Source organism: Xenopus laevis, chromosome 9_10L, assembly GCF_017654675.1.
Source record: "Xenopus laevis strain J_2021 chromosome 9_10L, Xenopus_laevis_v10.1, whole genome shotgun sequence".
In the NCBI taxonomy this organism is placed as follows: Eukaryota; Metazoa; Chordata; class Amphibia; order Anura; family Pipidae; genus Xenopus; species Xenopus laevis.
In genome coordinates this window covers 122094693-122166781 of record NC_054387.1, presented here as the reverse complement: position 1 = coordinate 122166781, position 72089 = coordinate 122094693, and the positions used below count along the sequence as shown (strand labels likewise).

Below are 72089 nucleotides of genomic sequence, written 5' to 3'. Positions count from 1 at the left end.
TGTTATGGGTTGCTAATGCAGTAGCAAACTGTAGACCATTTATTTGCATAAAATTCTATAGCCAGTGAATAATGCATACATTTAGGCTAAACTTGATTTTAAAGGGCTACTGTCATGGGAAAAAAAAAAAATTCCAAAATGAATCAGTTAATAGTGCTGCTCCAGCAGAATTCTGCACTGAAATCCATTTCTCAAAAGAGCAAACAGATTTTTTTTATATTCAATTTTGAAATCTGACATGGGGCTAGACATATTGTCAATTTCCCATCTGCCCCAAGTCATGTGACTTGTGCTCTGATAAACTTCAATAACTCTTTACTGCTGTACTGCAAGTTGGAATGATATCACCCCCTCCCTGTTCCCCCCAGCAGCCAAACAAAAGAACAATGTGAAGGTAACCAGATAACAGCTCCCTAACACAAGATAACAGCTCCCTGGTAGATCTAAGAACAACACACAATAGTAAAAACCCATGTCCCACTGAGACACATTCAGTTACATTGAGAAGGAAAAACAGCAGCCTGCCAGAAAGCATTTCTCTCCTAAAGTGCAGGCACAAGTCACATGACCAGGGGCAGCTGGATATTGACAAAATGTCATGAGATGGTAACGTGGCATTTAGACATACTAGAACAGCCTGTGTGTTGGTGTTATACAATTCCAACCCATTCTACATCCAGCTTCTGCCTAATGTTTTACCTGAGGCTGGTTGCTTATGTTTGTTATGATTTTCTGCCTGGCCAACCTCTTATAGTTCGAGACTGAAAACATCCGCTGGGTGATTGTGACCGCTGGAAAACTCTGCATTAAACCATTCAGGGAAACCTCCTGTTATCAAGTTGTTATTATCACACAAAGCTATTTTTATACCATTTTATTTTTAATATTTCTTTCCCATATTGCTATTTTTAATTTAATTGTTCTTCCTCCACACTGTTATGTTTGGTTTCCAGTGTTTGGGATATTATAAGAAATATCTACAAAAATAATAAGTGATTATTCTGGGGAATAATCACAGGGGATTAAGGCAACACTGTTCTATCTTAGATGAGATGCTTATTAATGGCTCATGCAGGGTAGTGGTATCTTTACTCTAGTTAATAGGGTTTGACTAACCCACCAGGTGCCCAGGGTTGGAATATATATAGGTGGGCCCTATGTAATAGATGCCAAGAAGACTGCCAGTAAGTGTCAGTGGGAACGTCTGTTCACTGGACAATCTGGCCCCTATAACTAGAACTTGGACATTTCTATATGAGAAAGAAACTGAGAACAGAAGGGGAAGGAGATAAAACAGACTATATGGGAGCAGAGAGAAAAAGTTGGAATATATAGGGGAGAAAGTATAGAATGAGAAGAAAAAATAGAATATTGGAGAAGAGTAAAGGAGAAAGTAAGGGAGAAGGGACATAAGAAAAGGAAGTGGTAAAGAATAAATGCTGTGTTGTGGCTCCTCTTTGATTTCTATCATCCTCGATCCACCAGGAACTGAGATTTATCAGGCCATACTTGTACAGTGAATATTCCTTGGTGCCAGTAATTTTTAACTTGTGGGTTTATACTCAATAATGGGTTACTTCCAGTGCCAGGCCATGTTACAAGTGCACCCAAGGCACCCCACTCTGTTTGGCAGCAGAGAACCATAGGAAGACTTTTGCGACGCCTCTGTTTCTCCCAGATCATGTCCTGTTTCAGTGACCACGCCTAGTTACACCCAACCCCTGCCCAATTTATTAATTCAGATGATTTACAAATGGGCAGAAGGATGATCTACTCGAGGCCTATTGCAGAAATAGGCCCATTATTAAGCCCTGCAGGAGAACATTATTTTCTATAGGATGTGAATGTGTAGATGCTAATTTGAACATCAGTCTCTCTCTACATACAGAATTTTTAATTTTGTATTTGAATTTGAATTCTGAACAGTCTGGGTACAGGTGTATTTATTGATGATTAAAGGTGGGATGGACAGACCTTTTATTTTTCTCCGTCCTGGCATGGTACCAAGTGATCTACCCAGTAGAACATCAAGCCTTTGTTTCCTACTGTCTCTGCACATACAGTTCCTCGGATGTGTGAGCAGAGAAGGACAGGGCATGTATTTATCTGAGTCTCAGTACACAGGGAGATGGAAAACAGCAAATCACCTGCAGTACAAACTGTCAGCTCTGTGCTTCCCCCGGCACAAAGGGAATAAATCTGCCTAATTAGTTCTCAGCAGTGGTCAAGGCGATGTGCCAAGGAAATCTGCTGTGTGCCCGGATGCTGACTGGCATGTCCCCTCTCATGAGCAGGTGCATGTACAGTATCCTGGAGCACAGTAAAAATGTAGGGCATTTATGCACAGGGACAAACCTGAAATGTGATGCTACAGCTGGAACACAAGGGGCCTCATTAACAACAAGCAAGAGAAATGCCATGTACAAAAACAGAACCCTGTGATGCGCTGGTTGGCCGTAGAACCCCCATTTTTTTTGGTGTTTACCAAGAACATTCCCTGGATTTTGCATCTAGTGGCAGCAGAAGCAAAGATTTCTGGGTACACAACACAAAGCTACGGAAAATGCATTACTTGCTCTTTGGCATTGCCAATAGCAATAAAGTTGAGGCGATGAATGATTTGCAACCACAACTGCATATAGATATCATTTGTAGATGCATTACACCCTATTGATTTCAAGGATGACAAGAAAGATTTATTGCAGCATACAGGAAAACATGGTGGGCAACAGATGCAGAGGGTATCAATTCCACTGGATACAGAGATAATACAGAAGGTATCTGTTTCACTGCATAGAGAGTATCAATGGGCATGGGAGAAAAGCATAATGTACACCATACAAGAGATAATAGACCAAGCTGACACTTTGCTGAGGTGCCATGTTCTCCTACCCACCCCCATGCCAGTTGCCCAATGGCTGTCCATTTAGCACCGACAGAACTGATATTGCTCCTTACTTGACATTGGAAAGAGAGAGTGCACCATTAGACAATAAAAGAATTAGAATATGACGCAGGCTGGAAGGAGAGAATTCACCATTAGTTAATAGAAGGGGAAGAATATGATGCCGGCTGGAACAATAGAATTCACCATTAGTTAATAGAAGGGGGAAGTATATGATGCCGGCTGGAAGGAGAGAATTCACCATTAGTTAATAGAAGGGGTAGAATATGATGCCGGCTGAAAGGAGAGAATTCACCATTAGTTAAAAGAAAGGGAAAGAATATGATGCCGATTGGCACTGTTACAGGGAAGAATTATGTGAACGTGTTCTGCAGTCGCCTTGTTATTGCAAACAGAGCAGCGTAGATGCCAGGCGTAAACAATCTGCTCTTTTTAATCCAACAGGTTTATACACACAGTGTTTCTTTATAGAGTAGGGGAAGGTTCTTCTTCAGTCCTGAAAACAATGTATAATGTTTAATGAAGCAGAATTGTTACTGAAAAATATGTAACCCTTTCCTGGCTCTCTGCCGAAAAGGCAAGATTACATTGCAGTATATTCTGGGCTCTTACAGGGTTGGCTTAATGAATCCTTGGGCCCTGAGCCCCCATCTGGCCAAGCTTCTGATCTGCCCCTAATCCTCCCCTGATCCACATAATGACTGCCTTAGACTCCAGCCTGTTCCCCCTTGATTCTGGCCCTTGGAGCTTACTATTTGGCAGTCATGTGATCATGGGCACCTTCCTACTGGAAACCTGGGTGGTGCCTTCATGTAATGGTTCAGCCAATATTTACCCATGGTGGTTTACTTACTGGAATGCTCTCAAGGTAGTCTGACCGGGGGGGATCTGGTGCACCGACAAGTCATCACTTGGGCATTTTGGCTAAAACTTGATTAGTTCTTCCATTTACAGCCTCCACCTTCTGAGTGAGCTCAGCAGGGGCTTCTTCGTCCAAGCGTCAACGAATAGTCCAACTTCAAGATGGCACCCCTTGGGGGTGGTACATCTTCCAATTAGAGAGCCAAACTAATTCACTTTCTAGTTCTCCTCGTTGGTACATTGGGCTCCCAGCATCCCGTTAGCTGTCCCAGGGCCAATGCATTTATTGGCAAACAGAAGCACCGACAATGGGTCCATGATTAGCGACTGGGGGGGCGCCTGACAAATATTTACCCCCTCCCAATGAATTTAATTTCCCTTCTCCTTTAAGGTCTCAAAGCCACGCAGTAATAAAAACTATAGCTATCACATTAGGGCCTGTGACCACTGTGGTCTAATACAGATAGCTGTATTATCAGCCATAAAGCGAAGCAGAACTGCTGCTTTGGGGAACAAAAGGAAGTGGAACTTAAATACAGATCGACATGCCCTATGCGAGGGCCACAGCTACTACTAAATCAAAATTAGACTAATTTCCTAGAATCAAAGCTTATTTCCTAGTATTATTAAGCAACATCCTTTGATTTATTTATCTTACACCGAATATCTGATGTATCTGACAGCTTCTCAGATACGGGATTCCAGGTACTAGCGTGGTAAATATCGCAATCACTTCCGTGTTTACCCAACGTGCAGGGGACAAAAGGTTCTGGCAGATGCCCCAACTTGGGTTTAATTGTTCCTCTGGCTGCCAGACTTGCTGGTGAGTGTGGGAATTATACTGACCTTTATACACATTGACCATCGTCTTTCACTTTATATGATACGTCATGAATGAAGAACATCTTCCTGGCGGAACATTCTGCTGATTTCACCTTTGTCCGTTTTCACTTCATCACCAGGGCTCACGTGATGCCTTCTGTTTATGGGTGAAGTGAAAGGGGCAGCGCCATGCTCTGGGACTGGCTGGGTAAGGTTAGTAGGGGCTGACAAGGGTGTACTAGGTCCTGGGCACACAGTCAACTAACTGTCAGCCTCAAAGGGAAGAAAGTGCAGGAAAGAAAAATATTAAAGGCCTCCTCTCAAAATAACAGTGATGTCCCTATGGGGAACGGTACCTTCTTCTTTTTTTTTTTTTTAGCCAGCTGCAGACAGAAAAATGGAAGCAAACACCTGATTGGTTGCCATGGGTTACTGCCCCGGTGCAAAGTTGCCCAGTGTTTATAAATGGCCTCCAGTGTGTCTAAATGTTATTGTCCTTCTTACATTGTCTCAGGTTTAAGTGCCCCTCGACTGAACTCCTAGTGTTCTCTTAATGGATCTGCATTCAGTGTCGGACTGGCCCACCGGGATACAGGAAAACTCCTGGTGGCACCAGGTGTCTGTGGGCCCTTGTGCTGCTAAATATTTGGTCTATTTCATGGCCATTCCCTATTTCTATGAGAACAAAGAGGCTAAATAGATGGAATAATAGATTATAATATGTAAAGAAAAAGAGACTAGGAGAATAGAGTTTGAGTGAGGAGAGGAAGAATAATAGTACTGAGAGTGGGCCCCGGGTCTAAGGTTTTTGGGTGGGCCCCTGGTGTCCCAGTCCAACACTAAATCACTTCTAAAGGGGTGGTTCACGTTTCAATTAACTTTTAAAATGTTATAGAATTGGCTAAGTCAATTGGCCTTCATTTTCTCTTTTTTTGTTAGTCATTTGCCTTTTTCTTCTGACTCTTTCCAACTTTCAAATGGGAGTTACTGACCCTGTCTAAAAAATATTCTGTAAGGCTACACATAAGTGATGTTCAGATCAATAAATTTTCGACCCGCACCTGACCCTATTCCAATGCTGTGCTACCTGCACCCAACCCGGCCTGCTGCCACCTGCGTCCTTATACATCCGCAATGCCCTGCCTTAAACGCTGATGTCACGGAGGGGGCGGAGCCAGCGTACGTCTATAAATAGATGCCCTATTAGTAAAAGTAGGGCACAGTTAGGTCGTAGGCGGGAAGGCCAGCAAAAGCAGCAGGAAACACTTAGCCTGAACCCAAACACTTAGCCTATGACTACGTATCGTGGATACGAAACGCGTCAGGTAATTTATTTTTAACCTGTTGAAATAAATTCTTGATTTTACCCACTGTGTGGACCTGGAGTGCTTGCCGATTTAGTACACAAACCCACCCGTGGCCCGAATAGTTTGTGCAGCCTGCATATCACTTCTACACTTTATCCTTATTGCTACTTTTTTATTGCCGTACTCATCTTTCTATTCAGGCCTCTCCTATTCATATTCCAGCCTCTTATTCAAATCAATGCATGGTTGCTAGAGGAATTTGGACCCTAGCAACCAGATTGCTGAAATTGCAAACTGGAGAGCTGCTGAATAAAAAGCTAAATAACTCAAAAACCACAAATAATAAAAAATGAAAACCAATTGCAAATTGTCTCAGAATATCCCTCTCTACATCATTCTAACAGTTAATTTAAAGGTGAACATCCCCTTTAAATTAGCATATTGTGTGTTATAAAGGGGCCTATTGTGAGGAACTTTATTATTTTTTTATGTTTATTTTTGGTGGGCACTGACCTCCGCTAACAAAAAAAACCCCACAAGCAATACCCCAAAAGCATGTTGCGTGTTTCAGTGATGAGAACAAGCAGAGTACAGATAAAAGAAGAGAAAGTGTAGCCAAGTATAAGCCGAGGACCAATCAGATCTTAATAAAAGACTGTGGCCCCTGTGAGTGCCCATATGGAATGCTGGGATCTGTGCTGTTAGGAAGACACAATTAGGGAGCTGTGCGCATTTTCTATTCCCTTGAAGTGATTTTCAGCAGATTTATCTACGTCACGATTGGACACGGTGGGTGGCGAGGGGTCAGCAAGGGTTACAAGGTTCTGTAAAGTGAAGGAAGGAGGCAATGTTCTTGAGCAGAAGGAAATGAAGGGGGATATTGACTGGCAGGTATATAAAGAACAGTGTCTGCACTGTTACTGCTGCTTTACAGCATTGCAGCATTCCATTCCCACAATTACTTACTATTTCAGTCAATGACACATTAAAGGGGTAGTTCACCTTTAAATTAACATTTAGTATAATGTAGAGAGTGATATTCTGAGACAATTTGCAATTGGTTTTCATTTTTTATTATTTGTGTTTTTTGAGTTATTTAGCTTTTTATTCAGCAGCTCTCCAGTTTGCAATTTCAGCAATCGGGTTCTAGGGTCCAAATTACCCCAGCAACCATGTATTGATTTGAATGAGAGACTGGGATATGAATAGGAGAGGCCTAAATAGAAAGAGGAGTAATAAAAAGTAACAATGACTATAAATCTGTAGCCTTACAGAGAATTTGGTTTTAGATGGGGCCTTGGACCCTGCATATGACATCAATTCATAGATCACGCACGGACATGGAACAGCCAGGTCTGGACTGGGAGTCAAAATAGTCCCCAGCATTCGAAGTACTCAGATAGCCAAATAGTCCTCCACCAGCCCACTATATAGTGACTGTGTATGGGTACCTTAGAGCAGCCCCTCTGGTATTTGCACACCTCCCAACTGTCCCGTTTTTTGCAGGACAGTCTCAATTGTGACAGCTCAGCCCGCAGTCTCATGTTTGTTACTGAAATGTCCCGACTTTCTCTTTGATCTCATGCACTGAACAGCCAGAAAAAGATACAACGTTTCTAAAACGTAATTGGCTTTTGGCAGAGAGCCCAGAATATGTGGCAGGTGCACTTATAGATACTTTTGTAACAATTTAAGATAAGCAAAGAAACAATTGTAACTATTTAAGATAAGCAAATCTCTTGGGGAAACTGTGGCTTGCAGCTTAAAGGGCAATTTACCTTCATTAGCAAAACTGTATTAACACATAGAAACCACAGAAATATGTTCAAACTTTCATAACTTGCCAAAATTTGTAAAAAGAAAAAAAAAGTAATTAGTAGGTGTGGCCAAAATTGGTGAGGTCAGATCTTTTTGTCCCTCTTTCTACTTCCAAAATGTTGGGAGGTATGCATCTGCCAGAACCCACAGATTGTCAGTCCGGCCCAGGCCACATAATCTCTGACTTTAACTGCAGACTGTAGTGTGACTCTGATTCTGAAGCTCACCAGAAGCATTTGAGGTTCCTAGAAGTTAAAGGGCCCCATAGCAAAATCATTTTAGGCCCTAAACTCCGTGATTAACAGGGTGGCTAATCAGAATGGCCAATTCTAAATAACCTTTCAATTGGTCCTCATTATGTATTTTTTATAATTTTTTAAAATTAATTGCCTTTTTCCAGCTTTCAAATGGGGGTCACTGACCCCATCTAAAAACAAATGCTCTGTAAGGCTACAAATTTAATGTTATTGCTACTTTCTATTACTTGTCTTTCTATTCAAGCCATCTCCTATTCATTTTCCAGTCTCTTATTCAAACTATATATCAACTCAGTGCATGGTTGCTAGGGTAACTTGGACCCTAGCAGCCAGACTGCTGAAATTTGCAAACTGCTGCTGAATAAAAAGCTAAATAACTCAAAAAACACAAATAATAAAAAATGAAAAACAATTGCAAATTGTCTCAGAATATCCCTCTCTAAGTCATATTAAAAGTTAATTTAAAGGTGAACAACCCCTTTATGACACTTTTCATAAATACAGATTGAAATTGCTCATAAGTCAATATCTCACTGCCCCCTATATCTCCTGGGCTCCCGACAGTGGCAGGCTTTGCTTCCTCTAATCACAGGAGAATAACGATAGTAATTTTGTTTTCCTTCTCAAATAGGGAAGCACCTGTCTCACTTTATCTGCCCACAGGTCTCCAACTATTCCCCACTCATATGATGTATAGTAGCACCTTCTGTTCTGCCTTCTGATACTTTGCCCCTTGCCTTAGTAATTTCCCACACACACAGAAGCGCCACACCTTGAAATGTACCTAACTGAACAATACACAAAATAACGTGTTTATTTACCTGCACACTCCATTACTGCCCAGCCTGCATAGTGACATCAAGCCAATGATTGACCTTCTCTGTGTTATTCAACATAAATATAGTTAAAAGTACTTCAATGAAACACTCAGACATTCATAGTGTAATAATAAAGGCACAAGGCTGCAGGCTGAGTTATACAGTGAACTCTGAGTATCACTCATGTATTATTAGGGATAATGTACCCCCTACTGTAAATGATAAGGATATTAGAAGTCACTGAGGGGTTCTGTGACCATATAAAGGCACAAGGCTGCAGGCTGAGTTATACAGTGAACTCTGAGTATCACTCATGTATTATTAGGGATAATGTACCCCCTACTGTAAATGATAAGGATATTAGAAGTCACTGAGGGGTCCTGTGACCATATAAAGGCAAAGGCTGCTGGCTGAGTTATACACTGAACTCTGAGTATCACTCATGTATTATAAGGGATAATGTACCCCTTACTGTAAATGATAAGGATATTAGAAGTCACTGAGGGGTTCTGTGACCATATAAAGGCACAAGGCTGCAGGCTGAGTATATACAGGGAACTCTGAGTATCACTCATGTATTATAAGGGATATGTAACCCCTACTGTAAATGATAAGGATATTAGAAGTCACTGAGGGGGTTTCTTGTGACATATAAAAGGCACAAGGCTGCAGGCTGAGTTATACAGGAAACTCTGAGTATATCTCATGTATTATAAGGGATAATGTACCCCCTACTGTAAATGATAAGGATATTAGAAGTCACTGAGGGGTCCGTGACCATATAAAGGTCAGAGACTCTAACTACAGATTGGTTGCCATCGATTACTTGATAATAGCAAACGTTGACCCTTTTTCTACATTTGCCTAATCTCCGTGAAAAGAAAAGGAGAAGCTCTGGTACCCCCTGTCTAAATGATTGTGTGCAGCATTGTTTTTTTAAAACATCTTTTTTTTTTATTGATGAACAGACAGGCTTTTCATGATGTAGGCAGTACAGGTTCATGCATCTAGTAACACAATAATTCCCAAATATGTCTTTTTTTTTCATTTGTATACATATAACATTGGAGAACCTCGTCTTGACCCATACACTGTACATGCTTAATAAAATAGTACCATTGTTGTGTGCAGCATTGTTTAAAGTGTGAGCTCACAGGTGTTTTTGTGCAGATGTGTCGGTCGCATTACTTTGCACACATTACATCAGTTTGTTATTATAGTCTGGCTTTAGTTCAGCATGCCATCTGCACAGCACAAACATTGGACACGGATCAATAACAACCCGCTCTCTCCTGCATTCTCTCAACTGTTTACAAAATGACACTTGTGACTAATATTGTGGACTAAATAGCAAACTGGTTTTCAAAGCAGAATATGGGCAAAGTGTAAAGGTGGCCATACACGGATAGATCCGCTCGTTTGGCGATGTCGCCAAAACGAGCGGATCTCCCTCCGATATGCCCACCTTGAGGTGGGCAATATCGGGCTGATCCGATCGTGGGCCCTAGGGCCCAACGATCGGATCCTAGCGTTCGCCAAACGGCGGTCGGATCGCGGGACCGCATCAACGAACAGATGCGGCCGCGATCCGACGGGATTTTTAATCCCATCCGATCGAGATCTGGCCGACTTTCGGCCAGATCTCGATCGGGGAAGCCCGTCGGGGGCCCCCATACACGGGCCAATAAGCTGCCGACACGGTCTGTCGGCAGCTTTTATCGGCTCGTGTATGGCCACCTTTAGTTGTAGCGCTGAGGTCTCTGATTCTGATTTCATCATTAAATTGATGTGCAGGGAGTGCAGAGTCAGAAGGCACTGCTGTAATCTTACTGGTGTCACCTATGCAGGGATTGATATACAGTAGGGGGTACATTATCCCTTATAATACATGAGTGATACTCAGAGTTCCCTGTATAACTCAGCCTGCAGCCTTGTGCCTTTATATGGTCACAGAACCCCTCAGTGACTTCTAATATCCTTATCGTTTACAGTAGGGGGTACATTATCCCTTATAATACATGAGTGATACTCAGAGTTCCCTGTATAACTCAGCCTGCAGCCTTGTGCCTTTATATGGTCACAGAACAACCCCTCAGTGACTTCTAATATCCTTATCATTTACAGTAGGGGGTACATTATCCCTTATAATACATGAGTGATACTCAGAGTTCCCTGTATAACTCAGCCTGCAGCCTTGTGCCTTTATATGGTCACAGAACCCCTCAGTGACTTCTAATATCCTTATCATTTACAGTAGGGGGTACAGTATCCCTTATAATACATGAGTGATACTCAGAGTTCCCTGTATAACTCAGCCTGCAGCCTTGTGCCTTTATATGGTCACAGAACCCCTCAGTGACTTCTAATATCCTTATCATTTACAGTAGGGGGTAAATTATCTCTTTTAATACATAAATGATAACTTGCACCATAGTCAGAACTCTCGCCCTGATATGAAAAACGTTCATGTGTAGACATCTCCTGGCTATCACTGGAGGAAGTAGTGGCCAAACATTCCCAGAATCCTCTCTGCCAGGACTATCACTCCCTGCTGTGCAAGCCACTGTGCCCCAATACTGAGACCTGCTCTCAGCCAAGTGAACAACAGCTTCATCCAAGCCTGTGAATAATGCACCACCATCTGCCCAGCATTCAGCTCTTTCTCATTTTCATCTCATTACCTCTGCAATTCAATCCTCTGTCTGCTTTCTTTCTTTTTCTGATTTTGTTTTCACTGTTATGCAATGTAAAATGCCATTGCGGGGGTATATCCCTATATTGTAGTCTTTGTTACATGGATTTGTTTGGCGGCCGGATTCCTGGGATGAGCAGTATGGCAGCACTAGCTGATATCTTCTATATAATACAACTGCTGTGGAGTTGTTTACCTTGTCTTGCTAAGCTTTCTTATGTCTATTACTCTGCTAATTAATCCTACGAAAGGCTACAGTATCATTTACAAAAGCGTCAGATGCAAGTGCCAGAACACTAAGCGACCCAGTATTGGAGGGTGCAAGGGAGCCCTATATTTACAAACTGCTGTAGGCTTCTAAAAGGGTAATTTAGGAGCAGCAAGGCAGGGGGCAAATACAAGAGATTGGATGCGATCTGCTATTTTTATGGAATTTTGCATCTGCCCCCATGAGCAGTTACAGATGAAGTTCTTTGCCCTCCAGAATTAAATGCAAGGACTTTCCTAATGAATACAAAGCTTCTGTTCTCTTGTTCGGACTCGTGAAATAATGTAGCAGAATTAAAACCGTTCAAACACAAGCCCACAAAACCCTCAAACTTGACCACTCCAGACTGAGTCGTCATTTTATTGGCCTGTGCATGGCACCTACTGATTGGCCTGCCTCACATCACTCAAGGACCCCATAAGCATGTTGATGTGGCCCCTCTGCTGGCAAATTTCTATAGGATCCCTTTATGATCTGCAGTGGATCAGCCCAACCTACCCAACAGTTGGCCAAAAGGATCAAAGATCCACTCATTTGCTGAGCGTTGGCGATCCTGCCTTGTCATTTCCTCTCCAGCTCTGTTTAACAGCTTCTGCTACATTGTTTCAGGAGTCAGAACCAACAGTGCAGAGAATATAATCACAGACAGGCCCTGCTCTCCATAGCAGTTACATTTACAGATAAATTTAAAACCATTGGAATTAACGAGTGTATTTTGGCAAGTAGCCTGGAATGGCACGTCTTTCATTATGCTGAAAACAGTTTTTGGCTGATGTTTTCCTTGAAGTGCTATTATTTGTATTTAGTGGAAAGAAAGCCCCCTGTAGCCACAAGTGTCCTGAAGTTGGGATGAGAAGGGGCTTTGTATACAACCGGACCCACACGTACGGCAGAACAATCCCTCTATTTGAATCCAAGAAGCCTGATGTACGGCAGCAGCTGAATACAGGAGACCCTTTATCTGCTCAGATTCTTGGTTTCCCCCTCGTGATGCTCATCTTCTCCCCACAGGCCCAGTCCACATTGAACCCAATGTGTCCCATCACTTTGCTGTATTGTGCTCACCCACGAGGATGGGATGCCTTGGGAGATGAACAAACTGTGCCCCTTTCTGCAGACGTACAAATTTGACGCACATAAAACATAAAAATGTACAAAATACCTGCTGCCAACTGTACTGGTTTCTATGCAGCCCTGCAGGAGACATTGGGCATTGGTAGGCCCTGATTTGTGGAAAGGCCAGAAAGGCCCAGCCCTAGGGCAGCATGCCACCAAGCTTCTTCTACATTGTTTACCAATATTGTAGAATTGGGCTCATGGGAGATTAAAAGGAGTTGTTCACCTTTAAATTAACTGTTAGTATGATGTAGATTGTGATATTCTGAGACAATTTGCAATTGGTTTTCATTTTTTTTTTTTTTAGTAATTTAGCTTCTTATTCAACAGCTCTCCAGTTTGCAGTTTCAGCCATCTGGTTGCTAGGGTCCAAATTACCCAGGTTGGCAAATCTGGGTCTGGGCATTGGCCAAGGGTCTTCCAGTAGAGTCCTGCAAATAAAGCAGGTACCCTTCGGGATGAGGGTAGGATTTTTGGGTGCGGGTATAGATGCGGGTCTGCGGGTCGCGGGTCTCATCTAAATTTGTTACCTTACGTTATATTGTCTATATTTTATTCCTTTTAACATTTTACAATTTTTTCTGTCCCCGCCCACTTTTGATCACGTCACTTCCTGTTAAATGGTGGTCGGTGGGTTGCGGATAAGGCAGTTGTGGGTCGGTAGCGGATCAAAGTGTGTAAATATGAGGGTTACGGTTCAGGTCTCAGGCTGCGGGTTGAGGTCAGGTCCGGGTCTCATAAATTGGTTCCACGTAGGACACTATATTTCAGTACAGAGAGGCTCACCAACTGTCCTTTCAACCGTACCTCCCAACATTTTGGAAATAAAAAGAGGGACAAAAAGTTGGCGCGCCAACATTTTTTGACCACGCCCATTTTGTGGCCACACCCCCTAATTAACATGTTCATTTTACAAAATTTGGCAGGTTATGAAAGTTTGAACATATTTCTGTGTTTTTTTCAGTTATTACAGTTTTGCTAATGAAGGTGAATTGCCCTTTAAGCTGTGAGTCTAACTTTTCCCAAAAGACCTGTTATCTTATATTGTTACAATTACTTATTTGCTTACCTAAAAATTGTTACAAAAGTATCTTATCTGCAGCTGTGGCTGTTCTGGGCTCTCTGCCAAAAGCCAATTAAGTTCGAAACTTTTCTTTTCTTTTTCTGGCTGTTCAGGGAAGAGAAAATCAGGACTTTCCAGTACAAGTGATGGACTGTGAGTTGAGCTGTCAAAAGAGGGACTGTCCCTCTAAAAATGGGACAGTTGGGAGCTATGCTTTCAACCAGTAATGTAAATAGAGCACCCCAGGGGCCCAGATGAAGGTAAACAAAATTTAAACACCAGATTCCCGTCTGTGCAAGCATCCGGCGGGCCCCGAGGGGGTGTGGACCCTGGTGCGATTGCACCCCCACACCCCTAGTAGTTCCACCGCTGCTTTCAACATTTCAACTTTTGTCCCAGAAATATCAGACACTTATATAACAGTGTAACAAACTGTAACCCACAGCACCTTAATACCCCTCTGAATTGTGTCTGTATGTTACCCTCCCATTTAGACTGTAAGCCCTATGGGGTAGGATCCTCTAGCCTTTTGTTTCCTTGACACTGAGCACTTAATCTGTATTGTAATTATATTCTTTATATTTATGTAAATTGTATTTCTAATAATGCACTTATTGTTACTTTTTATTCCAATGACCCTTTGTTTGTTACTACTAATTTATTATTTTGCTGTACAGTGCTTTGCCCTCGAGGAGCACTTTACAAATAAAAATATACATACATACATACATACATACAACACAGGCAAAACAGAACAGCAATGCCATAAAGCGTCACCCAGATATGGTACTAAGCACATGCAAACCCCATGATAGCTGCAACCTAGAAACACACTTCAAAGAGACTATGCAAAGAGTTATGTAACAGAAAACAAAAATGGCAACATGAAATAACTCTGGACTTTCAATTTACATTGACAAGTATCGTTAAAATCATTGACAATGGAAAATATATACAGTATTTGAAAGGTTGCTGTTGTGTTTTTGGGGTGGAGGGGGATGGTTTAAGGTAGAAATGAGCAGCGAAAAAGACAACAACCCAGTGACTCTTCTAGAAAGATATTGTATCATTCAGAAGAGGAATAAATGCTTTTGTACTGTCTACTTGGTCTAACAGCTCCCCCTGGTGGTGATACTAGGAAATGCATTTGCACGGGTTCATGGAATTAAATTTGAAAAAATATTCTGTATTGGAAATGGAGTCATGTCTGGCAAATGGGGCCAAAATAATAGTGATAGTTTTAGTTGGATAGATGATAGAGAGAGCGATAGATAGATAGATAGATAGATAGACAGACAGACAGACAGACAGACAGACAGACAGATAGATAGATAGATAGATAGGTAGTACTTTGTACTATAAGGCTTTAGCAGTGATGGTTGCACTATAATGCTGCTGTTGGCTATGCTACTGTATCTCTACTAGTGTATCTCTACTACTGTATCTCTACTACTGTATCTCTACTAGTGTATCTCTACTACTGTATCTCTACTACTGTATCTCTACTAGTGTATCTCTACTAGTGTATCTCTACCAGTGTATCTCTACTACTGTATCTCTACTACTGTATCTCTACCAGTGTATCTCTACTTCTGTATCTCTACTAGTGTATCTCTACCAGTGTATCTCTACTACTGTATCTCTACTACTGTATCTCTACCAGTGTATCTCTGCTACTGTATCTCTACTAGTGTATCTCTACTACTGTATCTCTACTAGTGTATCTCTACTACTGTATCTCTACTAGTGTATCTCTGCTACTGTATCTCTACTAGTGTATCTCTACTACTGTATCTCTACTAGTGTATCTCTACTAGTGTATCTCTACTACTGTATCTCTACTAGTGTATCTCTACTAGTGTATCTCTACTACTGTATCTCTACTACTGTATCTCTACTAGTGTATCTCTACTAGTGTATCTCTACTACTGTATCTCTACTAGTGTATCTCTGCTCAGGCTTCTGAGAAATGATAAGGAAAAGAGTCTCACCCTGTATATTGGGAACTCTCAGACTAAAACTCCCAGAGGACACTGTGTTCCCAGCAGCTGACACCATGGGATCCCTCTGTCCATAAACAAGCCAGCGCCTGCATCATCCATCTCTGGGCTTCCCTGTAACCCCCTGTGTGCTGGAGGGGAGCCTCTGTCACTCTGATGGGGCTCACAACTTGCCAATTATTTATTTTTTTATTATACTTTTTGAATCATTTACCTTCTTTCTCTGACTCTTTACAGCTTTCAAATGAGAGTGTGGGGGGGGGGGAGTCACTGACCCTATCTAAAAACAAATGATCTGTAATCATATTCCAGTCTCTTATTCATATCAATGCATGGTTGCTTGGGTAACTTGGACCCTAGCAACCAGATTGCTGAAATTACAAACTGGATTAGCTGCTGAATAAAAAGATAAATAACGCAAAAACCACAAATAATAAAAATAAAATAAAACCAATTGCAAATTGTCTCACAATATCACTCACTACATCAGGTGAACAACCCCTTTAAGTAACATTTCTAGGAAAATAAAGTGAATGTTAATTCTATTGAAGTATATTGTGCTGCAGAGCCTGGCACGTGCCAAAAATGGATCCTAAAATCTATGTACTGGTTCTTGTTTCCTACCTGTGAGATGCCGGGAGTTGTTTGCATCTCTGATTTCTAGATCATATAGTGCCCCCTGGTGGTGCCATCAGCTGCAATCAATTTTAGGTAGCAACACCTTGACCAATTCTTGAGAGTTTGGGTGCACCTCCCTCAGTGTCCTTTTACACTTGGAAACACTTGTAGAAACCCAAAATGGGCAGCACTCCAGGGTTTAATTTAAAAAACCTTTATTTTAAATAGCAGGGCAGCATACAGAGCAACGTTTCGAGCCTGTCACAGCTCTTTATCAAGCTAACATACAAGTGTACAAAGTCTCCTTGTTATACTGCTTTGTTACAGCAACACCTAGGGGCCCATTTACTATGGGTCGAAGTGAATTCGAAGTGAATTTTTGAATTCAAAAACTTTGAATTTAAAAGTACTTTGTTGGGTACTTCGACCATCGAATAGGTCAAATTCGACTTTGTTTCGAATTGGAAAAACTTCGATTATTCGACCATTCGAAAATCGAAGTACTGTCTCTTTAAAAAACTTCGACTTCGACACTTCGCCACCTTAAACCTGCCGAATTGCTATGTTAGCCTATGGGGACCTCCTAGAACCTATAGCCAACATTTGGCTAAGTTTTTAGAACATAGTAAGTAAGGTTGAAAAAAGACACACGTCCATCAAGTTCAACCTTTTAGTTTGTTTTTTTTATTCTGCCTAACTGCCAGTTGATCCAGAGGAAGGCAAAAAAAAAACATTTGAAGCCTCTCCAATTTGCCTCAGAGGGGGAAAAAATTCCTTCCTGACTCCAAAACATTAATCCGACCAGTCCCTGGATCAACTTGTACTATGAGCTATCTCCCATAACCCTGTATTCCCTCACTTGCTAAACACCATCCAACCCCTTCTTAAAGCTATCTAATGTATCAGCCTGTACCACTGATTCAGGGAGAGAATTCCACATCTTCACAACTCTCACTGTAACAAACCCCTTCCCAATATTTAGGCGGAACCTCTTTTCTTCTAATCGGAATGGGTGACCTGTGTCAGCTGGAAAGACCTACTGGTAAATAAAGCATTAGAGAGATTATTATATGATCCCCTTATATATTTATACATAGTTATCATATCTCCCCTTAAGCGCCTCTTCTCCAGCGTGAACATCCCCAATTTGGCCAGTCTTTCCTCATAGCTAAGATTTTCAATACCTTTTACCAGCTTAGTTGCCCTTCTCTGTACCCTCTCTAATACAATAATGTCCTGTTTGAGTGATGGAGACCAAAACTGTACGGCATATTCTAGATGGGGCCTTACCAGTGCTCTATACAGTGGAAGAATGACCCCCTCCTCCCGTGAATCTCTGCCCCTTTTAATACAGCTCAAGACCTTATTTGCCCTTGATGCTGCTGACTGGCATTGTTGCTACAACCAGTTTATCATCTACAAGGACTCCAAGGTCCTTTTCCATAATGGATTTGCCTAGTGCAGTCCCATTAAGGGAATAAGTGGATATTTTTACATCCCAGGTGCATGACTTTACATTTATCAACATTGAATCTCATTTGCCACTTAGCTGCCCCAGATTGCCAGTTTATCAAGATCCTGTTGCAAGTGTCACATCCTGGATGGAATTAATTGGGCTGGATTTTTGAATGATTATCCCTTAACAAGCCTTCAAATAATTGCCCACCACAGATGTCAAGCTTACTGGCCTATAATTGCCAGGCTGAGATCGTAACCCCTTTTTAAATATTGGAATAACATCAGCTTTTCTCCAATCCATAGGCACCATACCAGATGACAGCGAATCTGAGAAAATCAGAAATAAGGGCTGGTCTAAAACTGAACCAAGCTCTCTTAGAACCCAGGGGTGTATGCCATCAGGCCCTGGAGCCTTGTTTACATTAATTTGTATTAAAACTTTATGAATCATATCCTGAGTCAGCCACTGACTAGATTGAGCTGAACCATTAGTGCAGCTATAAAGTGAGCCTGGGAACTCAGTCTCCTCTATTGTATACACTGAAGAAAAGAACTGATTTAGCACATTTACCTTTTCTGTATCTGTAACAACCATACTGGTACCATTATTTAATGGAGCAACACTCTCAACCTGCATCTTTTTACTATTATTATATTGTAAAAACTTTTTAGGGTTAGTTTTCACCTCCACCGCAATTAACTCTTCATTTCCTTTCTTTGCCTTCCGGATTCCTGATTTACAACATTTATTACAGTGTTTATATTCATTAAATGCAGCTTCTGTCCCAACAGATTTGTAGTTTTAAAAATGCCTTTCTCTTCATCCCTATTAATTTCTTTACTTCTGTATTAAGCCACACAGGATGATTCTTAGAGCTTCTACGTTTAGTCCTTAAGGGAATAAATTGAGAACAGTAATGATTTAATATCATTTTAAATGACAACCATTTCTGTTCTGTGTTTTTAGCTGAAAACCTAATGCCCCAATCAATACTCTGTAGGGCAGCCCTCAAGGCACTAAAAATAGCTTTTCCAACATTCATTGTTTTTGTTGCCCCAGTATATATTTGTTTTTTGCACCGAAGTTGAAGTTTTTTTTTGAAAATCGTTCGATCGATCGATTAAATCGTTCAAATTGAAGGAAAACTCAATTAGCGATACAAAGACTTCACTTATCTGTTACAGTTTCAATTAGAAGTACATATTTCACAAGTAGCCAACTGTATCCTCAAACAAGCTGTGAAAAAGAGAAAAATTTAAAATCAAATTAAAGGGATACTGTCATGGGAAAACATGTTTTTTTTCAAAACACATCAGTTAATAGTGCTGCTCCAGCAGAATTCTGCACTGAAATCCAATTCTCAAAAGAGCAAACAGATTTTTGTTAAATTTAATTTTGAAATCTGACATGGGGCTAGATATATTGTCAATTTCCCAGCTGCCCCCAGTCATGTGACTTGTGCCTGCACTTTAGAATGGAACTACTTTCTGACAGGCTGTTATTTCTCCTACTTAATGTAACTGTATCAGTCTCAGTGGGACTTGACTTTTACTATTGAGTGTTGTTCTTAGATCTACCAGGCAGCTGTTATCTTGTGTTAGGGAGCTGCTATCTGGTTACCTTCCCATTGTTCTGTTGTTAGGCTGCTGGGGGGGAAAGGGAGGGGGTGATATCACTCCAATTTGCAGTACAGCAGTAAAGAGTGACTGAAGTTTATCAGAGCACAAGTCACATGACTGGGACAGCTGGGAAACTAACAATATGTCAAGCTCCATGTCAGATTTCAAAATTGAATATAAAAAAAATCTGTTTTAGTGCAGAATTCTGCTGGAGTAGCACTATTAACTGATGCATTTTTTAAAAAACATGTTTCCCCATGACAGTATCCCTTTAAGAACGCATAAATTATCTAAAAACAGAAGATAAGTAATTTTCCATGTTTAACCCATTCTGAGATAAACTGTCCAATTTTCGGATCCACCATGCCTCCTTATACAACAATTCTTATACAGCCCTTCTCATCCTTGGAACCGCATCAACAATCTGAAATGGTAACTGTTGTACAGTATGTCCTGCTTCCACAAAATGTTTGGCTACAGGCTGGTCCGGTCTTTTACATTTTATTGTGTTCCCTATTCCTATCCCTGGCCATACGTGAAGTCTGACCTACATAGACTAAGCTGCATGGACATTTTATAGCATAAACCACAAACATAGTTGTGCCTGAGTAATGGCCAGACATAGGAAAAGGGATTCCACTTCTAGGATGATAAATGACTTCACCTTTTTCTATAATTCAACATCAAGTTCTCTTCTTAACTGGGCGTAATAAGTTTGTCTACTTTCCTTCCCCGGACCAACATCAGCCTTTACCAACATGGAACCATATTTCTCCCAAGTTTACTTTCAAGATATCCCAGTGTTTTTTTAATTATTTTACTAATACGGTGCCATACGCTGAACTGCAAGAGTTAATGCACTGAGTCACTGAGTATTACACAGTAAATGTAATACATGTATTTTCCTTGTTTCCTTATCTGTGTTTGGGTTTATCTGGCGCATTATTCACAGGATGTTTTGACACTCTCCGCATCCTCAGAGGAGACATCGGGTTCCATTAGTGAGGCTGGTGGAGCAAAGGATTGTAGGCTGCATAGTGACGTTCACTTATTATTACCTATATAACTGCCAGCAAATGGCCTTGGACTTTGTGTCCTTTATTCACACACAAGGCGGAATATGTCAGTGTATAGTATAGGCAGTGATGTTAGTACACAAGCGCAGACACAAAGCCAATAAGTGTGACCTGCTTGTAACACACACACAGGAAGAGGCATCTTGAAACTTGATAATTGTTAATTATGTACTGGAAATGATGTGCATTCTTTAATCATGCTCCCAGCATAGGTGGCAAATATTTATAAGGCTACAGCAGCAACATAAACACTTTTAAGGGTCACAGTACAGAGGAATAGAATAGTTGTATGGTATCTCTCTGTACAGACTATGAACAAACTTAGGGGCTGTTCCTGCAGAATTGTGCTTAGTACAGGGAATACCTATGCTGCCATAGTTTTATGGGATCTCTCTGTACAGACTATGAGCAAATTTAGGGGACTGTTCCTGCAGAATTGTGCTTAGTACAGGGGAATACCTATGCTGCCATAGTTTTATGGGATCTCTCTGTACAGACTATGAGCAAACTTAGGGGGCTGTTCCTGCTGAATTGTGCTTAGTACAGGGGAATACCTATACTGTCATAGTTTTATGGTATCTCTCTGTACAGACTATGAGCAAACTTAGGGGTCTGTTCCTGCTGAATTGTGCTTAGTACAGGGGAATACCTATACTGCCATAGTTGTATGGTATCTCTCTGTACAGACTATGAACAAACTTAGGGGTCTGTTCCTGCAGAATTGTGCTTAGTACAGGAGAATACCTATACTGCCATAGTTGTATGGTATCTCTCTGTACAGACTATGAGCAAACTTAGGGGCTGTTCCTGCAGAATTGTGCTTAGTACAGGGGAATACCTATGCTGCCATAGTTTTATGTGATCTCTCTGTACAGAGTATGAGCAAACTTAGGGGACTGTTCCTGAAGAATTCTGCTTAGTACAGGGGAATACCTATGCTGCCATAGTCTTATGGGATCTCTTTGTACCAGAGAGATTTTTATGGGATCGCTCCTGAACCCCAAATTATCCAGCCATGATGTTGCACATGGTTGGGGTGTATCCAGGGGCTAGATCAGAGGCCAGTATTACAACATTACTAACAAGTTGTGTAAATGTGTAACACATTCATCACAGTCCCGCCTATTCCCCTGCCCCATGGCATCACTGATCCACCCATTCCCCACCTCACATGACGTCTCTGATTCTCACCTTCCTCTGCAGGCTAATAAGAGTCCATAGGAGACGTGGCAACCCTAGGAATACCTTTTAACATTGAATAGAAAGAGGGGAAACATTGATGAGCCGTTCTATGTTTGGTGACATTTTAGCCACGCCCAGTTTGTGGCCATGCCCCAATACCGCATCCATTGTACAGAATGAATCACACCCCTTTTTAACGGTTAAAATTGAAGCTTTACATGCACAAATCTGGGACAGTTGGAAGCTATGCCCTATTCCCCATAAACAGCCGACTTTCTGAGGTCTAGATATTACTTTGCCTTCCTGAAATTGGAAGATGTCGAGGGGTCCCTGTTGTTATGGTGCCAGAGCAGCACAACAGGTCGTAAAAGAAGGGACTGCTGTCCAACCGCTCTCCTTCTAGCATAGATTGCTGTGTCCCCTACAGTCCCTGCCAGTCCCAACTGTCACAGATCCTTCTCCCATGCACTTAAATGTAAGTACTCACGTGTGCCAGGAGCTTAGGGGCAGATAGTCATTCTCTGACACCAAACAGCCTGGCACACACACAGGGAAAGAGCAGCATTGCAGAAATTCAACATGGACGTAGTCACGCCAACAGCCAAGAACTGCAAACAAAAAGCAGTGAGGGCACTTTCATTTATAGATTTGTAATTCCACAATGAATTAAAAAATAAATTGATAGGGAGGAAGACAGATATGTAGAACTTTGTAAAATAACTCAAAAACTTTCCCTTTGGTTTACAGCATTGTTTAAACTGCGATGAATTTGGATCAGCTCCTCAGTGACCTAAATGAGCCTGGATGTAGTATGTAACATAACTGACCTGTATGTACCAGTAGGACCCAGGCATTTAGTAGCCTCTCTTCTCTGAATCAGTCCCATGGTTCTCCTGTGACAATATCATAGTGCAGCTATTTGCTCTTCCTTCTAGTGCAAAGTGCTGCGTGTGACACTGCAACAACCAATGTGCAAGATACTCATTTGTTGTCTTGAATTATTCAAACTCTGAGCATGCAGATTTTAGGGCTCATTTAATTAAAGGAAACCTATTACAATAAAATTGTTTTCCCAACCCAAAAAGTGTGGGATAATAGAGCGTGTGCTTCAGTTGGGGGAAACAATACTATTTTGTGCATAAAATGTCCCTACCGAGCACTATAATGCCTACACCAGAAAGGAGCTCTCAGTGTGGGCAGCCATGTTGGTCACATGCATGCAGGTCCGGACTGGAAATAAAAATAGGCCCTGGCATTCCAAGGCCCAAGCAGCCTCCCACCAGCCCAATAAAGAGTGATTGTCTATGGGAACTTACAGCAGCCCCTCTGGCATTTGCCAGAACTCACAGATTGCCAGTCCGGGCCTGCATGCATGCACATAATAAAAAGTCTCATTTAATATGGACATGTATGTGACATTAGACCAGGAAAGGAGTCAACCAATCCTTGTACACACACATGGGTATAATAAGCTGGGTCACGCCTCATTGTGTGCATGTGTCCCAACATGGCCACCCAAACCCAATTTGGGTGGTGTAGTATTCAGGAGCACTTTCTGGCTATAAAAGTATTTCTTCTCCTAACTGGAGTGGGGGCTGTATTAGACATAGTGTAAAAATCACCAATTCCAATCAAGATGGATACCTCTATTCACTCCAATTTTGCCACCAACATTATCCTGGGTTGGTAACTAGCTGCACATAGTATTAGGGTAATTGGACAGATGCCATTGGTACAAAGCATCCTGGGATATAGATTCTGGAACATTAGGGACATGGTTCTTGCTTTGAAAATAAGTGTAAGTGGCCGATACAATACAACATGGTGGTGCAGTTCTAGATTTGGTTCCAGCCAGGGCACAATCTGCAAGGAGTCTCTATGTCCCCCTTATGTCTGTGGGACTTTCTTCCGGATACTCTTATTTATTCCCACACCCCAAAACAAGCCCCAGACTGGCAATCTGTGGGTTCTGGCAAATGCCAGAGGGACTGCTATAAGGTCCCATTGAAAGTCAGTATTTAGTGGGCTGGTGGAGCTGTCTGGGCCTCTATGTGGGCTAAGTGGGCCTCTGTGTACCTGAAGTGCCAGGGCCTAATTTAATTCTCAGTCCGGACCTGCCCCAAAATATACAGGCAGGTTAACTGGTGCCTGATAAAACTGACCTTAGTTTGTGTGAATGTGATTGGGACCTTAGATCGTAAGCTCCACTGGAGCAGGAATGGTGCAGAATGTCTATTAATCGCTGCAGAACATGTTGGCACTATATAAATTAAGGATAATATTGCCGTTCGTACAGTATTTTAGCTATTTACGTGTATGATGAAGTTCCACAGAAAACCTGGAAGAACCTAGCTGGCACTATTTATGTTTAGGTCCAAACTGGGAAACTCCATGCATAAAGCACCTGTTCATACAAGACAACAGTGGGTGGATTGTTTCCCTGAAAAACAAGACAATGGTGTGTGTGGGCTGTGCAGAATGGAGTGTTCTGATTGGGCCAACCTACAGTTCTTACAGTCATGTTTCATGGGGACTGCTCTCTTTTACTGTCCAGGATGCTCTTCCAGTCATGGTTCCAAGTTGGAAGCCTTCTATTGGGGGGAGCGAGCTGGAGGTGTTTGTTGTGACAGGCAGTGAAGAGAATATGCTCCCAGGTGGGATTCGGCTCAGCACCTACAAAAGAAGTGCAGAAGAATGAACACTGCCAACCTAACTATATGTATACTGGGGTCTGATCCTGATTGGTTGTTATAGTTAACTGTTACTTCTTTCTTTGTAATTGAGCCCAAATACTTTTAGGCCAGTGGTTGTCAACCCTTTTCAGTTCAAGCCCTCCTCGAAGGTCAAATCTTTGGTCCGTGCCCACTTGAAGGCCCAGTTTTTCTTCAAGGCTCTCCTTTGCTCATGAAATGGGTACGGATACAGGATAATATCAGTGTATCAGTCATTCAGCCACTGCTCCCACAATATCCAGGGCAGCAAATATTCACCCCAAATCTCATTCTAACCTTCAAACAGGGATTTCAGGTGTATCGAGGACAGCAGTTTAGACTGCAAGCCCCACAATTTGGGAACCACTGCTTTAGGCAGATTATACAGTTTAAGCAAAGCTGCTTATTAAAGGGGACATTAAGGGGGCTATTTACTATACTCTGGCCGGGCTTTTTGGGGCAAAACTCAAATATTTTTTTTAATTCAAATTTCTCAAGATTCATTAAAGCCCGAATGTGAAAATCCGCCATCTGCGGTTGTGTATAAGTTAACGGCAGATGTCCCTATCCTATTTTGAAGTTTCTGTTGTCTTCGCTGTAATTGGCCATAAAATCCGAGCATTTCAGACTTTTCAGGCGAAAATATGAAAAAATGTGGGCTTTTCGGGAAAAAGCCTGGAATAAATCGAGCGATTCATTTTTTTGCTCGATTTTTTCGAGTTGTTACCCGAACCGATTAAATCAAGTTTTTTAAATAACAAATAAGGTAAAATCAGGTATGGGAGTTTGTTTGTGTTTTTTTTTAATTGAAATAATGAGATAAATTCAAATTTTAGTAAATAACCCTCATAGAGTGCATTGCACACCTCATTTGGTCAGGTAGCGGTCGTAAAGCTGCCACAAAGCCCCAACCAATAAGATGCCAATTCCATCTGATCGGGCCAAATAAACAGTTTATATAGTCTTATGGTATAGTGCTAGCTTAAGGCAATGTATGTGATTGCGTCGCTGCTAAATTGTGCTGAATTTGCAATACAGAATATTCATTTTTAAACTCATTTTCTGGTTTTATTTAAAGGAGAACTAAACCATAAAAATGATTATGTCTAAAAATGGTATATTATTATTATACAATGAACTTATTGCACCAGTTTCAGCTTGTCAATAGCAGCAATGATCCAGGACTTCAAACTTGTCACAGGGGGTCACCATCTTGGAAAGTGTCTGTGACACTCACATGCTCAGTGGGATCTGAGCAGCTGTTGAGAAGCTAAGCTTAGGGCTCATCACTAATTATCCAGCAGAAAATGAGCTTCCCTGTAATATAAGCTGATGCTACAGGTTTGCTGATTATTAAATTCTGATGCTAATTGCACTGGTTTCTGTCCTGCCATGTAGTAATTATCTGTATTAATTACTAATCAGCCCTATATTGTGACATTTCTATTCTATGTGTACTGTATATTGTGAGTGGGTCCCTAAGCTCAGTAAGTGACAGCAGCACAGAGCATGTGCAGTGAATCAGCAGAAAAGAAGATGGGGAACTACTGGGGCATCTTTGTAGACACAGATCTTTACTGCTAAAGGGCTGTGGTTGCCTTGGGCTGGTACAGAAGCACAAAACATAATGTACAACATTTCTAGCCTACTTCTTTAGTTCTCCTTTAATGGAGCATTTCAACTGCAACAACAAAAAAATCTGGTGAACTAAATGACTAAAGCATTTAAAAATGACAGCTTTGATAACTAACCCAGCTTACCAATAATATCAGGCCGGTCATCAATTAGGAGGTCTGCAGACACCACAGTTTTGTCTCTGGTCAGAACGATCTGCTCCATGAACTGGTGCCCGAGGTGCTTCTCCACCCACGCGTACTGCAGAACAGGAACAAGAACACAAACACACACTGTGAGTCTTTGTTTTGTATACAAGGTTGACTTCCACGGTCATAGGTGGTAAATTGGAAATGCTGGGCTCAATATTTAATGAAATCTAGTGCTCTCTGCCTTGGGGGGCTGGCAGAGCATTACTATAGATCAGCAATCACCAACCAGTGGCTCGCAAGAAACACGTTGCCAACTAAACCCTTGGATTTTGCTCCCAGTGGCCACAAAGCAGGTGCTTATTTTTGAATTCCTGACTTGGAGGAAAACTTTAGTTACATACAAACCATGTGTACTGCCAGTCCACATAGGGGCTACCAAATAGCCAATCACAGCGCTTATTTGGCAACTCCAGGGACGTTTTTCATGGTTGTGTTGCTCCCCAACTCTTTTTACATTTGAATGTGGTTCACAGGTATTTAAGATTGGGGACCCTGCGATAGAGTAAGAAGCAGGGCCGGATTTACATAGTGGGCACCCCAGGCCCGTCCCCTCCATTTATTTGTTCAAGTTTTCATCATCAGGACCGGAGCAATGAGGATTGGCACACGGGAAATTTAAAACTATTGTATCTCCTGTGCATCCCCAGTGTTTCTGAACCAATGTGTGTGTGGTTGAGAATCATGCCGCCCTAGGCCCGGGCCTTGGTGGCCTCTCAACAAATCCAGGCCTGGGAAGAAGACCCTACAAGTGCTGCTGGTGGCCCTCAAAGTATATGGGAGCAGTATAGGGTTGCTACCTGGCCGGTATTTTACCGGCCTGGCCTGTAAAAATGATGGTTGATCCCAATGTTATTAATAGGGAAAAAAGGTAAATATATAGGAAGGCCTGTATTTTTTTCTGGAAAAGGTGGCAACCCTAGAGCAGTAGGGCACAGACTGTTAAGCAGTTTCAATTTATGTTTATGAAGAATGTCTTATTCCTAAAGTTTAGGGGGGTGCTCTCTATAACGATTTTGCCGTGGGGTTTAGTAATACCCCATTGAATGCTGCCATCAATTCAGCGGGGGACTTGCATTAGTAAGTAATGAACTGGCTCCAGAAGGCAGTGAGAGGGCTTTGACAGGCTACTGGCACCACCTTCTGGAGCAGAGAGGGCATTAAAGGAACCAAACAAAACTATGCAGTGTAAGAAAAATTCAATAAATTCAACATAAACTGATAAATAAAGACATATCAGTTATGATTTATACACTTTAGATGGAAGTAAGTTGTACTTTACTTAAACAGGTATGGGACCTGTTATGCAGAGTGCTCGGGACCTGGGGTTTTCCGGATAATGTATCTTTCCGTAATTTGGATCTTCATACCTTAAGTCTACTAGACAATCATTGAAATATTAAACAAATCCAATAGGCTGGTTTTCCTTCCAATAAGGAATAATTATATCTTAGTTAGGATCAAATACAAGGTACTGTTTTATTATTACAGAGGTAAAAATTTTTTGATTGAATGGAGTCTATGGGAGATGTCCTTCCCATAATTCTCAGCTGTATGGATAACGGGTTTCTGGAGAATGGATCCCATACCTATTCTACTCTTTCTCCATTGTGACTTGCTGAGCCCCCTGCCTATCTATATCAATCTGAGATAACTTGAATTATTAGAGAATCAATGTTTCCTATGTAGCAGCAAGTGCAGAGCAACTTGCATTCTTCATTGTAAATGGCCCCTATTATGTTAAAAACAAAGTAAAACTCTTGGATTATATTGCTGGTCAGTTTGGGGTGAAGTTCTAATGTACAAAATAAAACTATTGCATTATATTGCTAGTCTCTTTGGGGTGGAGTTCTAATTTACAAAGTGTTATGTTTTGGGTAGCAGAGGATGAGTAGAGTATAACAGTGCTTTATTAGCAGAGACTCATGCAGCCATTATACAACAGTAACTTTCACTTTTAAGCTGTCAGGAAGTATGCACAGTATAAGTCTGAGCACAGTGACATCTACAGGCCATTTGTATAAACACCACATATTTCTCCTATAGTAGGAAAGCATTTGGGCAAATGTAATAAACAACAACATCTAAAACATCTTAAAGCAATAATAAACATTATTCACATCACATATTCCTGGGTCCATGCAGGCAGTTTTCTGATTCTCTCAGTACGCCTTATAGGTTAACTTTCTTCAGGCCTATTGCAGTTCACATCAGGAGTAGGAAAATGTCCTTCATCAAATGGAGCTCCTCCAAAGTCATATCTAACAGGAGCAAGACGACTTGCATTCCATATGCATCCATCAGACAGTTCATATGTGTATGGTCCTCGCTGGCGTCTCACTTCAAGTGGTGTAGTAAATTTAGATTGTCCTTGTTTCAGTATTCCTGGTTTCTTAATTCTGACTAAAGATCCAGGCTGAAAGTGTACTTCTCTTGCACCACGTTTTCTGTCAGTATAAGCCTTGCATTTGGCTTGTTGAAGTTTCACAATGTCAGCAGTAGATGATTTTGTAGGCACAGTATTTTGTGGAAGTTTGATGTCTGCAACATGTAACTTAGTGCGCATCTGTCTGCCATGTAATAATTCAGCAGGAGATGATTGAGTTGTTGCATGGCACGTTGCTCTCTAGTTATGTAGGAACTCGGTTGTAAATACTTTCCAAGATTTCCTAGTAAGATTTGCTGTCTGTAGTGTTTCTTTCAGACTTCTGTTGAATTGCTCGATTTCTCCATTTGCTTGTGGGTAATACACTGAAGATTTCCTATGCACAATATTCTTCTCTCTCAGAAAGGATTCAAACTGTGATCAGTTGTCTGATATTAACTCCTTTGGATTACCTTCTCTGCTGAAGACTGTAGACAGAAATGTTATTACTGTAGCTTATGTTATATGAGAAACAAATGCAATTTCAGGCCATTTACTGTTATAGTCTATTAAGGTTATAGCAAATATATAATCTATAGGAGCATCTGTAAAAGGGCCAACAATATCAATAGCAAGTTTTTCTCATGCTTAATCAGGGAATGGTACTGGTTTTAAATCTGGTCTCAACTTGACTTTGTGTACAAAGTTCTTTACACAGCCCAGTGAAGTGTTGCTTTGTGGTGACATTTTAGACACAGGCTGTGTGGCAGGCACTGGTGCTGTAGTAATGAGACCATCAACTAATTGTAGGTTTAATGCAGCAAAGAGATCCCTTCCAAGTATATCAGTACCCTTATTCACAATGTAAAAGTCACATTTTGCAGTATTTGATTCAAATTGTCCAGTCACTGGCAAGCAACCAAGCACAGGGATTGGATCCTTTAAGTAACTGACCAGTTTCAGGGCAGGTGCAACAAGCGGATCTTTTGCAAAGTATTTCAAGAAAATCTCCTTTGGTAGTATAGAAACAGCTGAACCTGTATCAGCATCAGGTTAATGGAGTGTCCCTTGTCAGCAGAAGCAGTACTGACACTGACAGTGCATATAAACTTGTCTGGAATAAATGTACCAGCTTTATCCACACTGAATACTGTGACATTTGTAGTAGTGACTTCATGAACATCTTTAGCAGAACTACGGCAGATCTTAGCAAAATGTCCTACTTTTGTGCATTTGCGGCACCGTTTAGCTTTTGCAGGACATGTAACATGATTTGCAGTGTGTTGTGTTGAACCACAGCGAAAGCAGTATTTTCTATTTGTATTTGCTGTATGGTTTTGCAGTGTGGGTGAATCCCTTTCCTTAGCACTGTATTTTGCCTGTGACTGTGTATTATTAGGCCACGGTGCTGAATTCACAATCTGTACATTCCCAGCAGTTCCCTGACTGAGAGTTTTAGCCTCTGCCACTGCTGTTTCAATTTGGCTAGCAAATGTAATAGCCTTTGCAAGGGTTAAATCCTACTCTAGGAGTAGTCTCTCTCTCTAATGCGAGGTGAGTTTGTTTTTTCCACTATTTGGTCTCTTAGCATTTCATCTGTTAGATTCCCAAACTCACAGGTAAAAACCAACTCTCTCAAAGCTGCTACAAATTGTTCTGTGGATTCGCTATTACGTTGACCATGTTGGCGGAATTTATATCTTTCAGCAACCACATTTACTCTTTGCACAAAAAAGTTCTTTATAGAAGTAAGAGCAATTTCATAAGTATCATCAGGTAATGGTAATGTATAGAATATACGCTGTCCCTCTGCTCCCAGGCAGTGAATAAGTAAAGCTTTCTAGCAGCAGAAATCTCCCCTTGGTCAGCAGCAATAATGTAATTTTCAAACATACGGATCCAAGCAGTAAAAGGTATGGTAGGCTCACCAGGGTTTGGAAGAAAAGGTGCAGGCTGCTGCAGAGGTAGAAGATCCATCTCGTCGTTAATTTGTTATGTTTTGGGTAGCCGAGGATGAGTAGAGTATAACAGTGCTTTATTAGCAGAGACTCATGCAGCCATTACACAACAGTAACTTTCACTTTTAAGCTTTCAGGAAGTATGCACAGTTTAAGTCTGGGCACAGTGACATCTACAGGACATTTGTATAAACACCACACAAAGTAAAACCCTTGCATTATATTGCTAGTCAGTTTGGAGTGAAGTGCTAATGTACAAGATAAAACTCTTGCATTATATTGCTAGTCTGTTTGGGGTGGAGTTCTAATGTATAAAGTAAAACCCTTGCATTATATTGCTGGTCAGTTTGGGGTGGAGTTCTAATGTACAAAGTAAAAATCTTGCATTGTTTATGTACTAGGGATGCACTGAATCCACTATTTGGGATTCGTCCGAATCCCCGGATCCTTAGTGAAAGATTCAGCCGAATACCGAACCAAAACCGAATACTAATTTGCATATGCAAATTAGGGTCAGGAAAAGAAAAAGTGTAAAAGCACTTTTTTTTACTTCCTTGTATTGTGATGAAAAGTCACGTGATTTTCATTCCCACCCCTAATTAACATATACAAATTTGGATAAGGATTTGGTTCGACCAGGCACAAGGATTCGGCCGAATCCTGCTAAAAAAGGGCAGATCCTAGCCGAACCCTGAAACAAATCCTGGATTCAGTGTATCCCTAATATGTACAGAGGCAAGATGTACAAAGCAAAACCCTTGCACTGTGTTTCTGGTCTGTCCGGAGAGATTTTAACCACAAAGCAAACTTGTTGCGCTGCATTTCTACCAATATACAAAACAAAGCTCTGCACTAAAACTTAGATGTTTTATTTGCTGCAATAGGGCAGCATGAGCAGAAGAGAGTACAAGAGAAAACTCTAGCACTATTTGCTCTGCACAAAGCCCTTTGCACTGTATTGTCAATGCACAGTTGGAGAACCTGTGACTGAGCCTTTGTAAGAACAATGCACAACAATGGCCGGGCCCTATACACCTGTACTGCAGAGATGGCTAATAACCGCTCTTCTTTTTCTACATCGTCACTGAAGCCGTGCAAAGAAGAAAACAACATTTCTGAAATGGGGATAAGATGTTTGGGTGATGCAAAATGGACAGCAGAGTGAATACCAGCTAAAAATAACATTGGGATTTGTTCAGTGATAAAGATACAATGGAAGCCACTGGTCCTTACCTCCAATGCCTGTCCAAAATAGATTAAAAATTACTAGGGAAAATACCATTGCCAGTCTATATTGGGCAATACCCTACTGGGATATTACCCCAGTCCCCAAGGCACCAGCTTGTTTACATACTGACCCCATGATAGTCCACCTGTAAACCTATGATTAAGTACCCGGGGGTATGAAACGAGTAAGGTGGACTTTCATGGGGTCAGTATGTAAACAATCTTTTAACATGGAATAGTGAATGGAATAAACATGGATTCTTATGGATTTTGAGCTACGGTATAATTTTTGTGAAATATGTGATCCTAAATAGATACACCACTGATGAAAGCATTATTTTCTCTCTGTACAGATCTGGGCAATTCTGTGTCTACTAGGGTCTACCATAGAACATGATTTTAGCCCATCATGACAGAAATTCGATTTAAACATACGCATACACACACATATATATATATATAGATTGTAAGCTCTACGGGGCAGAGACCTCCATCCTCTTGTCTCCTTGACACTAAGCTCTAAAGCTTTACTGTAACGGTATGTTGTCTTTATTTGTATTGTATTTTGTACTTACAGTATTTGTATTTATTACTGTATGACCTCCTGTTTGTTCTACTAATTTATTGTTCTGCTGTACAGAGCTTCAATTTCAAGTAGCGCTATATAAATACAAATATACATACACATACATATGTAGGGGACAAGAGGAATCCTTCCCCTGTTTTTCTGCCTGTGACATCATCCAGCCCAGTTACAGGCTGGAGAGCGATCCGATTGGCTGGGCACCCCAGTGCATCCTTGGGAGAGAGGATGTGCCTGACTTTGGAGCCAAATGCAAGGGGTCTCCTAGAGAGCTGAACAGAGCCAGCACGGGTAGCTGTAAGACTGTCAAGTACAGAGAAGCTGTTAAATCTGTGGAATCTGTGGAGGTATAGATTGAGCCCAGCCTGTTCTCTGTCAAGCTGCTAGAGACTCAGAAGGAGAAAGGTGCCACTGGTAAGATTGATCTTGCTGCAGAGCTGCCTATAATCTCCAGTGTGATTACCTATGAGAGCACCCGGTGAGTGAGCCACCCAAGGGAGGATACTGGCACTGATACAAGCTTGGGGCCCCAAAGTGAAGACAAGTCTTGTGTATTTACCTGCTACGTGGGAGCTGCTGCTAACTTCCAAAGGGAGAGGTACTTTTGGGAAATGGTAGCGCTACCTGGGGAATAAGAGCTCTGGGGAAGGGACATTTCATTTGAACTGTGTGGTTATTAAACCCTTCTGGAGGATTGGGACTTTGATATTTAACAAGGACTGTGTTGAAGCAACATAGTGATTTAGGTAGTGTCCCACATGTCCCCAGTGCAGGAGTGCATGGTGTATTAGTTGCCAAGTGTTTACAACAGTTTATATAACGTTTATATTTGTTCATTTGCAAACAGTGTGTTTTATTATTCCTAGTGGAACCCCCCTGAGGTGTGTTCCTAAGTGTTCCTTAGGTGGAGGCACTGCACTGTAATTCCCAGTTCCCAGTACTTTTCATATGCAAAAGGGACTCAGGGCCCCTGGATTGCCAAGGGTAAGTTGCTATTTAAAGAGACAGTAACCAAATTAGGGTCATGCATACATAAATATAAGGCCACATTTTGTAAATATTATAAACGGCCCCTGTAGGAAAAAAGGTAATGGCTCACGCGGGTTACTATTAGGCTGTGGCTTTTTAAAGCCTTTGTTACATTGGGAGATCCACTGGTATTCTGGTAGGCAATTCTTGCTCTGCTGATGCAGCACAAGGCCCACAATATCTAAGGACCCATTTAAAAAGGCAGTGGAGGAGATTATTACTTTTTGATTGGCAAAGAAGAATAGTAGGGCCACAGGGAGCCTTCAAAGTCTTAAGCTGGCCATACATAGGGAGGTCCGCTCATTTGGCGACGTCACCAATCGAGCAGATCTCTTCCTGATATGCCCACCTTGAGGTGGGCAATATCGGGCTGATCCGATCATGGGCTCTAGGGCCCAACGATTGGATCACAATGAGAAGAATATCAGCGGCTGGATCGAGGACCACATCAACAATGTGGTCCTTGATCTGATGAGACTTTCTAAAACCGTTGATCAACATCTGACTGATTTTCACCCAGATATCGATCAGGGAAGCCCATCGGAGGGCCCCCTACACTGCCAAATAAGCTGCCGAATTAATCTGTCACTTATATCTGTCCATGTAGAGGGGCCTTTATTCTGCTACTGACACTGGAGTCATTCCAGAACAAATAAAACATGCCCCTTAAATACCTAAAGTCAACTACTGCCTGAGTCAGAGGAATAGGTAAATGCAGGGCTCCCTTAAAAGGAATATTATTCTGCAACATGGTTATTAAACCCTGTATGTGATAATCTTGCCACCTCACCCCTTTAAAACCAAATGCATATAATATTCACACCCTGCCCAATGGGCAATAAAACTAGATGCCTGCAGCATATTACACTGGATTCTACACATCCATGCTGCACATACATCAACTGTTTATACCTTCAACATGTTGAAATGTGTCCAGATTTAAAGTGGTGAGACAGAAACCCAAGTCTAGAGAGTCTTTGGATATTTGCCAGCAGCAATCTGAGAGATGGAGCATACGGAATTTGTAAAGGGTCCTTAAAATTGTTACGCAGAAATGTGCTTTGTACAATGGAGTACTTATGCTGGTACATATTTTTGAATATGTCTGACATACCGACTATGAGCAAACTTAGGGGGCTGTTCCTGCAGAATTGTGCGAAAGTACAGGGGAATACCTATGCTGCCATAGTTTTATGGTATCTCTCTGTACAGACTATGAGCAAACTTAGTGGCTGTTCCTGCTGAATTGTGCTTAGTACAGGGAAATACCTATGCTGCCATAGTTTTATGGTATCAATCTGTACAGGCTGTGAGCAAACTTAGGGGGCTGTTCCTGCTGAATTGTGCTTAGTACAAGGAATACCTATGCCGCCATAGTTTTATGGTATCTCTCTGTACAGACTATGAACAAATTTAGGGGCTGTTCCTGCAGAATTGTGCTTAGTACAAGGGAATACCTATGCTGCCATAGTTTTATGGTATCTCTCTGTACAGACTATGAGCAAATTTAGGGGGCTGTTCCTGCTGAATTGTGCTTAGTACAGGGAAATACCTATGCTGCCATAGTTTTATGGTATCTCTCTGTACAGGCTGTGAGCAAACTTAGGGGGCTGTTCCTGCTGAATTGTGCTTAGTACAAGGAATACCTATGCTGCCATAGTTTTATGGTATCTCTCTGTACAGGCTGTGAGCAAACTTAGGGGGCTGTTCCTGCTGAATTGTGCTTAGTACAGGGGAATACCTATGCTGCCATAGTTTTATGGTATCTCTCTGTACAGACTATGAGCAAACTTAGAGGGCTTTTCCTGCTTTTTCTTTAGATTAGACAGTCAACTTATAAAGAGAAGGTGAAGCCATCAATGTAATGATATAATCTCACCTTTTCATAAGGACAGTGCTGGTAACGTTTGATGGGACTGGTACATATAAAGACATCAGTGCTGTGAGAAAGAACAGATATAAACTTACTGTATTAAAAAAGCAATACTAGAGAGTAAGGTGGCAGCACATAAAACATACTAGTAAATACAATTAAAGGTAGGAAACGTAAAAAAAATCTATTGTACACCACTGTTCTCATACAAAGCAGCTTGAGTTATTGGAATAGTAATAATATACACTATTATCATATAGGGATGCAACGAATCCAGTATTCGGTTCAGGATTCAGCCTTTTTCATCAGGATTCAGATTCGGACGAATCCAAGTTACTGGCTGAACCGAATCCGGATCCAAAAAATCATCTGACTATTCATCACACAAACAAAGAAGTCAAACATTTTTTACTCTTTTCTTACTCTTTTTCCCCCTTTCTCTTTTTCCCCCTCGTTTTCCCTAATTTACATATAAAGATTAGGTAGGGTGGCACCAATTCCAGGATTCAGTTCGGGATTTGTCAAGGATTCGTTCGAATCCTTGTGCCTAGCCGAAACAAATCCGAATCCTAATTTGCATATATAAATTAGAGGCAGAGAGGGAAATCACATGACTTTTCGTCACACAAAACAAACTAATTTTTCCACTTTTTCCTTTCCCACCCCCAATTTGCATTTACAAATTAGGATTCGGGTTTGGTTCAGTATTTGGCTGAATCTTTCATGAAGGATTCAGGGATTCAGCCCAATCCCAAATAGTGGATTTGGTGCATCCTTAATATTATGTTTCAGATTCAGTTTAGTATTAGGTTTGATTATTATCTCTCTCTGAAAGGTTCTCCTTGTGTTCTTCATTTTCCTCTTTAGGCCTTTTTCTCACTGCAGGCATTCATTTAGGGGCTCATTTATTAAATCTCGATTTTTTCTGGTTGAGTTTTTAAGTGGAAACTCAATGTTTTTGTGAAAAAATAAAAACCTGATTTTTTAGCAATTTATTATACCCCAAAGCTGTTAAAAATGCTGTTGAGGTCATGTCAAAGACAACGGCAGATGTCCCTGAAGTTGTTTCTTGACATTGTGATCTGCTCTGAATAATCCGATAAAGTCTGGGTTTTCGCCCGGTAATCCGATAAAGTCGAGTTTTCGCAGCGTCAAATTGATAAAATCGGGTTTTCGGAGCATCAATCATATGATACGAATTGACGCTTGATTTTGACGCAGCATTTCTTTAAAAAATTATTGATAGATGAGTTCAATTTGTGGAAGGGAGTTTGGTCGACTTTGTTTTAAGAAAAAAATTTGATTAATTTGAGTTTTAGTAAATAATCCCCTAAATGTAGCTGGACCATATCAAGTTATTGTTATTAGTGGCACATCCGGATAAGTCTGTCTTTAAAGTGTAACTGCCATGCTAATTATGTAATTATGTATTTGTTTGTACCCACATTTCACATATGGTGTATTCTGTGTTCACTAGTTGGAATCTGGGGTACACAGCTACGCACCTTTGCATGTGACCCTTAAGAAATAAGAGGGACAGGCACAAACTTGCAATCTGGAGCCCATATGGAGCTCTTTGAACTTTTCTGTACTTCAAATGCTCTGGCCTATTTCAAATCTCATTCCAGATGTGGCCCCATGGGTACAACGAATCACATCTCCCATCACACCAGAAAAAAATGTTAATGTGAAAGGGCCACAAGCAGGAGCTGAGGGAAATGGGCAGATAAAGGATATAGACTGAATAACTGGTGTAAACAGTGATGTGTGCTTGGGGGACATAAAGAGTAATCCCCAATATGAATTTTGTATTAGGATTTGTTGCTGCTGCTGCAACAGATGCAGACAAAGGAACTGGCAGTCTCATTTAGGCATGGCAGGTAGTTTGCTCAGCTGGTAATAAATGATACACAGTCAATGTTATAATTAGGGGAGGAAATAAAGAGGGAAACGAAAAGGAGGGAGCCCCACTAATGCAGGCACGGACAGTTTCAGTCACAGGTATAAATCCCCCAAGTGTTTACATGAAAACTTCTGTCGGTGAGACTCCTGAGTATATGTTTTAACAAGTCCAACAGTCTGTCCAAATCTGATTAAACTGTACTCCACGCCCATCGCTGGCATCAGACCAGCCTTAGAGATCACATCTGAGTCAAATGAAAATGTGGTCGTACCAATGTACAATTCAGCTTAGTCTCGACACGGATTGTCGACTGAACAAGCCCTTGGACAATGGTCGTTGCAGCTGTTTTCTTTTGCGCGCCCCACTTCCTGTTCGGGAAGCCATGATTTATTGTGGGCAGAAAACTGTAAAGGTTACACAAATAAAACTGACCCCCCTAACAGTCTGCTATTTAAAAAAAAAAAAACTATATATTTCTGTAGTATTAGAATTGACTTACTTTTCCAAGTTGGCCATTTCTTTCATTGCCTCCACCGCGCCAGGAAGAGGTTCCAGCTCTAAAAAGAAATTCTTTGATTCCCAAATACTAATGGCTTTTTCCTGTGAGGGTAGAGATTATGGGTTAGTACCCCCCAGATAGTACCTTTACAACTTGTATTAGCTTTTCTTTTCTCAGATGATATTTAACCACTATAAAATCTTCCCCATTAAAGGAAAACTATACACCCAGAATGAATACTTGAGCAACAGATAGTTTACATCATATTAAGTGACACATTAAAGAATCTTACCAAACTGGAATATATATTTAAGTAAATGTTGCCCTTTTACACCTCTTGCCTTGAAACCCCATTTTGTGATGGTCTGTGTGCTGCCTCAGAGATCACCTGACCAGAAATACTGCAGCTCTAACTGTAACAGGAAGAAGACACAACTCTGTCTGTTAATTGGCCCATGTGACCTAACATGTATGGTTTGTTTGTCTGCGCCGTGAATCATATGATCCCAGGGGTGGCCCTTATTTTTTAAAATGGCAGTTTTCTATTTATGATTAGGGATGGGCGAATTTTTTTCACCTTGTTTCACAGCGGAAATTATGCCCATAGACTTGTATGGCGTTGTGCGGCAAAAAAAATTTTTTTGCCGAAATGAAATGGCTCAAATTCACCTATCCCTATTTATGATTACCCAATGGCACATACTACTAAAGAAGTATATTATTATGAAAATGGTTTATTTACATGGAGCAGGGTTTTACCCATGAGCTGTTTTATGCAATATCTTTTTATAGAGACCTACATTGTTTGAGGGGTATAGTTTTCCTTCAACTGGTGTAGAATATTTTTTAGGCCTCTATGTCTGTATCTACAGGAACAGACCTTATGGAGTGGATACAAAAATTAATATAGAATTGACTTACGCATAACCCAGGCTTTAGGTTTCCATACTGCTCAGAGACCCAAAATCCTCGGCGGTCCTCTAGCCCAATGAAAGGTTCGTTGGGGTAGCGAGTTCTGTACTTCTTCAAAAAGCCCCCCTCAAAGTCCGCCAGCACCCCGTCCATGTCCACCAGGACCCTTAGACGCTGGGTATTTGAAGTGGACGAGTGGCACCTAGAGTTCTGAAGTCTAGGAGATAGCATATTGCCCCTACGCAACAAGCTGGGCAAGAAGGCCATAGCAGGAGAGCTAGTCATACCGCACACACAGCCCCTAATACAGCAATGCTTCATTGTGTGACAAAGTCACTAGCAGGGTCCCAATCAGAGGTAGGTGCATAGTCAGCAAGGGTACACAGGTGATTGTCTCACGTCATACATGTGGTTGTACGGCTCGAAACAAGGTCACTAGGCACTTTGCTGGAGTGCCATTCATCTGGAATTCAGTCGGACTCATTCAGCACCAGTGTCCTGCAAAAGAGAGTCAGTGTGTGGTTATTCAGTGAGCGCACAATTATCCACAACAGTCAGCAAGTCCAGGCAGGTCAGCAGGAGGGGGTGGGCAGTGTGTCCGAGCCCCAGGGCACAGAGTAGTGCTGTCTAATCATAGTGCGGTCATTTAGGGGGAAGCCAGCAGCAGTGCAATATGTGTGCAGCAACAGAGGAGGAGCGTAGTGTAGGAAATGCTGTTTATGCAGCTAATGTGCACTGCAGAAACAGAATGTGCCAATGTGTGCTGTGGGTAGGGACGGGAGAGAGTGCACTTACTATGAACCATAAGGCAGGAAAGTGCTGTCCATGGCACTGTACTCACAGACTGGATTCTGCAATGCAGTGTCCGATAAACCGCCCTCCGGCTCTTACACTGCCAGTTGCAAGCAGTTCCTCCAGCAGACAAGCTGCCACCTCTTCTTAAAGAGACACGCAGCCAGCCAGGAATGTGCTTCTGTTTCTAGGCTGAAGCCTCTCTGGAGACAGGAAGAGAGGGGGTTGGAAGGTTAACTCGTTCACTGCCACAAATCTGCCAGTCAGTCGTCTCTTCTGCAAGACATAAAACAAAAGAAAGAATAGGTTAAATCTATAATACTCTAATCTACAAAGAACTCAGCATTTGCCAGGCTGGTTAAATTTTCCTATTCAGTTTAATTTTCTACATCACTTATGCAGTATTCACTATTCAAACTACAACTCTCAGCATCGTCTGCTATTGGAAGGAGGTGAGAAATATAGCTATTAGCTAGTCGTCTCTTTCTGAAAAGATGGGTGATGCTTACCTAGCTTTTGCCAATTGAAAACATAAATTAAGGTTATGTATTTTATAAATGACAACAAAAAACTCTGCAGAAACTCCCAGAACCCTCCATGATGGATTGCATTTATTGTGACCAGCATCTAAGGGGCAGATCTCGAGGTTCAAGTTGTGTTTTCCACGAAAATTTGAGTTTTCAAGATTTATTTTTAGGTTAAAAAACCCAATTTTTTTTAATATTTTTTTTTTATAAAAAAACTTGAATCTTCAAGATTTATTATAGCCCGACCCTGGAAATAGCTTGAATCCAAAGTTTTGCCCGAAAACTCGAATGATTCGAGAAAGTCTTGCTCAACCCGCAAGTTCCAGTTAGTTACTGAAATATCCAGAGTTTCTCTTTGATCCCCTGCACTAAACAGCAAGGAAAAGATACAATGTTTCAGAAATGTAATTAAATAAAAGGCTTTAGCAGAGAGCCCAAAATACTGAGCAGCTGCACTTAGATTCATTTGTAGCAATTTAAACGAAGCAAAGATACAATTGCAACTATTTAAGATAAGCAGGTCTCTTGGGGAAACTGTGACTTGCAAGGGCAATTCACTTTTATTAGTAAAACATAAAAGCTGACCCTAGAACCCCAGAAATGTTTTCAAAACGTTCCATAATCTGACAAATTTTGTAAAATGGATTTTACAAATGGATTTAAAATTCTATTCTGGGTATGGCCATGGTCAAACATGGTACTGCTCTCAAATTCATTTATATAGGATTTAATAAGCAGATACTGAAAGATTGAGGATCTTTGTACCTATGAGAATTCACTGGGACCTACTGTATGTGCCTTTGGTGTTGACATTAAAGGAGAAGGAAAGGTCTTTTAATTTGGGGGTGCCAAAAGTTATACACCCCAGGTGATTATATTTACTTACCTGAAACCCTGGGCCGGTGATTTTATCAGAAGAAAACTGCACCAGCCCGGGATTCTTCCAGCGAGCACCACGGATCGATCGTCTTCTGGCTTCTACTTTCTTTGCACGGCTGTGCAGTAACGCGAAAAGCCGAACTTTACAGAAAAAGCAGTCTATTTCATTTTACTGCACATCTGTCCCAGGAAATTTGAAGATAGAAGAAGCCGGAAGATGATCGCTCCGTGGTGCTTGCTGAAAGAATCCCGGGCCGGTGCAGTTTTCTGCTGATAGGAGCACCGACCCAGGGTTTCAGGTAAGTCAATAAATATTACTTGGGTGTGCCTAACTTTTGGAACGCTGACGTTAAAAGGCCTTTCCTTTTTCTTTAAGAGCCACAGAATGAGTGTCCCTGATAACATACGTTATTAAGAGTTGTAATAAACTGTCATTTGTGCTTTTAAAGGAAAAATGCACCCCCAAAATTAACAGAAAGTTTAAATCATATTAAGTGGCACATTAAAGAATCTCACCAAACTGGTCTATATATTTACGTAAATATTGCTCTTTTACATCTCTTGCCTTGAACCCCCATTTCATGATGGTCTGTGTGCTGCCTCAGAGATCACCTGACCAGAAATACTACAACTCTAACTGTAACAAGAAGTGTGGAAGCAAAAGACAGGACTCTGTCTGTTAATTGGCTCATGTGACCTAACATGTATGGTTTGTTTGTGTGCACCGTGAATCATGCCATCCCAGGGGGCAGCCCTTATTTTTTAAAATGGCAGTTTTCTATTTATGATTACCCAACGGCACATACTGCTAAAAAAGTATATCATTATGAAAATGGTTTATTTACATGAAGCAGAGTTTTACATATGTAGTATATTTTTATAGACACCAGCATTGTTCGGGGGGTATAGTTTGGCTTTAACAATAACATGTTTTGGCCACGGAGACCCATGGTGTGGGGGTTCTCAGAAACAATGAGGCTCATTTATAATAACCACTAGGGTTGCCATCTTTTCTGGAAAAAATACCGGCCTTCCTATATGTTTATCTTTTTTCCCTATTAATAACATTGGGATCCACCATCATTTTTATCAGCCAGGCCGCTAAAATACTGGCCAGGTGGCAACCCTAAGAACCACTGGGCAAATGGAACAATGAACAATGAAAGCAAACCTTTGTTTGGTTGCTATGGGTTACTGCCCAGGTGCAAATTTGCCCAGTGGTTATAAATGAGACACACCTCCCAACTGTCCCTTTTTCGGAGGGACAGTCCCTCTTTTGACAGCTCAACCCAAAGTCCCTCTTTTCTCTGCACTGAACAGCCAGAAAAAGAAACAAAGTTTCTCAATTGGCTTTTAGCAGAGCGCCCAGAACAGCTAACAGGTGCAAATAAGATACTTTGTAACAATTTTGAGACACAAAAACACAGTTTAGATAAGGAGAAATATTTTCAAACTTTCATAACCTGCCGAATTTTGTAAAACAAACATGGTAATTAGGGGGTGTGGCCACAGAAAGGGGTGTGGTCAAAAAAATTTGCTGCGCTACGTGCGGAAAACATTTTTTTGTCCCTCTTTACTTCCAAAATGTTGGGAGGTATGGAGACCCAATGTGTTGTGTAACTTCTTCTGTTTCCATAGGTAAAGTATTTGTATGTAAGCTGTATATGCAGTGTCGGACTGGCCCACCGGGATACCAGGAAAACTCCCGGTGGGCCAAGGTGTCAGTGGGCCCTCCTGCTTCTAACCTTTTGGCCTATTTCATGGTCATTCTCTATTTCTTTATGGGAATAAAGAGGCGTAATAATGGAAGAATAGAGTATGTAGAGAAAAGAGACTCGGAGACTAAAGAGGTTGAATGAGGAGAGGAGGTATAATAGTTTGGAAAGTGGGCCCTCAGCCTAAGGTTTTCTGGTGGGCCCCTGGCATCCCAGTCAGACACTGTGTATATATCACATGAACTCCCGCCTGCTGTAAGTGCTGCGGAATAAGTGGACACATCGTAAATATATGTAATAATAAGATTACTATAAAACCAGCCTTTCCATTGGGGGAAGGACAGACCTTCAGAGACCAACTGATATTTATTAGGTTGTTAAATTAAATATAACCAGCACAAACTTGTAGACACTTTGCAAACTCAACGTCCCTCATCATTTAATATTGTTTCACACCTGACACATAGCAATTGTGTACATTGGGCAAACTGCAGTACCACACAACAGCCAATCAGGAAGCGGCAAGCCAAAGTAAGCTGACATCCGATTGGTTGCTGCGGGTTACCAGAGCTGACGCAAAACGCGCTCATTTTATTGCTTGTATATTGGTCAGTATTACAGCACGCGGGGCAGCTTTACTATAAACTCGTTATTATGTAGACGGAAATCCCGTAAGCTTTCTTTGAGTAAGCCGCACCTTTAAGATCTACGCGTACGTCTTCGACGTCACTGCACAAGTCGCGCCCACACATTCCAGCTGTTCCCCCCGAAGTTCTCGCGAGATCTCGCCCGCTCCAAGACTTGCGCACCAATGGCTAGTGAGGCGGCGATTCTCGCGAGATGTTACACCGGTGACAGCGCGCGGGCCGGTGTGTCTTCTCGCGAGACTTGCCGCTGTGTGGTTGTGCGAGTGTGAGCCTGGCCTGCGCTCCGCTCTGTTCCTCCTGCTCCGCTCCCGACTGCAGTTCCCCGCGGAGGGAGGCGGGACCCAGGCGGCATGGCTTCCGCACTGGAGCAGTTCGTGAACAGCGTGAGACAGTTGTCTTCCCAAGGTGAGGCCTCAAGCTGAGCGAGGAACTGGGGCCTGTGCTGCCGCCTTAGTAGTAACTACCAATTCGAGTGCCCCCGGCTTTTAGAAGCTGCTTATTGGCTTCAATTGTGGTGCGAGATGTACTGGTGTTCTATCCAGCTCGGCTGGGTCCCCTTTATACTCCTAGGGCTCCATATCGTTACTCACTGCACCCACTGGCTCTTGAGGGGAAGATGAGAGTTGTAGTTCTGCGCCTTCAGTTCTCTGTAGATTTGCAATGTTCTTACTGGCCTACAGGTTAAACACTGACTTCTGCTAATGGAAATCCATTATTTACTGTAGTTATGCTCCCCTGTGAGTAGCCAGGGTTCCCTCTATAAACACTTGCACCCCCCAAATGCCTGGGAGCCATTCGTGATGTCTGCTCTGATTTAAAGGACAACTAAACTCTAAAAATCTATAAGGCTAAAAATGCCGTGTTCTATAAACTGAACTTATTGCACGAGGCTAAAGTTTCAGCTTGTCAATAGCAGCAATGATCCAGGACTTCAAACTTGTCACAGGGGGTCACCATCTTGGAAAGTGTCTGTGACACTCACATGCTCAGTGGGCTCTGATTGGCTGTTGAGAAGCTAAGCTTAGGGGTCGTCACTAATTATCCAGCAGAAAATGAGCTTCCACTGTAATATAAGCTGATGCTACAGGTTTGCTGATTATTAAATTATGATGCTAATTGCACTGGTTTCTGTGCTGCCATGTAGTAAATATCTGTATTAATTACTAATCAGCCTTATATTGTGACATTTCTATTCTATGTGTACTGTATATTGTGAGTGGGTCCCTAAGCTCAGTAAGTGACAGCAGCACAGAGCATGTGCAGTGAATCAGCAGAAAAGAAGATGGGGAGCTACTGGGGCATCTTTGGAGACACAGATCTTTACTGCTAAAGGGCTGTGGTTGCCTTGGGCTGGTACAGAAGCACAAAACATAATGTACAACATTTCTAGCTACTTCTTTAGTTAGGCGTTAGTCCTTTTTTAAAGGGCAGCCAATGCTGGGGGACCCACTAGTGTGCTGTGCTAGTGCAGAGGGTGTCATTTATGCCAAATTTCATTTAATCCACATTTTATTTTTCCTATTATAAATCACATGTTTACTTTTTGCTCCCCCCCCCATCTTTCCATATAAATAGTGTTCTTTGTTCAAAGGGAGATTGAGAGGTCTGTATAAACAACCCCCAAGCTTGAGCCTCTTATGATCAGTAGTAGTAGAAACCCTACACATTGTTTGGCCACCCTACCCCAAAAGCAGTAAAGATCTGTGTCTCCAAAGATGCCCGAGTAGCTCCCCATCTTCTTTTCTGCTGATTCATTGCACATTCTCTGTGCTGCTGTCACTTACTGAGCTTAGGGACCCACTCACAATATACAGTACACATAGAATAGAAACAATATAAGGCTGATTAGTAATTCAGATTTTTGGCAGTAGAGAAACCAGTGCAGTTTGCATCAGAATGTAATAATCAGCCCTGTAGCCTTAACTTTATGACATGGGAACCTCACTTTCTGTTTGATGATTTGCAATGACCCCTAACCTGAGCTTTTCAACCGCAGCCCAGAGGTCACTGAGGAAGTGTGAGTCGCTGACACTCCTAACAAAATCCAAGATGGGGAGCATCTGCGCACAACTTTGAAGGCTTGAATCATTCTTGTTATAGACTGCAGGCCTGCACTGGCAATCTGTGGCTTCTGGCAAATGCCAGAGGAGCTGCTGGAAGTTGCCATAGACATTCACTATTTAATAGACTGGCGGCTGTTTGGGCCTCTGTGTATTTGGAATGCCAGGGCCTATTTTGGATCCCAGGCCAGCTATAGAGATTCTGAAAATTTAGGCTGATGCAGTAAGTTCGGTCTATAAAATACAACGTTTCTACCCATATTTGTTTAAAGGGTTTAGTTCTCCTTTGCGATGAGTAGCAGCTCATTATAAGATGGCTTATGTGTGAACCAGTAGTTTGTTTTCCAGCTTCTCCTGTGCTCGTTCAACCTGGAAGCGAGAAAGTGGTTTCATTTTCTTGTTTATAAAACAATGCTCAGTCTGTATGTTTAGCTCAAGCCTAGTCATCGAGCTCATGCCCCTTTAATGCAGTATATACACACACACACACGTTTCACTAAGGGAAGTGCTGGCCCAGGATTGCTTTGTTCCAAACTTTGACTAAATATAATATATATATTATATATATATCATATACATATACATATATATTATAATATATATATATATCTATATATATATATAAAAATAAATAATAGCAGTTGAATGTAAGTGGACCATTCATTCCATGTTTATTTAGGGGGTTATCAGTTAAAGGAGCAGGTTCGCATTTACGTTAGCTTTTAGCAAGTTATGGAATGTCCTGCTTTTAGCAGCTTTTTTTCAATTGGTCTTTATTTTGTATTCTAGTTTTTAAATAATTTCCCACCTTCTGCCTCTTTACATCTTTCAAATGGGGGGTCACGGACCCTGGCAGCTAAAAACGTCTCTTTCTGTTCCGGCAGTCTCCCATTTATCTTCCTGTATCTCATTCCAACCACTGCCCGGATGCTAGGCTAAATGGGAGCCTATTAACCATATAGGCACTGACAAAAATCTTAAATCAGGTACCATAAAAAAAAATAAAAATAAAATGAAGACCAATTGCAGGTTGTCTCAGAATTCTACTGTCTACTTCATGCTTAGTTAAAGTTAATTTAAGGGTGAAGCACCCCTTTCATTTTTATTTGTTTAACATTTACACTTGGTTTCTTCTTGTGGTTTTAGAATGACCAACTGCAAGATTATATTCCATCTTTTTTTTTAGTTTTTTTTTTTTTAATATAATTTCTAACTAGTAAGGACCCCTTTGGTTTATTTCTTATTGTAATTTACATCAGGGCTGCTTGGTAGACTGGGCAAGCCTTATAAATTGATGCCTTTTTGTGATATAGACATGGTATTCTGAAGCTGTTCATATATGAAGGTTTCCTGTAAACTGTAGGCAGGCTGCACAATCCCAGCCAATGTCTCTGTACCTATCTGTCAGTTTGTCTGTGTATGGCACCTCGTGCAATACGTGACCTGTGGCTCTGAACTGTATTATTTAGTGGACGATACAGGGGAATATACATTTTCTTCCCTGATTTGGTCACTTGTGCTGTCAGTCTGATCAATTCATTAAAGGGGCTGGTCACCATTGAGAGAAATTTTTGTATGATGTAGAAAGTGATATTCTGAGACAATTGGTTTAATTTTTTTTATTAATTGTGGTTTTTGAGTTATTTAGCCTTTTATTCAGCAGCTCTCCAGTTTGTCGTTTCATCAATCTGGTTGCTAGGCCCCAAATTATACTAGCAACCAATTGATTTGAATGGGAGACTGGAATATGAATAGCAGAGGCTTGAATAGAAAAATCAGTAATAAAGAGTAGCAATAACAATACATTTGTAGCCTTACAGAGCATTTGTTTCATTTTAGATGGGGTCTTTGAAAGCTGGAAAGAGTCGGAAGAAAAAGGCAAATGATTCAAAAACTATAAAACATATGTAATGAAGATCATTTGAAAAGTTGATGCATTCTTTAACATACTAAAGTGAAAAGTGATAATGTCACTAAGGGGGAATTCACAAAAGTGGTGATATTGAGACAAAATAAAAATTTGGTGGAAAAAACGATTTCCCACCAAATTCACAAACCTCTATCTTCACTTTTGTGAATTTGTCTTTTAAACAGATACTTTTCATATTTTGTCTTTTGCGCGACATTTTAACGGAATTTTTTCTTAATTTGTCTTTAGCTGTCAGTCAGCCATTAAATTGGTATTTCCGGGGCAGGGGGTTATTTTACCTAAGAGAATTATACCTCATTTATTTTTGGAATGTTTGTGTAATTCCACTTCAGTAACAAAATATAAATTTGCATAATTTAGGGATTTGTTTAAAAAGTATGTTTTATTATTTTAGGTCAAGTGTCTCAGTGCTGCTAAAACTAAAACATTGACTGGGAGGCTTTACTTTTCCTTTAGATTTTTATAATATATTCCCTCAAGTTGCTAATATTGCCTCAAGCTAAAATGAGTAGAATAACGCAACTGTAAGTTAAAATTATTTAAAATACACTTTTTTGTTTAATCAGTGTTTTAGTGGTTTTGTTAATGAGGCTTTTACACTTATAGGGTCAGACAGAAACTTGTGCCTTGATTATAAAATGCTAATCCCTATTAATATGATAATAATTCCCCAATGGGGCACCTGCAAGAGGTGTGAAATGAAGATTGGCTGAACCAAAACAGAGCAGATTAGTTTACAATTGATCTGACACATGGGGAAGATTTATACTGATTTTAACTCCATTTTTAAAATGTCAGGAAAAAATGTTGTTTAAAATGTATTTTTTGCACCATTTTTATGTCGTCTGAAAGAAATATTCATAAAAGTGTCTTTAAACTGTCTCACTGAAAAATGAAAAGTATCATTTGAGTCGGAAATTAGGCGGATTTCTGTTTGTGAATATGGAGAAAGTATTTTACAGCAGTTTACCATCACTTTTACTCCAAAAATGGTCTCTCTCCACTTTTGTGAATTCCCCCCTAAAAGTTTTTTCTTTTCAAAATATTAATCTACTGTACATTAAAAGTTGCCTATAGGTCATGTTGATTATTTTGTGCTGATAGTTCTGCTTTTGTAAGTAATTGTTACTTGAAGTTCCTAAACCTGACTGTTTTGCCAACCTGACTGTCCCATCTCAGTGTTTCTAATGCTAACGGACTCCTGTTGAACAAATATGGCAGCCCCCTCATAAAGGAGCAGGGGGGTAAGAAAGGTAATGTAAAAGCATCAGGCCAATACTTTAATGGCAAAATGTAGAAATAGCATTCAAATACAGTGTTATGATAAAAAAAAAGGTTATGTTCTGGTTTCAGTATCTCTTTAACTTAAAGGTGAACCACCCCTTTAAGTCCCTGATCATATATTGAACCCTTGCAAACACCACAGAGGACTATCAGCAAATGCTGTGCATTAAAGGTGTCATTCAGTATCAGCCTGGTTGGCTTTACTCGCTGTGTATACCGTATATACTTGAGTATAAGCCGTCCCGAGTATAAGCCGAGGTACCTAATTTTACCTCCAAAAACTGGGAATGCTTATTGACTCGAGTATAAGCCGAGGGTGAGAAATGCAGCAGCTTCTGGTAAGTTTCAATCAAAAAATTGAGGGTTTCTGCTCCCATCGCAGGTGCCGGCGTCTCGTTTTTGGGTGAAGGCGACCATTCTTGGACGCCGGCGAATATTCTTTGAGACTATTCTTGGACGCCGGCGACTATTCTTGGACGCCGGCGACTATTCTTGGACGCCGGCGACTATTCTTGGACGCCGGCGACTATTCTTGGACGCCGGCGACCGTTTTTGCGCTTGACCCGAATATAAGCCGAGGTAGAGTTTTTCAGCATATTTTGGGGGCTGAAAAACTCTGCTTATACTCGAGTATATACGGTAATTAACTGCTGGACATGGAGCACAACTCATCCTGCCTTGCACTAACTCTGTTATTATGGTGGCAATTCAGCGTACGATGATAACTGAACAAAATGTGTCCATGTTTTTTTACTTACGTCATTTAATCAAATGCATCTTTTTTATAGGGCAAATGACACAGCTATGTGAGCTGATCAACAAGAGCGGCGAGCTACTAGCAAAGAACCTCTCTCATCTGGACACTGTTCTGGGGGCTCTGGATGTTCAGGAGCACTCTCTCGGGGTCTTAGCTGTTTTGTAAGTAGCTTTTGTGTTTGCTTCTTTTTTAAATAATAGGGAGGATGATGTTGTATACATCACAAGCTCTCCAGGTTCTCTACCCACAAAAAGTTCCTCTCCACATTGCCCCTGCCAGATAGCCTCTTTGTCGACCCATAAGCCTTTAATCAGTAACGGTGGCTATTCATGGTTTTGTAAAGGCATGTTAAAGCCAAGTTGGCATATATGGGGCTCCAATGTCCTGCCCAACTTGTATCTCACTGGTCAAATATCAATTTGGCAGGTAAAAAAATTCCATTGGTTTAGAACCACATTGGGACTTCGATGGGTCTCCCTAGGCCTCCGTTACAATCTGATCATTAATCCAGGGTCTGAACAATTAGACCTCATCATCAAACTATGGGATCTGACAGTTAATGCCCAGTCTTATCCCTTTCAGCCACTCCCTTTAGCCATCCTTCAAAATGCACATCTGCCAGTTTCTAACTATACTAACTAACTATATTAGAAATATTTTTTATTTTGCACATCCTCATCATCTAACTATGGGATCTGACAGTTTATGCCCAGTCTTATCCCTTTCAGCCACTCCCTTTAGCCATCCTTCAAAATGCACATCTGCCAGTTTCTACTTTCTACATTTTCCCTCATCTTCTGCTGCCTTCTCACACTTGGTTGCACCTCTTCTAGTGCAAACAATTGTGAGAAGGCAGCAGAAGGGTGAGGGCAAAAGTAGAAACTGGCAGATGCGTACTTTGAAGGATGGCTAAAGGGAGTGGCCCAATGGGATAAGACTGGGCATAAACTGTCAGATCCCATAGTTAGATGATGAGGATGTGAAAAATAAAAAATATTTCTAAAATAGTTAGTTAGCCAAAAATGTAATCTGTAAAGGCTGGAGTAACTGGATGTGTAACATAATAGCCAGAACACTACTCTCTGCTTTTCAGCTCTCTTGGTTTCCACTGATTGGTTACCAGGCAGGAACCAATCAGTGACTTGAGGGAGGGCACAAACTCACTGAACAGTTATGTCCCATGTTGCTGACTAACTCAGAGTTAGAGAGCTGAAAAGCAGGAAGTAGTGTTCTGGCTATTATGTTACACATCCAGTCACTTTATACATTGCATATTTGGCTAATTAACTATATTAGAAACATGTTTTATTTTGCACAGACTTTTACCCAGTTTTTGTTTTTACACTGAACTGTTCCTTTAAAGCCCTGCAGGACAATATGTCTTAATTTAGACCAGGTTTATAAATGCTGGACAAGTCCTTGTGTAGAATGTGAACATGTAAGCAATGACTGTATGGTTCATTGTGATTTACTTCCTGCTTTGCAGCTCTCTTGCTTTCCACTTATTGGTTACCAGGCAGTAACCAATCAGTGACTTGAGTGACTGAACGGTTATGTCCCATGTGGCTCCCCTATAGTCGCTGACTAACTCAGAGTTAGAGAGATTGAAAGCAGGAAATTTTGGGTTCTGTTATGTTAGACATCGGCTCACTCCAGCCTTTATACTTACATTTTTGCACAGCCTATCTATTTACCCTATCTATTTTTTGTCTGCTCTTTTTTTATAGGTTTGTGAAGTTTTCCATGCCCAGTATTCCCGATTTTGAGACTTTATTTTCTCAAGTTCAACTCTTTATCAGCACTTGCAATGGAGAGCACATTAGATACGCGACAGATACTTGTGAGTATACTTACTAGAAGTGCGGCTGCTTTTCCTTAAGCGCAGCCAACCACTGACCCTGTTTGTGTGCTCTCTTTTTTTTTTCTTTGTGTACAGTTGCTGGTCTCTGCCATCAGTTAACAAATGCACTTGTGGAGAGGAAGCAGGTAAATCCTCTACATTTTCTTCTGTCGAAGCCACTCTGATGGGAGATAAGTAAACATTTACTCCAGTTGCTTTAGAGTGATCACTGCTAGATACCATATATTATGACCTGGATGAATGAAAACATTCATAGATACATAGTATACACATAGGACCTTTTGAGGAACATGGACTGTGTTGGTATTGCTATTGTTTTCAATATTTCAGTTTCTTTTTACCACCGATTTGCTTATCCCTTAAAGGGCACAGGAACACTCAGCATGAGATTTAGCCATGTGCGAGGGCACATTAAAAGAAGTGCATAATTACTTACCAATTGTCCCACATAGGGTTCTTTCCCCAGCAGCACTACAACAATCCTGCATTTTTCTAAAGGTGTGCCAAACGAGCGGATCTCCCTCCGATATGCCCACCTTGAGGTGGGCAATATCGGGCTGATCCGATCGTGGGCCCTAGGGCCCACAATCGGATCCTAGCAAACGCAGACGGGCGGTCGGATCGCGGGACCGCATCAACGAACAGATGCGGGCGCGATCCGACGGGATTTTTAGTCCCATCCGATCGAGATCTGGCCGACTTTCGGCCAGATCTCGATCGGGGAAGCCCGTCGAGGGCCCCCATACACAGGCCAATAAGCTGCCGACTCGGTCTGTCGGCAGCTTTTATCGGCCTGTGTATGGCCACCTTTAGACTTAGCTGACATAACATCTAGCTATGGGTTATGAGTCAGATCAAGCATTGGTAGAATTTGTCCTTTTGTTTGGCATCCCCAGCGACTGGGCTTTTATCCTGGGCCAGTAAACTCTTCTTTAAAAGGAGGACATGTTGCTGCACAGCCAAGTGCTACCATGTTTTCTGTGCTTGTAGTTATCCCTTGTGGAATCTTGAACTTGTTACTTGTACAGTTCAGTACAGCTTCCAATAAGTATTACACTATGCATGTGCCGAGCTCAAGCTGCCCCCAAACAAGACATAGAAGCATAGGAAAGTTGGCACTGTCACACTCTTCAGCAAATTACCCCCAGACCAGTTGTTTTTGTTTGTAACGCAGAGGCGCACTGGGATAAAATGAACAACTGACAATACCCAGTATCTTGGTTTGGATTGGGCTACCTTAAAGGAGAACTGTTGTCTATTTTTGTGCTTCTGTACCAGCCCAAGGCAACCACAGCCCTTTAGCAGTAAAGATCTGTGTCTCCAAAGATGCCTCAGTAGCTCCCCATCTTCTTTTCTGCTGATTCACTGCACATGCTCTGTGCTGCTGTCACTTAATGAGCTTAGGGACCCACTCACAATATACAGTACACATAGGGGCAGATTTACATAGGGTCGAATATCAAGGGTTAATTAACCCTCAATATTCGACTGCCGAATGTAAATCCTTCGAATATTGAAGTCGAAGGTTTTACCGCAAATAGTTTGATCAAACGAAAAATCCTTCGATCGAACGATTAAATCCTTCGAATCGTTTGATTCGAAGGATTTTAATCCATCGATCGAACGATTTTTCTTTGACCAAAAAAACATTAGAAAGCCTATGGGGACCTTCCCCATAGGCTAACATTGCACTTTTTTAGGTGTTAGGTGGCGAAGTAGGCGGTCGAAGTTTTTTTTAAAGAGACAGTACTTCGACTATCGAATGGTCGAATAGTCGAACGATTTTTAGTTCGTATCGTTCGATTCGTAGTCGAAGGAGCCAATTCGGTGGTCGAAGTAGCCAAAAATACATTTGAAATTCGAAGTTTTTTTTATTCTATTCCTTCACTCGAGCTAAGTAAATGGGCCCCCTAGAATAGAGATGTCCCAATATAAGGCTGATTAGTAATTAATACAGATAATTACTACATGGCAGCACAGAAACCAGTGCAATTAGCATCAGAATTTAATAATCAGCAAACCTGTAGCATCAGCTTATATTACAGGGGAAGCTCATTTTCTGCTGGATAATTAGTGACGAGCCCTAAGCTTAGCTTCTCAACAGCCAATCAGAGCCCACTGAGCATGTGAGTGTCACAGACACTTTCCAAGATGGTGACCCCCTGTGACAAGTTTGAAGTCCTGGATCATTGCTGCTATTGACAAGCTGAAACTTTAGCCAATAAGTTCACTATATAAAATATGGCATTTTTAGCCATATTCATTTTCAGGTTTTAGTTCTCCTTTTAGCTGAAAACAGGAAGATACAGAAGCCCATGTGTACAAAATAGAAGGAAAGAAATGAAGTGATTCTTTTGACAGAGGACCACATAGCAGAATTTTTATTTCTTACATCAAACATATGTAATATTGTAAGACCAACAAGCTTCCTGTGTTTTGGGGTTTTTTTTTTTTCCATAATAATTTGTGGGCATATACTTTACTGGGTAGAATGTACAATTGGGTTATCAAGGGAGGGTATATACAAATGAATGAGATACAGAGTTGTGACAGGTTTTATTCTGGACAGCCCTTGCGGGGAATCTGTGTTATCAGACAAGCCATAGACAAGATGCAAATGAATGCAAACCAGCTGACCTCAATCCACGGAGATCTCTGCCAGGTAGGATTCTCCTAAACAGATGAGCGTACAATACCGCGTGAAATTTTATTTTAAACAACTTTCCATTATACATTAATTAGCATATTTATAATATTTGTAAATGTAATAGCCGTTGAATGCAGTATTTGCTTATTCCTTTCTGTCCTCTGGTTGTGACTCTTGAAACAATATAGCAGAAGTTAGTTCTCCTTCAGGTCTGTTATTTAGTTGGTGTCTGCTATATTGTTTCCTCAATTGGAACCAGCTGTGCAGAAAATATAAACAAGTCAAATAACTTTCCATGATACAAAAATGGCATATTATTTGTAAATGTTATAGCACTTGAAAGCAGTATTTGCTTATTCCTTTCTGTTCTCTGCTTTTGATTCTAGAAACTATGTAGCATACGTCGGTTCTTTTCCAGGTCCATTAATTAGCTGGCATCTGCTGTATTGTTTCAGGAGTTGGAACCAGAGGTGCAGAAAATATAAACAGTCAAATAAGTTTCCATTATACAATAATTGAATATTTATAATATTTGTAAATGTAATTGCTGCTGAATGCAGTATTTGCTTATTCCTTTCTGTTTTCTGGTTGTGACTCTTGAAACTATGTAGCAGAAGCTAGTACTCCTTTGGGTCTGTTATTTAGCTGGCGTCTGCTATATTGTTTCACGAGTTGGAACCAGCTGTGCAGAAAATATAAATAGTCAAATGACTTTCCATAACACAACAATTGAATCTTTATAATATTTGTAAATGTAAACTCACTTGAAAGCAGTATTTGCTTATTCCTGTCTGTTCTCTGGTTGTGATTCTTGAAACTATGTAACAGACGTCCGTTTTTTTCCAGTTCCGTTAATTAGCTGGCGTCTGCTATATTGTTTCAGGAGTAGGAACCAGCTGTGCAGAAAATATTCAAATGTATTTCATCCTTATTCTTAGCTCCTTTTTTTTAAATTATACTGCTGTATGAAATTGCACCCATTTCAGCATAAGCAAATATAGAATATTAGCATTTGTTCTCTTATGCTTTTAATTTTCCCTTGCAGCTCTCTCTCTTAGCGAAATGTTTTAAGCCCGCTTTAGCGTACCTAGATGTAGATATGATGGACATTTGCAAAGAGAATGGAGCTTATGATGCCAAGCCCTTCCTGTGTTACTACTACTACGGAGGGATGATTTACACAGGCTTGAAGAACTTCGAGAGAGCGATGTATTTTTACGAGCAGGTAAAGCCAGCTCTCTAATGCAGATGGAGCGGTATGTTCGGCCCATGCTGGTCGATTATTGTAATGCTGTTACATCTACCAGGCAGCTGTTATCTTGTGTTAGGGAGCTGCTATCTGGTTACCTTCCCATTGTTCTGTTGTTTGGCTGCTGGGGGGAAAGGGAGGGGTGATATCACTCCAACTTGCAGTACAGCAGTAAAGAGTGACTGAAGTTTATCAGAGCACAAGTCACATGACTGGGGGCAGTTGGAAACTGACAATATGTCTAGCCCCATGTCAGATTTAAAAAATAAAAAAACTCTTTTGAAAAACTGATTCCAGTGTAGAATTCTACTGGAGCAGCACTCTTAACTGATGCTTTTTGAAAAAAACATGTTTTCCCATGACAGTATCCCTTTTAGGGATGCACCGAATCCACTATTTTGGATTCGGCCGAACTGAATATGCATATGCAAATTAGGGGTGGGAGGGGGGAAACATTTTTTACTTCCTTATTTTGTGACGAAAAGTCATGCGATTTCTCACTCCTAATTTGCATATGCAAATTCGTGTTCGGCTGGGCAGAAGGATTCAGTGCATCCCTTTAAGAATATCTCATTGTAGAATCTGTTCTCCTTGCCAATATATGGCTCCTATCAGAATTGTAGAACAATTTCTACACCACTGCAGCACGAGTTCTATTGCAGTGACTTGTGCTTAATCAATATAAAGCATTTATTCTTGAATAGTCTTGCTTTGTGCAGAAGTCGTAATGGGGTACATCTACTAAAGCCTGTAAAGTAGGCAATACAATATTAAAAGTTTTTGTTTTAGTATATATAATCCAATGGAATGGTGTTAATCTCTGTAATGATCTGAAATTTTTTTTTTGTCCCTACAGGCGATCACAACTCCAGCCATGGCTGTTAGTCACATAATGCTGGAAGCCTATAAAAAATATATCCTAGTTTCCTTGATACTCCATGGAAAGGTTCAGCAGCTACCTAAATATACCTCCCAAGTTGTCGGTAGATTTATCAAGGTAAACTGGAGTGAGTCAAATTTTAGCCGGTGTTGGGTCAGAAAGTGTGTTTTTCATGATTGTGAGCAGAGCCCTCTGATCCCATGTCTTGTGTAATCCTTGTTTGTTCTAAATGTGAAGTGCAGCTAAACTCTCTGGCATTGTGTAAGGAAATGATGATATATCCCCCCCAACACACACACTGTACTGGTTTGTGTATTATAGATACATTTAAAAAAAAAAAAAAAGAGCAAATAGCTGCCATGTTAAATAGATACAAATAACTATAAAAAATAAATAATAAAAACCAATTGAAATGTTGCTTACAATTGGCCATTCTATAACATAATAAAAGTTTCCTTAAAGGTGAACCACACTTTTAAATAAACCCAATAGGTTGGTTTTGCCTCCAATAAGGATTAATTATATCTTCGTTTGGCTGAAGAACAATTATTACAGAGAAAAGGGAAATCTTTTTTTGATTTGGATTATTTCATTATAATGGAGTTTATGGGAGACGGCCATTCAGTAATTTAGAGCTCTCTGGATAACGGGTTTCCGGGTAACGGATTCCATACCTCTGTGTGTGTGTGTGTATGTGTGTGTATTTTTTTTTTTTTTTCTATGTGCATATCTTCTTATTCCAGGACTGCCCAATTATTTCCATGTAGAGCTTTGGTTATCCAGTATAACAAGTATGGGTGCCATAATCAAATAGAATGGAAATAAAGGTATATCAGAAATCTGTTGGCTCTGAATTACAGAAAAGCTATATCATGATTTCCTTTTTCTCTGTAGTAATAATAAAACAGTACCTTGTACTTGGTCCCTACTAAGATAGAATTAATCCTTATTGGAGGCAGAACCAGCCTATTGGGTTTATTAATGTTTACATGTTTTTCTAGTAGATCTAAGGCATGGATCCCCAACCTTTTGAACCCATGAGCAACATTCAGAAGTAAAAGGAGTTGGGGATCAACACTAGCACGTAAAATGTTCCTGGGGTGCCAAATAAAGGCTGTGATTGGCCATTTAGTAGCCCCTATTTGGATTGTCAACCTACATTGAGGCTCTGTTTGGCAGTACATGTGGTTTTGATACAACTAAATCTTGCTTCCAAGCCTGGAATTCAAAAATAAGCTCCTGCTTTTAGATCACTGGGAGCAACATCCAAGGGGTTGTAGAGCAACATGTTGCTTGCGATCTAATGGTTGGGATCACTGATCTAAGGTATCAAGATCCAAATTACTGAAATATGTATTATTTGTAAAACCCCAGGTCCTGAGCATTCTGGATAACAGGTCACAAACCTGTTTTTGAAATCCTCGGTCAGGCTGCGGAGTCATAACGTTTCCTTGAAGGGCTGCATGTGTCCCTCACACCTCCATTGGTACAATATTGTTTTATATCAATTGCTGACAGGTGCACTTGAAAAAGAGCAGTCTGATCTGAGCTCTCATTTGGTCTCTTACTAATTGTTTGTTCAAGGATCTGAGCTCTCATTTGGTTTCTTACTAATTGTTTGTTCAAAGATCGCACTTGGCCTGTTAGAAACGGCTTTAAATATGGCCGAACTAGGGATGTTCCAAATAGACTTTTGGACAGTTCCTTACTGAATTTGAATCCTAAATGCAATGTAACTTTTAAAGACCTGCAGAAATATTCGAGAATTCATCTTCCTTTACAGCCTCTTAGCAATGCTTACCATGAACTAGCACAAGTCTATTCAACGAATAACCCAGCTGAGCTGCGGAACCTTGTAAGCAAACACAACGAGACCTTTACCAGGGACAACAACATGGGGCTGGTGAAGCAATGTCTGTCATCCCTATACAAGAAGAACATTCAGAGACTTACCAAAGTAAGTGCTTTTCGCTCCTCAGTGACTAGTGAGAAGAGCCTCCCTTTTTGTTGCCATGGTTTTTGTTGTTAAGCTGTGCATTATTTAGTTTTCTTATTGCTGCCCTCTCATTTCAGACATTTTTAACGCTGTCCTTACAAGACATGGCCAGTCGCGTTCAGTTATCTGGTGCTCAGGAGGCAGAAAAATATGTGCTGTACATGGTAAGAATAGAAATGGTTGCTTCCTCCAAACTGTGTCATTACTGTGGAATATGGAGTGAGCCAAACAAAGTGCCATTTCCTATAGAAGTGACGGAGGGCCCACACTGAGCAGTTTTCTTTTAAAAGGAGAACTTAAACCTAACTAAAGAATTAAGGTAGAAATGTACCAGCCCAAGACAACTACTGTCCTTTAGCAGTAAAGATCTGTGTCTCCAAAGATGCCCCAGTAGCTCCCCATCTTCTTTTCTGCTGATTCACTGCACATGCTCTGTGCTGCTGTCACTTACTGAGCTTAGGGACCCACTCACAATATACAGTACACATAGAATAGAAATGTCACAATATAAGGCTGATTAGTAATTAATACAGATAATTACTACATGGCAGCACAGAAACCAGTGCAATTAGCATCAGAATTTAATAATCAGGTCTGTAGCATCAGCTTATATTACAGACCAACCTCATTTTCGGCTGGATAATTAGTGACGACCCCTAAGCTTAGCTTCTCAACAGCTCAACAGACACTTTCCAAGATGGTGACCCCCTGTGACAAGTTTGAAGTCCTGGATCATTGCTGCTATTGACAAGCTGAAACTTTAGCCTCGTGCAATACGTTCAGTTTATAGAACACGGCATTTTTTTTTTTTATATTTTACTTTTTATTATTTTCAAGAAAAGAAAAACACAGAAAAACAACATTCGTTATACACAACGTTTTAAAAGAAAGAAAATAAATAAATAAGAAAAAAAGAAAAGAAAAAAGAGAAAAAAAAAACAAACAAAAACATTGGAGAATAAAGGGAAAAAAAAAAAAAATCGAGTGCTAGTGATGTTATAAAAAAATGCGTGCCCGTGTTCTTGTAGGAGACATATACCAGTGTTATTATAGGAACAAATGCCAGTGCTATTATGGGGCAATGTGTCGCTATTCTTAGCAGTTACGCGTGTTTTTGATATAAAGAGACAAAAAAAAAAAACCAAACACCCTAGTCTCCTTGTTGTGAGGGTCAAATATCCAAACTATTATAGAGTGCAATCACCGGTATTATTGTCAAAAATAAGTAGTGATATTGTAGTGAACAGGTATCCATACTATCTGTAGAACCGAGTGTCAGTGTTTTATTATCAATGTCGGTGATATGTGAAGGACAAGTAGCAGTGTTATCTTAGAAAAACTGTACTTAGTGTTGTGGTTATTCTAAAAAAAAAAAAGGAAAATTTGTATTATAGCACCCGTGTTATTATAGGGGACAAGTGCCGGTATTATTATGGGAAACAGGTGTTATTTTAATTTTTAGTTGTTTTACATATCTTTTAATAGACATTGTTATAGATAAGTGAATGTCTATTAAATAATTTATTCATTGTTTTTATAATGCTATGGCATGTATCCAGGCATGGGTGTGACCTGACAGTTAAGGGGACAAGGTATGTTGTGGGGATGTGTCTAGAGAATGCCACGGATCTATAGGTGTTACTATCACCTGTGCAGAAAGATGCTATATTGTACCATAAGTATCCTTGTAAATCAAAAAACTGCCATTGGATTTAGTGAAACTCTGATCTTTTTCCTCCCCCAGATAGAAGATGGTGAAATATTTGCAAGTATTAATCAAAAGGACGGCATGGTGTGTTTTCACGATAGCCCAGAGAAATATAACAATCCTGCAATGCTTCACAATATTGATCAAGAGGTGAGAAGTCTCAAAATAGTGTGTGTGTGTAAATTCATCATGTAAAATTAATATGGGATTTTTACTGTTTATAAAGCAGCAGTTTTTTTTTGGATACACCGGGACGTCTACAATGAGCTTATTTTGTGCCCAATGAATGGAAAGTTCATTTTGGGGTAAATTTTAAATTTAAAAGGACATTAAATTAAACATTTTTTTGGCCAGATTCTGTTATGTGGTTTACAATTAGTTAAGTTTAGGGTCCAGCACCTCTTTGCATTTAAACACAGACTTTTTACATTTCTCCATTCTTAATCTTTTAAGTTGGGCTCTAATGAAGCTGTAATGGTGCAGTGTTCTACTGTTCACCAGCTCAAGGTCTATTAGTAAATTAGGTGACCCTGGTTATGGGTTTACAAAACCGTACATAGTCTACATTTTGTTTTAGAGCAGGGCTGTTGAACTGGAATCCCCCGGAGCTGATGTGGAATTCTGAAGCTTTTTTCTGGTCCCCACTGTATGGAAACTGATGGACTGCACTATTGTAGAATTAAAGGCAACTATCGGGAAAATGAAAATTTAGTATCAGCTTCATCATAATGAAATAAGAAACTTTATATATAGAATCAATTAAATATTCTGTACTGTTTCTGAAATAATCAAGTTTATCTTCACTATCCCTCTCTCAGCATCTGTTTCTCTTCATTCTGTCTTCATGCAGCAGTTGGGTGTCAGATATTCATTGACAGTTAGATCCAATATATCTTATAGGGGGCTCCTTTTGCCTAGAAGATGTATTAGAGCTCACTCTATTAAAATCACCAGACATCATGTCTCTCTACATGCAGGATTTGTGCATTTTGTTAGATTTTGTTTGTACTGGAATCAGTTATTTGAGTGAGCTTTAATACATCTGCTAGGAAAGGAGCCCCCCTATAAGATATATTGGATCTAACTGTCAATGAATAACTGACACCCAACTGCTGCATGAAGACAGAATGAAGAGAAACAGATGCCGAGAGATGAATAGTGAAGATAAACTTGATTATTTTAGAATCAATGCAGAATTTTTAATTGATTGTATATTTAAAATTTCTCATGTCAGCATGAGGAAGCTTATATTAAATTTTCATTTTCGCAATAGTTCCCCTTTAAGAAAATATATTCCCATGATTGAGAGATGATTCTTTCAGGAGAAAAATAAATATAGTGAATAAAGTAGCCCCCCTTACTGAGGAATTACATGACCATATAAAACATTTTAGTTCATGGCCATGTAAAAACATGTGGCCGAACTCCGAGGTTACTTCTAATATCCTCATATTTTCCAACAAGGGGTACTTTATTATAATACACACGTTTTAGTGAGTCATGTGACAGAAATGACATCACTACTCACGTTTATAACTGATGACATCACTAAGAGCCGTTTATAAGGATATAATTTACAGCATATTCACGGCTTATGTGTATTTTATACACACTACACACACACTACACAAACTCCCTTCCAACCTGACATTGATTTGAAGAAGAAATCCAGCATGGAGCTTGACTAACAAGTGTCTGTTTTCTTCCCCTAGATGCTGCGATGTATAGACCTTGACGATAGGTTGAAAGCGATGGATCAAGAGATCACTGTGAACCCTCAGTTTGTTCAAAAGGTAGCTTGTCACTAGCTAATCACAGTGGAACAGACATGTAACCAATCAGAGTAGAGCTTGTGCTAAAATGCTTAAATGTTAGTTGCTGTACATCACCTGTAACTGTATAAAAGGTGGCTACATGTATCCTGCTGCTAGCCTTTACAAGAATATAGGATGGTAAAATCACTGTGAGTGCCAATTTGTTAGTGACTCCAGTTGCTTATGTCCCTCCTAATGATATCATCTTGCTCCAGGCTCCCATGTAGTCTGTCCGCTAGTTAAAGGAGAAGCAAACCCTAAAGTTAAAAAAACCCTACCCTACATAGACCCCCCTCCTTCCCCCCCAGCCTAGCTGCTACCCTAGGCAAATGCCCCTAAATCTTTACTTACCCCTCGGTGCAGATTCTGTCCAGCGGAGTTCATGGCAGCCATCTTCTTCTCTTCGGTAATGTGCAGGAATTAAGTGCCGTATCGGCGCATGCGCAGTTGGAGCAATTTTCTGTTTTGCGACAACTGCGCATGTGTCGAAACTCACAGAAATTGCTGAATCGCCGGGAGAAGACCCGAAGATTACCGAATCAGCTGAAGATGGCGCCTGTGAACTCTATTGGACAGAATCTGCACCGAGGGGTAAGTAAAGACTTGGGGGCATTTGGGGTAACAGCTAGGCGAGGGAGGGGGTCAATGTAGGGTAGGGTTTTTTTTAAAGGGATCCTGTCATCGGAAAACATGTTTTTTTCAAAACACATCAGTTAATAGTGCTGCTCCAGCAGAATTCTGCTCTGAAATCCATTTCTCAAAAGAGCAAACAGATTTTTTTTATATTCAATTTTGAAATCTGACATGGGGCTAGACATTTTGTCAATTTCCCAGCTGCCCCTGGTCATGTGACTTGTGCATATATAAACTATGGAAAAAGTAGTTATTTCTGGTGATCTGTCTTTAAACAACTAGTTGTTTGAAGGTGAACCACCCCTAAAAAAAACTTTCATTTTTTGATATTACTGTTCCTTTAAGGCTTGACACACATCCTGATCCTGTTTTTATTTTGTGATCTTTTTCATTCCTGTCCTGCTGCTGCTTAGATCTACTACATGCTAGTGTTTCCTCATAGGCGGCAATAGTCAGGCAAGATAAATTCTGAAGTTGTAGTTGAGGGTAGAGTCCTGCAGCGGGTCGGATACCTGTGGGTTACCCTCAGTACCCTGTGGGTTTGCGGGTAGACGTTCCGGGTGCGGGTATAGACGCAGGTCGGCGGTTTTGCGATTTTTACGGCTCGGTCCCGCGGGTCTTCTCAGATTTTTTTACGCCTTTTTTCTGATCACATCTACTTCCCGATGAGGTCACTTCTGGTTTAAAATGACAGCACTTCCTGTTTTAATTCTTTTTTTCCTGATCACGCCTACTTCCGATGATGTCACTTCTGATTTACAATGACAGCACTTCCTGTATTACTCCTTTTTTCCTGATCACGCCTACTTCCGCTGATGTCACTTCCGGTTTACAATGACAGCACTTCCTGTTTTAATTATTTTTTTCCCCTGATCACGCCTACTTCCGATGATGTCACTTCTGGTTTACAATGACAGCACTTCCTGTATTACTCCTTTTTTCCTGATCACGCCTACTTCCGATGATGTCACTTCTGGTTTACAATGACAGCACTTCCTGTATTACTCCTTTTTTCCTGATCACGCCTATTTCCCGATGATGTCAGTTCCGGTTTACAATGACAGCACTTCCTGATTCTTGATGGTCAGAGGATCTGGGTTGCTGATAAGTTACTTGCAGGTCAGGTCGGGTAGCAGGTCCATCGTGTAAGAATTCGGGTCCAGGTTGCAGGTTGCGGACTGCAGGTTGTGGGTACGGGACGGGTACGGGTTCCAAAAAATGGACCCGCGCAGGATTCTAGTTGAGGGAACATCTTGATAAGGTTCATAAGAGACTTACGATGTCCCTGCGAATAAGTTTCCAGTCCTATTCACTTTGCATCTGACTAAATAGGACTTTTCTATTCCAGAGCATGGGGTCTCAGGAGGACGATTCAGGAAGCAAACCATCCAGCTACTCTTGAAACACAAGATCCCGCTATGTATTCCCAACAAAGGTGGATAATCAGCAATGCAAAAACCTTCAGAATCCCCACAATAAAAATACGTCTTCGGAAATAAGAAAGAGCAGAGAGGGAGATGATCGTTTCTGCCTGGACATTTACATGGGAACGAAAGCAAATATTTATAACGTTTTCTCTCTGCTCTCTATGCGTTACACAGATACACGTCAAGGAAAAACAATCTTCAAGAAACAATAAAAAAAAAAAAACCTGTTGTGAATTTCTCTCGCTTTCATCCTTCGTGTATATGAAGATCTTGGTGTTACGCTGTGTGGAGTGGTCTCTTTGACTTTTCCTATGAATGATAAATTCTTTTGAGGATCCAGTAGCTTTTATTTTGTTTACAGTGAATCAGTTTTGTGTTACATGGATAATGGTTGGTCTATTGGTAGATCCCTTTGTTGGGAGGGGCGTGTCACTGAGGCACAAGGTCATTGGTTCTCCCCCAGCACAGAAACAACTCCCATAAACAACATGTTTCCCTTTTAAATCATTGGGCAGCAGTCTACATGTGTAATAAATAGCCTTTACCCCTTCTAGTACTTAAAGGAGAACTAAAGTCTAACTAAAGAAATAGCTAGAAATGTTGTACATTATATTTTGTGCTTCTGTACCAGCCCAAGGCAACCACAGCCCTTTAGCAGTAAAGATCTGTGTCTCCAAAGATGCCCCAGTAGCTCCCATCTTCTTTTCTGCTGATTCACTGCACATGCTCTGTGCTGCTGTCACTTACTGAGCTTAGGGACCCACTCACAATATACAGTACACATAGAATAGAAATGTCACAATATAAGGCTGATTAGTAATTAATACAGATAATTACTAAATGGCAGCTCAGAAACCAGTGCAATTAGCATCAGAATTTAATAATCAGCAAACCTGTAGCATCAGCTTATATTACAGGGGAAGCTCATTTTCTGCTGGATAATTAGTGACGAGCCCTAAGCTTAGCTTCTCAACAGCCAATCAGAGCCCACTGAGCATGTGAGTGTCACAGACACTTTCCAAGATGGTGACCCCCTGTGACAAGTTTGAAGTCCTGGATCATTGCTGCTATTGACAAGCTGAAACTTTAGCCTCGTGCAATAAGTTCAGTTTATAGAACACGGCATTTTTAGCCACATTTATTTTTAGAGGTTAAGTTGCCATTTAAAGGAGACATATTCTGTAAAAAAAAAAAATCAAGAATGTACCAGTGCATTAAACTCTCTTAGATATAGAAGCGATGTACTTTAAAATGTTTTATTTCTCGTTATTGAATATTTCTGCTAAAACTATGGATGCACCAAATCCAGGATTGGGTTTGGGATTCAGCCGAATCTTCTGCCCGGCCGAACCAAATCCGAATCCTAATTTGCATATGCAAATTAGGAATGGTGAGGGAAATCTCATGGCTTTTTGTCATAAAACAAGGAAGTGAAAAATGTTTTTCCTTCCCACCCCTAATTTGCATATGGTATTCAGCCGAATCTTTCATGAAGGATTCGGGGGTTCGGCCGAATCCAAAATAGTGGATTCGGTGCATCCCTAGCTAAAACTCTACTAGCTGTGCCTTTCTGTTACACTTCCCGCTGCCTCCTTTCCCAGGCTGTGCAGAGGGGCCCACTCAGCTCACTGCACTGTAGGATAGGAACCAATCAGCAGCTAGCAGGACCTGATAGGGAACTGAAGCCTGTCTTTTCTTGTGTGACTGCAGGGCTGTGATTGGCTGTCCCCCTCCTACTGTGCTTCTGGTAGGGACCTTTAGGCAGCCATTCAAAGGAGAAAAGGCTCAGGTTATACAGCAGATAAGCTCTGTAGAACATAATGGTGTTATCTGTTATCCACTATTTAACCTGTGTCATAGTCTTTTTTTCAATTTCCGCCATGGCTACACAGCAGCTTGTTTATATAAACTATAGTAGTACTTATCTTTTATCTACTGTGTATCCTGTGCTTGAATGGCTGCCCCCATGGCTACACAGCAGCTTGTTTATATAAACTATAGTAGTACTTATCTGTTATCTACTGTGTATCCTGTGCTTGAATGGCTGCCCCCATGGCTACACAGCAGCTTGTTTATATAAACTATAGTAGTACTTATCTGTTATCTACTGTGTGTCCTGTGCTTGAATGGCTGCCCCCATGGCTACAAAGCAGCTTGTTTATATAAACTATAGTAGTACTTATCTGTTATCTACTGTGTATCCTGTGCTTGAATGGCTGCCCCCATGGCTACACAGCAGCTTGTTTATATAAACTATAGTAGTACTTATCTGTTATCTACTGTGTATCCTGTGCTTGAATGGCTGCCCCCATGGCTACACAGCAGCTTGTATATAAACTATAGTAGTGTTTCTGAAGCAAACACCTCAGTTATACCAGTGCAGGGCAACACTGCATTATATTTTCAATTTTTTGGTTTTACTGTTCCTTTTAGTTCAGTGCTGTATGCACATTTAGTTCAAATCAGCACAGACCCGAAAAGTGCAGATAGGAAATACTTAACTATATCCCCAACTCTGACTTTGTTGGTTGTGGATATAATTATGTTCCTCGGCTACAATCCATGGCTTTAGTGTCACTGCACTGTATTTAGGTAAGAAGATGTTTTGGGAACACCCTCAATTATGGGCCATCACAACATCACCTTGTAAGTAAAAACAAAAAAACAACCCCAACTGTCTACCCTCATTGTTTAAAGGAACCGTTCAGTGTAAAAATAAAAACTGGGTAAATAGATAGGCTGTGTAAAATAAAAAAAAATTCTAATATAGTTAGTTAGCCAAAAATGTAATATATAAAGGCTGGAGTGACTGGATGGGTAACATAATAGCCAGAACACTACTTCCTGCTTTTCAGCTCTCTAACTCTGAGTTAGTCAGTGACTATAAGGGGGGCCACATGGTACATAACTGTTCAGTGAGTTTGTAATTGATCCTCAGCATTCAGATCAGATTCAAAAGCAACAGTTATGTCCCATGTGGCTCCCCCTTAAGTCACTGATTGGTTACTGCCTGGTAACCAATCAGTGGAAACCAAGAGAGCTGAAAAGCAGGAAGTAGTGTTCTGGCTATTATTTTACACATCCAGTCACTCCAGCCTTTATATATTACATTTTTGCCTAACTAACTATATTAGAAACATTTTTTATTTTGCACAGCCTATCTATTTACACAGTTTTTATTTTTACACTGAACAATTCCTTTAAATCCTCCATCCCTTTTACCAGTTGTGGTGTGGAGTGAGTGGGCATGCCAAACTTGTGCCCTGCAGCTTTTTTTGTAGAACTAAACTTGGAATCCCCCTAAGGTGGAGATCTTCCTGAAAAACAAGAAAGCACCAAAAGCCCAAATCCGAAAACCCGCCATTTCAGAACTGTCGATGTCCTGTATAAGTCAATGGGAGAGTCACCTATCCCAAATTGAAGTTATCGAGGGGCTTAGACCAAACATCCGACTTTTTGGGGTTTTTCTGGGCAAAAATTTTCGAAAAAATAGAGCGATGTGGGAAAAAAGCCAGAAAAATTTGAGCAATTTGGGTTTTTGCTCGATTTTATTGAGTTTTTCCGCAATCCGATTCATTTTGGTTATTTTATTAATAAATAAGGTCAAATCGAACATGGGTTGTGGGTTTTTTTATTAAAATAACATTCATGTTGCATTCAAATAATGCATAGTGTAATGATGTATCCTCTGTTGGTAGGTACTGAAAACAAAACAAAAAGAGAAACATGCTGAGAGAGGGATAGTGAAGATAAACTTGATTATTTCAGAAACAGTAGAGAATTTTTAATTGATTATACCTAGAAAACGTCTTATTTCAGTATGCTGAAGCTTATATTAAATTTTTCATTTTTGAGATAGTTCCCCTTTAAGTCAATCAAACTTCGTTCCCCAAATTTCAGCAATACATTTTTCAATATTTTTCCTCAAAAAAGTCGTAATGAAAAAAAAAAGTCACAACAAAATCGAGGGTCAATTCGTATCGTACCATTAACACAAAACTGACTTTATCGACTTGTTGCTGCGAAAACACAACTTTTGCAGATTATCAGATGACAACCATGACTATGGGATTATCCAACGCAGATCACAATGTGAAGAAACAACTTCAGGGACATCTGCCATTGACTTCTACATTGACAGGTTAAAGATGGAATATTTTCTGATTTGGATTTTTAGCAGCTTTGGGGTATAATGAATCCCTAAAAATGTAATTTTTTTTCCAGGACAGCATTGACTTTTTCCACCTCAACCAAATAAATTCAAGGTTTAATAAATAGGCCCCTTAGTCTTTGGTTCAGCTGAACAGAAATTTTGGGGAAATCCAGAAAAGTAAAAGGAGAAAAAAGAAAAGAAAAACCCCTCTTCTGACTGATAATTCGATGGTTCACTTCTAAAATTCAGATACATCCACTTGCTGATACTTGTAATTAATTGTGCAAAATGAATAAACAATTTGTGATTAGCTCAATTGCTTGGAATAAATAAATTATCTAATTAAAAGTGCTACTTCCGTGCTAAATTATTAAATAGTTATAAAGGAAAGACTTAATCAATATATTTCTGCCATTATTTCATTCTTTTACAATTAATTACTTAAAGTGCATTGGTGTTAAATAAAATTAATTTAAATATTTAAAGTGCAAGTGCATTAGTCCATCCCGGGACTTTGTAAACCGTGAAAATTAATTAATGAAGCAATTAATTAGCGATAATTAATGAATCATTAATGAATCATTAATTAATTTTCACGGTTTACAAAGTCCCTGGATGGACTAATGCACTTGCACTTTAAATATTTAAATAAATTTTATTTAACACCAATGCACTTTAAGTAATTAATTGTAAAAGAATGAAATAATGGCAGAAATATATTGATTAAGTCTGTCCTTTATAACTATTTAATGAATTAGCACGGAAGTAGCACTTTTAATTAGATAATTTATTTATTCCAAGCAATTGAGCTAATCACAAATTGTTTATTCATTTTGCACAATTAATTACAAGTATCAGCAAGTGGATGTATCTGAATTTTAGAAGTGAACCATCGAATTATCAGTCAGAAGAGGGGTTTTTCTTTTCTTTTTTCTCCTTTTACTAATTGCACTAATTGAATCAGACCTCTCGAAAGACTGAAGCGGTAAATTAATATATAGAGTATCTTTTTTCTTTGTTGAAATTCATCAAAGTGCCATTAAGAACCCAGTAATTAAAGTGCCTGTTGCCAAACTTAAATTGTAGCAAGTACATCTAGTTCAGTAAATATTCGATTAATATTCGATTAAATCCTCAACGTCAGGCTTGCCTTATAGATCTTTCAAAAAGCAGTAATCTTGCATTGAATTCTTTTATTCAGGAGCTGGAGACATGATACACGGCAGTTTTGGAAGGATTCTAATCCACTGAGGATTGAAGTACCCTTGTGAGTTGCTGTTCAAGCCATTGTGTTGCTTACTAGCACTTCCTAATATTGCATGAAAGGATTTTGGAATTGAGTTCACTTTATTTCCTTCTTGTCATGAGAGGAACCCAGAGTAGACTGGATCTGGTGAATATTACACGGAGGGAAGCAAGTGAAGGCTTTTCAAATGACTAATATACAGAATTAATGCGCCATAGCAGCAAGAATTAAAACAAAAGAAGGATAGCTTTAGATATTTACAAGGAGTAAACTGTTGAGAAATAAATAGAATAAAATAGTCTTGCTCTTGCAAAAGAGAGTACATCATGTAGATGTTGAATGCAACTGCTTGACTCCAATATGGAGCATTTTAGTAGAATGGGCAGATCATAAAGCTGAGCAAGATGGCAGAAAGTGCTTGTTGTGTCCCATTAGAACGATGGCAGATATGGAGCTCTAATACGGGGGTCCGGTTCTGTTTCTTCGGTAGACAAATGGATCTCTCGATCTAAGAGGACAAGGATAAAATGTTACCGCTGTATCTGCAGAGTTCTTGCATAACGTCTTGCTGACTATAGAATTTGCTAATAGGAGTTGTTCATCTATCTCTATCTATCTATCTCTATCTATCTATCTCTATCTATCATCTATCTATCTCTATCTATCTATTATCTATCTATTATATATCATCTATCCATCTATCATCTATCTATCTATTATATATCATATATCTATCTATCATCTATCTGTCTCTATCTATCTATCATCTATCTATCTCTATCTATCTATCTATCTATTATATATCATATATCTATCTATCATCTATCTATCTCTATCTATCTATTATATATCTATTATCTATCTATCTATCATCTATCTATCATCTATCTATCTATTATCTATCTATTATATATCATATATCTATCTATCATCTATCTATCTCTATCTATCTATTATCTATCTATTATCTATCTATCCATCTCTATCTATTATCTATCATCTATCTATCTATCTACTATCTATCATCTATCTATCTCTATCTATCTATTATCTATCTATTATCTATATATCTATCTTCTATCTATCTATCTATCTATCTATCTATAATCTATCTATCTATTATCTATCTATATCTATCTATCTATCTATCTATAATCTATCTATCTATTATCTATCTATCATCTATCTATCTATCTATCTATCTATTATCTATCTATCTATCTATCTATCTATTATCTATCTATCATCTATCTATTATCTATCTATTATCAATCCATCTATCTATTATCTATCTATCTATCATCTATCTATCTATCTATTATCTATCTATCTATCTATTATCTATCTATCTATTATCTATCTATCTATCTATCTATTTATCATCTTACCAAAGGAAGTGTAGCCCAGACTGTGGGAATGATTTTCTTGTGACTGTCTGAAGACTCCAGTACGGGGGTCTGGTTGTGTTTCTTCAACAGACAATCGAGTTGGTTGATCTGAAAAGTGCAAGGTTGGAATGTTAGGGCTGAATCTGTAATTGATGCTCCTCATTTGCAAAGGCCGTGCACTAATGCTACTGCTTCCATTCAAATCCGAAATCCTTTTTCTTGTACTTTTCTTTCTTTCTTATGTGACTTTTATCATCCCTGAGTTTTTTTGAGGCGGCCACACATACTGATAAAATCTCGTTTTGTGTGATTTTTGGCTGGACAATCCCGATCTATAACTATGTACCATGGATATCTGTCAGTTAGTTGATCAGACAGGTTTGCACATGCTGACCAGTGAACGGTAGTGATGTGCAAGTCGACAAGCACCCAACCCTAGCTCCCCTGTTTATATAGCTATCCTCGTCCAGCTGTGATGTCATGGAAGTGGAGCGGGTGTGAGTATATAAAAGGCATGTACGGAGGCAGAAGTGGGGTAGTAGAAGGTCGCAGACCCACCTGCAGTCCGAGAACACCATGAGGAAGTCGACCCAAACCCACCCGACTCACAGGTGATCATGATCTTATCTCAAGGAATGGAGTACCCTACTATAAACTAACTAACTCTGTTAGGGCATCAGCCAATTCATTCTAGAGCTAGGGCGACTGCAGTTGGAATTGTTGGATGTTTCATAGAATTAGCACCCTGATACAACCAACTGACATTTCAAAGGAGAACTAAAGCCTGAAAATAAATGTGGCTAAAAATGCCATAGTTTACATACTGAACGTATTGCACGAGGCTAAAGTTTCAGCTTGTCAATAGCAGCAATGATCCAGGACTTCAAACTTGTCACAGGGGGTCACCATCTTGGAAAGTGTCTGTGACACTCACATGCTCAGTGGGCTCTGATTGGCTGTTGAGAAGCTAAGCTTAGGGCTCGTCACTAATTATCCAGCAGAAAATGAGCTTCCCCTGTAATATAAGCTGATGCTACAGGTTTGCTGATTATTAAATTCTGATGCTAATTGCACTGGTTTCTGTGCTGCCATGTAGTAATTATCTGTATTAATTACTAATCAGCCTTATATTGTGACATTTCTATTCTATGTGTACTGTATATTGTGAGTGGGTCCCTAAGCTCAGTAAGTGACAGCAGCACAGAGCATGTGCAGTGAATCAGCAGACAAGAAGATGGGGAGCTACTGGGGCATCTTTGGAGACACAGATCTTTACTGCTAAAGGGCTGTGGTTGCCTTGGGCTGGTACAGAAGCACAAAACATAATGTACAACATTTCTAGCTACTTCTTTAGTTAGGCTTTAATTCACCTTTAAGTGCTAGTAGGGGTAAAGGCTATTTATTACACATGTAGACTGCTGCCCAATGATTTAAAAGGGAAACATGGGTGCCTTGGCTGGTACAGAAGCACAAAACATAATGTACAACATGTCTAGCTACATTTTTAGTTAAGTTTTAGTTCTCCTTTAACCAGATACTTTAGATCTACGTTAGAGGTTGGGTGCTGTCATTAACATAACATGAGGCTAAAATGCTATGAATGTGTTTTAGGAACCATTATAGAAAGCATAACGTAATAATAATCATCTTTTAGTATTCTGAATATTGTTGATATCTTAATGTTTTAGGTTGTAGGGCTTCCAGGCCTAAGCCATAAGGATAGAGCTCCACG

At 40.4% G+C, this 72089-nt stretch overlaps 2 protein-coding genes across 3 annotated transcripts; one reads left to right on the top strand and one right to left on the bottom strand.

Annotated features, from left to right (window-relative positions):
• Positions 1 to 24225: 24225 nt before the first annotated feature.
• Positions 24226 to 43480, bottom strand: nt5m.L (5'(3')-deoxyribonucleotidase, mitochondrial-like). Of its 2 annotated transcripts, none has more exons than XM_018236622.2 (7): positions 43375 to 43480; positions 39560 to 39832; positions 38774 to 39262; positions 37853 to 37953; positions 35457 to 35517; positions 26353 to 26467; positions 24226 to 24554 (listed from the first exon to the last, which is right to left on the bottom strand). In XM_018236622.2, exons 3-7 carry the CDS (start codon positions 39083 to 39085, stop codon positions 24406 to 24408), a joined length of 738 nt encoding a protein of 245 aa, XP_018092111.1. In that variant the 5' UTR covers positions 39086 to 39262; positions 39560 to 39832; positions 43375 to 43480; the 3' UTR covers positions 24226 to 24405. The 2 variants fall into 2 exon arrangements, with proteins under 2 accessions (XP_018092111.1, XP_018092112.1); XM_018236623.2 differs by having other exon boundaries at positions 39606 to 39832.
• A 102-nt stretch (positions 43481 to 43582) lies between these two features.
• On the top strand, positions 43583 to 63793 carry cops3.L (COP9 signalosome subunit 3 L homeolog). Its single transcript, NM_001086652.1, is given in 12 exon segments — positions 43583 to 43729; positions 49387 to 49516; positions 51083 to 51195; positions 51292 to 51341; positions 53786 to 53878; positions 54909 to 55088; positions 55969 to 56109; positions 57776 to 57949; positions 58066 to 58152; positions 59733 to 59846; positions 61409 to 61489; positions 63492 to 63793. Coding segments are annotated over 12 exon segments (1272 nt in total). The 5' UTR covers positions 43583 to 43674; the 3' UTR covers positions 63546 to 63793.
• Positions 63794 to 72089: the final 8296 nt, after the last annotated feature.

What these genes read in the sequence shown, in the direction of transcription:
- nt5m.L (XM_018236622.2), bottom strand. Translation starts at nt 39,085, where the DNA reads ATGAAGCATTGCTGTATTAGGGGCTGTGTGTGCGGTATGACTAGCTCT. An exon ending in AGCACTGTCCTTATGAAAAG is followed by an intron (nt 26,468 to 35,456) that starts GTGAGATTATAT and finishes CCTGTTCTGCAG; the next exon opens with TACGCGTGGGTGGAGAAGCA. An exon ending in TGACCGGCCTGATATTATTG is followed by an intron (nt 24,555 to 26,352) that starts GTAAGCTGGGTT and finishes CTTCTTTTGTAG; the next exon opens with GTGCTGAGCCGAATCCCACC.